The sequence below is a fragment of the Schistocerca serialis genome, chromosome 1, assembly GCF_023864345.2.
Source record: "Schistocerca serialis cubense isolate TAMUIC-IGC-003099 chromosome 1, iqSchSeri2.2, whole genome shotgun sequence".
NCBI lineage: Eukaryota > Metazoa > Arthropoda > Insecta > Orthoptera > Acrididae > Schistocerca > Schistocerca serialis.
This window is the reverse complement of record NC_064638.1, coordinates 134,327,814-134,399,902: the sequence shown is the minus strand read 5'-3', so window position 1 is coordinate 134,399,902 and position 72,089 is coordinate 134,327,814.

The following is a 72,089-nucleotide window of genomic DNA, read 5'->3' as shown; positions in this document are numbered from 1 at the left end:
CCTTCTTGGTGGCGATGATGGATACCAATTCCAGAATCGTTCCAGCTATTTATCGATCCATCCGAGGCATTGGAAAGTGGCAGAAAACGCCTCCCTCGGAACCAGCACAATATGCAACTTTTACATGGGCAATGCACAGTTTGGTAGCTCGTCCCCGACTGACTCTTGGTTCCACCTTTTCTACCTAGGCCAACCACAATTTGCGCGCGCTACTAAGTTCCGTTCCCGAGGGGAGCCACACTACCTCCTTACATACCACATAACTAAGAATCCTAAGTGAAGGTCAGCAGTTTACATAACAGCAAACAAAAATTTAAAATGAAACAGAACATTTGAACATATTGACATTTCTACAAAAAATTATTCACACAAAAATTACAATTATATATAGTAAGTTTTGTTCCCTTCAAATGGGACAAAGAATTTAAATGACAGATATACTACATTACATAGAATCAAACCATGACATCAAAGCTTTAACAAAGAAAGGAGTATACAATTTTATGTTATCGATTCAAACAAACACATTTACAGAAGCTCAGCGATGTAAAATTAAATAAAACAAATCAATAGAGTACTAGAGCTATGGTGTTACAAGTTGAAGGAGTTATTACCAAGCATTGACTCACAAACCTGCAAGGTGCTATATAACGACGCTGCAGTGTGATTGTGTCATCTGTAGATATCAGACAGCTTCAAAATCGAGAGCAGGATGACGGTGATAGCCAATACCAACCGACTGATGTGACGTTACGCCTGCACAACATGAGAAGCGCACAAGTATCTCTCGGAATACGTCCTTGACAGATAATATAAATGGGCTCCTCCTCCCCTCTATGACAAAGTACCTGCATACAGGGTGACTCAAAAAGTGACTGTCCTCACTTCGTGGGTGTAATGTATGCTTCAAAATACGAGTAAAATGTTATATAAGGTTTGTCTCAAATCGTTTTATGTCAGAGTTGTGCAATATTGTGGGGTTCACAAGTGGCGCACAAACTACACAAAATTAATTCTTCTCAGAAAGCAACGAAACGAAGCCACCCGAAACCCAACACAACTACGCACTGTACATTTACACCAGAACATGTTCAGAATGATGTCCACAAAGACGAAGACAGTGAAGTGCTCGACATCTCGGAATGTTGCAAACTCCACTAATCTCTTTCTGCACAGTTGTACAGCCATGTTCAAGAGAGGTCTATAGTTCAATTCTTTTATCTTGGCGGTTCGTGCATGCCCCCCCAGACACGGGAAATTGTTGCGTTGCCAGTTGAACGCGCCAAGAGAAGCAGCGCCATAGTATAGTTCGCAAACTTACGTTTAGGGGAGAGCACGCAGTTAATGAAGTAAAGCCACCTCGGCCGCATTAACCCATTCGTTGCTACATAGACGTGCTCCGCGCCGTGCGCGATTTTGTCATCACTGCACTGCTCGCCTGTGCACACACATGGTGTTTCGACTGCTTTGACAAATTTTATCATTCGGTTTCACAAAAACTATTTGGCCCAAAGATATTTTTACCCATCTTCTTGACTGATACCTTCCCCCCATAAATGACTTAATTTTGTTTCGATGTTCAACGCAGTTACTGTGCAGCATTAAATGTAGTAAACCATTGTACGAAATTTTGAAGAGTTAGCAGAGGTCCATAGCGTATACTTTCCGTATGGTCGATTTTAGTTGCCACTAAAAATTTCAGAAAATTACATTCAAACGAATAAAATTCATGAAGTAAGACACTTCGATATTGTTTTTAAATAAAGAAAATAATACGCACCGAACTTAGGACCTCTCACTTAGCAGCCAAACACGTTAACTATTACACTAACGCAACTTGTCTTTCAATATACCTCCCAGAGGACTTTAAAATATCACGCAAAATACCAACAAACGCTGTTGGTATGACTATGAATTACTCACGTTTCGTCGAAGTACAATAGGAAATAAACAATTACCGCTGTTCTTTATTGCGAAGAAGCGGTTAGTGAGAATGATACAATCACCTTTCCTTGCTGTCGCCTGAATTAGGAGGCTTTTTGCTTGTTTTGTTTAATTAATTAATAGAATATGAAGCAATTGGTATAAAGAATGCTTTTTCCAAACTTTCTATTAAAGAAAGTCTGCTATGAAGACATTGCTTTTGTTCAATTTATTTATGACTGAACATTTCTAAAACTGAAGGCACTCGTCCGTGCTCTGCACTACAGTCGAGCTCTGGCAACGGCGTTCTCTATTCATTGGCTGACTGTGTTTTGTGACGTCATGTGAGCAGAACGAACCTAAACTCGGCCGCTGTCGTAAATGACGCGCACTTCAGTAGTATCAAACTTAGGCCTTAATCTGAGGAAGAAGTTCCTGAGAATGTACGTTTGGAGCGCGGGATTTTATGGTTGTGAAATATGGTCTATGGGAAAACCAGAAAAGAAAAGAATTGAAGCATTTGAGATGGTGTTACAGGAGATTGGTGAGAAGGTAAGGAATGCTAAGGTTCTCCGGAGCATCGGTGGGGAAGGGAATATGTGGAAAACAATAACAAGAAGAAGGGAAAGGTTTGTAGGACATCTGTTAAGACATTAGGGAATAATTTTAATCATATTCGAGGGAGCTTAAAAACTGTAGAGACAAACAGAATTTGGAATAAGCCCAGGTAAGAATTGGGGACGTAGATTGCAACTGCTACACTGAGATTCCCGGCTCCTGCAATTATTCATCCTTTTAAGATACGTAATTCCATCGTTAACCCTTAGTTTAAGAGTCTTGAAAGCACGTTGCCTTTGTGCAAGCGGCCTAGGAACACTGAAAGTTTTCCGATTGATTACGTAATAATAATAAAGATATTCAGAAACAAGATTTTGAACTGTAAGACATTTATACGCCCAGATGTGGACAATAATCAAAATTTGCAACTTCGGCTGTTTTTCCGTTGCACTTACTAACACATGTTTTCGCCCAGTATTTACTCCAGTATCGTGGACATTCGTAAACATATTTCACGTGATAGTTTTAGGCATCTTGTGTTATTTAAATATTTGCTGTTTTCTACGTGCGTCAGTTGACCTGTTTGTCTTTTCTGATTGAAAGCTGCCGACACGCAGCATTTCGGCAGCAACTAAGTTAATTAAAATTTTAATAGGAGTTTTTCCATTTCTGCTAAACCATTAAAATATAGTTTTTACATCATTTGCGTATCTACCAACAGGTATGACTTGTTCGTTGCGAGGGGAGCTAGACCAATAGAATAAGTATTATGACTTTAAAAAAAGTAGAGCGAAAATAAAGTGATTCTGCTTGAAAGTACACATATGTCACGTCAAGAACTACTTTTCGGTAACATTTAGTACGCCCCTCCTCCGTCGCGAGAGCCACCTTGATCTACTGTCCACAACGTGGTCGAGACGTTCCTGCTCCAGTCAACCCGCACTCTCCGACGGCAGCCCATCTACATCCACATGATTGCTCTGAAGTTCACAATTAAGTGCGTAGAAGAGGGTTCTTCGAACCAGCTTGAAGCTATTTCTCTACCACTTCACTGCCGAACAGCGCGTGATAAAAAAGGAAACTCATATCTTGCCTCTATGTACGTAGGCACCAACAGAATATTTTCACATTCGGAGGAGAAAGTTTATGATTGAAATTTCGTGAAAAGATCCTGCCGCAATGATAAATTGTTATAATAACTGTCACCCACCTCGCGTATCATATCGGCAACACTCTCTCTCTCCCATTTCGCAACAATAGAGAAACGCACAGCCGTATTCCAAAAGGAGATGGACAAGCGTAGTGTAGGTGATCTCTTTAGTGGATCTGTTTATTCTTCTAAGTATTCTGCTAATAAATAACAGTCTTTGGTTAGCTTTCCCCGCAATATTATCCGTGTGATCGTTCCAGCTTAAGTTAATCATAACCTTAGTTTCTAAGTATGTAGTTGAGTTCACAGCCTTTATATTTGTGTTATTTATCGTGTAACCGAAATGCAGCGGGCCCCTGTTACTAGTCATGTAGACGGCTTCAACGTTTTCATAATTTACAGTCACTTACTATTTTTCGCACCATACAGATATCTTGTCTATATCATTTTCTGGTGGTTTTGATGATCTCATGACATTATGAGATAGTAAATGGTAGCGTCCATAGCTTTTCATACCGCTCATCGTAGGGTATGTATCCCTTACGTCAAATATAGAGCACAGAAATTTTAAACAGTTTTATTGTCTGGGATCCAGCAACCGTACGTTATTTAATTACAGGATTTACATACAGCCACATCAGTTGCACAAATTTTTTTGTCACTTGAGCATGGTTTCGACTGCACAAGGGCAATTTTCATCAAAATAAAAAATTACACCGCTTACACCATTACATGGATTCCACCATTACATGGTGGTATTACATGTAATCCACGTAAATTTTTTATTCTAGTGAAGATTGCCCTAGTGCAACAGAAATAATGGCCAACTGACAAAAAAATTTGTGGAACCGATATGGCTACATGTACATCCTGTAATTATGTGGATCCGACTCTACTATTGGACTCAGAGAAAATTTTCAAAGCACAGACTGTTTAAGCATTACTCCCCGTGAACATAAAATCGGCATAGTGTCTTTTGTATTCAGTCCCGATGCAATTACTGTGCTCCATCGTAAATGTGAAGGTCCAAAGGCTACATTAAACTTCTTGTCGTGCGTTAGAATGTAACATTGGTCTCGCAGGAATGGTTATAACACAGACTGTTCGAAGCATTACTCCCCATGGACAGAAGACGGCAATGTGCCTTTTGTATTCAATCCGAATGCAATTTCTGTGTTTCATCCTCAAAGTGAAGGTCCAAGGGTTACCGTTATCCTGCCGTGGTGCAACGTAATCTACTTAAGGCGTTCTAGGAAAGTTTTCATCACCGACTGTTTGAGGCGTTACCTCCCCTGGACAGAAGTCGGCAGTATGCATTTTTTATTAAATCCCGATGCAAATTCTGTGTTTCATCGTCAATGTGAAGATACAAAGGACTAAAGTAAATCTGCCGTGCTGCATCGAAATCTACTACAGGACTCCCAGGAAAGTTTCCAGCTCAGACTGTTTGAGGCGTTACTCCCCGTAAACAAAAGTTGTCTATGTGCGTTTTGTATCCAATCGCGATACAATTTCTGTGTTTCATCGACATTGTGAAGTTGCAAGGGTTACAGTAACCGTGCAGTGATACATCGGAATCAAATTCTGGTCTCTAAGGAAAGGTGCAAAGCACAGACTGTTTGCGGTGCTACTCACCCTGGACAGATGTCGGCATTGTGCATTTTGTATTCAATCCCGTAGCAATAACTGTGTTTCACTGTCAATCTGAAGGCCCAAGGATTACAGTAAACCTGCAGTGGTGCATCGGAATCTACTACTGGTATCATATGAAGGTTTCCAAAATATAGTGCGTGCAGCGTTTCTTCCCCTAAACTGCAATCGGCATTGTGCTCTTGTATTCAAGCCGCTTGCAATTTCTGTATTTCATCGTCAATGTGAAGGTCCAAGGGTTACAGTAAACCTGCAGTGGTGCATCGGAATACACTACTGGACTTCCAGGAGTGGTTCAAAGCACAGACTGTTTGAGGCGTTGCTCCCCCTGGACAAATGTCGATAATTTGCCTTTTGTTTTAAAACCAGAAGTAATTCCTGTGTTTCATCGTCAATGTGTAGGTCCAAGGGTGGTGCATCGGAATCTACTAGTGGACTCCCAGGAGAGGTTCGAAGCACAGACTGTTTGAAGCGTAACTCCGCCTGGACAGAAGTCGGCATTGGGCCTTTCGTATTCAATCCGGATGCAAATTCTGTGTTTCATCGTCAATGTAAAGCTCCAAGGGTTACACAAAACCTGCCGTGGTGCATTGGAATCTACCACTCGCCTCAAAGAAAAGTGTTCAGCACAATCTCTTTGAGGCGTTACTCTCCATGGACAGAAGTCTTTATTCTGCCTTTTGTATTCAATCCCGATGTAATGTCTGTGTTTCATCGTCAATGTGAATGTCCAGGGGGATACAGTAAACCTGCACTGGTGCTTCGGATTCTAATTCTAGACTCCCAGGATAGGTTCCAAGCACAGAATGTTTGAATCGTTATTCCCCTGGACACAAGTCGTCATTGTGTCTTTTGTATTCAATCCCGATGCAAATTCTGTGTTCCATCGTCAAAGGGAAGGTCCAAGGTTTACAGTAAATCTGCAGTGGGGCATCGGAATCTACTACTGGACTCCCAGGAGTGAATCAAAGCACGGACGGTTTGAGGCGTTTCTCCCCCTGAAAAGAAGTCGCTATTATGGGTCTTGAATTCAGTTCGGATGCATCACATGTGTTTCATCGCCAGTGTGAAGGTGAACCGGTTACAGTAAACTTGCAGTGCTGTTTCGGATTCTAATACTAGACCCCCAGGATAGGTTTCAAGCACAGAATGGTTGAATCGTTACCCTCTCTATGCAAGTCGTCATTGTGCCTTTTGTATTGAATCCGGATGCAATTCCCGTGTTTTATTGTCAATGGGAATGTCCAAGGGTTGCAATAAACATGCAGTGCTGCATAAGATCTAATTTTGGACTCCCAGGAAAGGGTCCAAGCACATAATGCTTGAATCGTTATTCCCCTGGTCACAAGTCGTCATTATGCCTTTTGTATTTAATCTTGGTGCACATTCTGTGTTCCATTGTCAATGGGAAGGTCCAAGGGTTACAGTAAACTTGCAGTGGGGCATCGGAATCTACTACTAGAGTCCCAGGAGTGGTGCAGTTCACAGTATGTTTGAATCGTTACACCCCTGGACACAAGTTGTCATTGTGCCTTTTGTATTCAATCCCAATGAAGTATCTGTGTATCATCGTCAATGCGAAGGTCCAAGGGTTACTTTAAACCTGTAGTGTTGCATCGGGATCTACTACTGTACTCCCAGGGGTGGTTCAAAGCACAGACAATTTGACGCGTTACACACCCTGGACAGAAGACGGCGTTGTGGCTTTTGTGTTCAATCCGGATGAAATTTCTGTGTTTCATCGTCAATGTGAAGGTCCAAGGGTTACAGTAAATCTGCAGTGGTGCTTCGGATCCTAGTACTAGACTCCCAGGATAGGTTCCAAGTACATAATGTTTGAAACATTGCTCCACTGGACACAAGTCGTCATTGTGTCTTTTGTATTTAATCCCGATGCAATATCTGTGTTTCATCGTCAAGTAAACGTCCAAAGGTTTAAGTAAACCTACAGTGGTACATCGGAATCTACTCGTAGACTCCAAGGAGTGGTTAAATGCACAGAATGTTTGAATCGTTACTCCCCTGGACACAAGTAGTCATTGTGTCTTATGTATTCAATCCTGATGAAGTATCTGTGTTTCACAGTCAATGGGAACGCCCAAGGGTTACAGTAAACCTGCAGTGGTGCATCGGAATCCACTACTAGACTCCCTGGAGTGGTTCAAAGCACAGACTGTTTGAGGCGTTAAACCCACTGGACACAAGACGGCATTGTGGCATTTGTATTCAATCCGGATGCAAATCCTGTGTTTCATCGTCAGTTCGAAGGTCCACGGGTTACAGTAAACCTGCCGTGGTGCATCGCAATCTAATACTGCACTCCCAGGAAAAGTTCCAAGCACAGAGAGTTGAATCGTTACTCTCCTGGTCACAAGTCGTCATTTTGCCTTTCGTATTCAATCCCGATCCAATATAGGTGTTCATCATCAATGGGGTGGTCCAAGGGTTACAGTTAACCTGCAGTGGTGCTTCGGATACTTATACTAGACACCCAGGATAGGTTCCAAGCACAGAGAGTTTGAAAAGTTTTTCCCCTCGACGGAAGTCGTCATTGCGCCTTTTGCATTCAATCCAGATGCAATATCTGTGTTATATCGTCAATGTGAAAGTCCAACGATTACTGTATATCTGCTATGATGCATCGGAATATAATATTGGACTCCCAGGAAAACTTCCCAGCGCAGAATGTTTGAATCGTTATTCCCCTGGACACAAGTCGACATTGTGCCTTTTGTATTCAATCACGACACATTATCTGAGTTTCATCGTCAATGGGAACGTCCAAGGGTTACTGTAAACCTGGTGTGGTGTATCGCAATCTACTGCTACACGCCCAGGAGTGGTTCAAAGGACATACTGTTTGAGGCATTACTCCCCCTGGACAGAAGTCGGCATTGTGGCTTTTGTATTATATCCGCATGCAAGTCCTGTGTTTCATCGTCAGTGGGAAGGCCCACGGCTTAAAGTAAACCAGCCGTGGTGCATGGGGATCTAGTACTGGACACTTTTGAAAGGTTCCAAGCACAGAATGTTTGAATCGTTTCTCCCCTAGACACAAGTTGTAACTGTGGCTATTGTATTCAATCCCGATGCAATATCTATGTTCAATCGTCAATGGGAAGGTCCAGGTGTTACAGTAAACCCGCAGTGGTGCATCGGAATCTTCTACTGGCTCCCAGGAGTGGTTCAGAGCACAGACTGTTTGAATTCTTACTCCCCCTGGACAGAAGTCGGCATTTCTGCTTTTGTATTAATTTCAGATGCAATTTCTGTGTTTCATCGTCAGTGTGAGGGTCCAAGGGATACAGTTAACGTGCAGTGGTGCTTCGGATCCTTATGCTAGACTCTCAGGTTAGGTTCAAGGTACAGAATGTTTGAAACGTTACTCCCCTGGACACAAGTCATCATTGTGCCTTTTGTATTCAATCCCGATGCAATATCTGTGTTTCATCATCAATGTGAAGGTCCAGGGGATAAAATAAGCTTGTCGTTGTGCATCGGAATCTAATGCTGGACAACCAGGACAGGATCCAAGCACAGAGTATTATAATGGTTACTTAACTGGACACAAGTCGCCATTGGGCCTTTAGTATTCAATACCGATGCAATATCTGTGTTTCATCGTCAATTAAAGGTCCAAAGGTTACAATAAATCTGGAGTGGTGCATCGGAATCTACAACTAGACTCCCAGGAGTGGTTGAAATCACAGACTTTTAGGGGCATTACTCCCCGTGGACGGAAGTCGGCGTTGAGGCATTTCTATTTAATACGGATGATATTCCTGTGTTTCATCGTCAGTGGGAAGGTCCAAAAATTACAGTAAATCTACAGTGGTGCTTCGGTTTCTAATAGTGAATCCCAGGCAAGGTTCCAAGTACAGAATGTTTGAATTGTTACTCCCCTGAACTTGAGTCATAATTGTGACTTTTGTATTCAATAACGATGCAATATCTGCGTTTCATCGTCAATGGGAAGGACCAAGGGTTACAGTAAATCTGCAGTGGTGCATCGGAATCCACTACAAGACTCCCAGGTGTTGTTCAAAGCACATTCTCATCGAGGCGTTACTCCCCCTGGACAGAAATCATCATTGTGGCTTTTGTATTCAATCCGGATCAAATTCCTGTGTTTCATCGTCAGTGTGAAAGTCCAAGGGTTACAGCAGACATGCAGTGGTGCTTCAGATTCTATTACTAGACTCCCAGGATAGGTTCTAAGCACACAATGTTTTAATCGTTACTCCCCTGGACACAAGTGGTCATTGCGCGTTTTGCATTCAATCCCTATGCAATATCTGTGTTTCATGGTCAATGTGAAGGTCCAAAGAATTACAGATAACCTGCTGTGTTGCATTGTAATCTAATACTGGACCCACAGGAAAGTTTCCATGCACAGAAAGTTTGAAATGTTACTCCCCAGGACACAAGTCGTCATTGTGCCGTTTGTATTCAATCCCGATGCAATATCTGCGTTTCATCGTCAATGTGAAGGTCCAAGGGTTGCAGTAAACCTGCAGTGGTGCATCGGAATCCACTACTAGACTCCCAGTAGTGGTTCAAATCACAGACTCTTCGAGGCGTTACTCCCCCTGGACAGAAATCGGCATTGTGGCTTTTGTATTCAATCCGGATGCAATTCCTGTGTTTCATCGTCAGTGTGAAAGTCCAAGAGTTACAGTAAACATGCAGTAGTGGTTCGGATTCTAATACTAGAATCCCAGGATAGGTTCAATGCACAGATTGTTTGAATTGATACTCACCTGGACACATGTCGTCATTGTGCATTTTATATTCAATCACGATGCAATATCTGTGTTGCATCGTCAATGAAAGGTCCAAGGGTTACAGTAAACCTGCAGTGGCGTTTCGGATTCTAATATTAGACTCCCAGGATAGGTTCCTAGCACAGAATGTTGAATCGTTACTCCCCTGGACACAAGATGTCATTGCGCATTTCGCATTCAATACCGACGCAATATCTGTGTTTCATCGTCAATGTCAAGGTCGAAGGAATTACAGATAACCTGCTGTGTTGCATGGGAATCTAATACTGGACCCCCAGGAAAGTTTCCATGCACAGAAAGTTTGAATTGTTACTCCCCAGGACACTAGTCGTCATTGTGCTTTTTGTATTCAATCCCGATGCAACATCTGTGTTTCATCATCAATGTGAAGGTCCAGGGGTTACAATAAGCTTGTCGTTGTGCATCGGAATCTAATACTGGACACCAGGATAGTTTGTAACAAAAGATTATTTGAATGGTTACTCAACTGGACACAAGTCGTCATTGGGCCTTTTGTATTTAATCCAGATGCAATATCTGTGTTTCATCGTCAATTAGAGGTCCAAAGGTTACAATAAACCGGTAGTGGTGCATCGGAATCTACTACTAGACTCCCAGGAGTGGTAGAAATCAGAGACTGTGAGAGGTATTACTCCCCCTGGACGGAGGTCAGCGTTGTGGCTTTTGTATTCAAACTGGATGCAATTCCTGTGTTTCATCATCAGTGGTAATGTCCAAAGGTTACAGTAAACCTGCAGTGGTGCTTCGGTTTCTAATACTGAAACCCAGGAAAGATTCCAAGCGCAGAATGTTTGAATCGTTACTCCCCTGGACACAAGTCGTCATTGCGCATTTTAGATTTAATCCCGATCCAATATAGGTGTTTCATCGTCAACTGGGTGGTCAAGGGTTACAGTTAACCTGCAGTGGTGCATCGGAATCCACTACTAGACTCCCACAAGTGCTTCTAATGACAGTCTGTTTGAGGCGTTACACCCCCTGGACGAAAGTCAACATTGTTGCTTTTGTATCCAATCCGGATGCAATTCCTATGTTACGTCGTCAGTGTGAAAGTCCAAGGATTACTGTAAACCTGCTGTGGTGCATCGGAATCTTATTCTGGACACCCACGAATGTTTCTAATCACAGAATGTCATCATTGAGACTTTTTATTCATTCCCGATGCAGTATCTGTGTTTAATCGTGAATGTGAAGTTCAAGGATTACAGTAAACCTGCCGTGGTGCATCGGGATCTAATACTGGACTCCTTCGAAATGTTCCAAGCACAGAATATTTGAATCGTTACTCCCAAAGACACAAGTTGTTACTGTGCCTATTGTATTCAATCCCGATGCAATAGCTGTGTTTTATCGTTAATGGGAAGGTCCAATGGTTACAGTAAACCCGCAGTGGTGCATCGGAATCTTCTACTGGCTCCCAGGAGTGGTTCAAAGCACAGACTGTTTGAATGGTTACTCCCCTTAGACAGATGTCACCATTGCTGCTTTTGTATTCAATTCGGATGCAATTTCTCTGTTTCATCGTCAAAGGGAAGGTCCAAGGGATACAGTAAACATCCAGTGGTGCTTCGGATACTTATACTAGACTCAAAGGATGGGTTCCAAGTACAGAATTTTTGAAACGTTACTCCCCTGGACACAAGCCGGCATTGTGCTTTTTGTAGTCAATCCCGATGCAATATCTGTGTTTCATCATCAATGTGAAGGTCCAGGGGTTACAAAAAGCTTGTCGTTGTGCATCGGAATCTAATACTGGACACCCAGGAAATTTTCCAAGCACAAATAATTTGAACGGTTACTCAACTGGACACAAGTCGTCATTTGGCCTTTAGTATTCAATCCCGATGCAATATCTATGTTTCATCGTCAATTAGAGGTCCAAAGGTTACAAGAAACCTGTAGTGGTGCGTCGGAATCTACTACTAGACTCACAGGAGTGGTTCAAAGCACAGAATCTTCGAGGGGTTACTCGCCCTGGACAGTAATCGGCATTGCGACTTTTGTATTCAATCTGGATGCATTTCCTGTCTTTCATCGTCAGTGTGGAAACCCAGGGTTACAATAAACATGCCGTGTTGCTTAAAACTCTAATACTAGACTCCCAGGATAGGTTCAGAGCACAGATTGTTTGAATCGTTACTCACCTGAACACAAGTCGTCATTGTGCATTTGGTATTCAATCCCGATACAATATCTGCGTTTCATCGTCAACGTAAATTTCTAAGAGTTACAGTAAATCTGCCGTGATGCATCGGAATCTAATACTTCACTCACAGAAAAGGTTACAAGCACAGAAAGTATGAATCGATACTCCCCTGGACACAAGTCGTCATTTTGGCTTTTGTATTCAATCCGGATGCAAATCCTGTGTTTCATCGTCAGTGTGAAAGTCCAAGGGTTACAGTAAATATGCATTGGTGCTTCAGATTCTAAAACTAGACTCCCAGGATAGGTTCGAAGCACAGATTGTTTGAATTGTTACTTACCTGGACACAAGTCGTCATTGTCCCTTTTGTAATCAATCCCGATGGAAATTAATTGTTTCATCACCAATGGGACGGTCAAAGGGAAACAGTAAACCTGCTGTGGGGCATCGGAATCTATTACTAGACTCCCAGGAGTGGTTCAATGCACAGAATATTAGAATCGTTACTCCAAAGGATACAAGTCGTCATTCTGCCTTTTGTATTTAATCCCGATCCAATATCTGTGCTTCATCGTCAGTGTGAAGGTCCAAGGGTTACAGTAAGCCAGCCGTGGTGCATCGGAATCTAATACTGGACTCCCAGGAAAGGTTCGAAGAACAGACTGATTGAGGCGTTACTCCTCCTGGACAGAAGTCGGGAATGTGGCTTTCGTATTCCCTCCGGATGCAATACCTATATTTCATCGTCGATTTGAAGGTCCAAAGTTTACAGAAAATATGTCGTGGTGCATTGGAATCTAATACTGGTGTCCCAGGAAAGGTCCCAAACACAGAATATTTGAATTGTTACTCCCCTGGACACAAGTCGTCACTGAGAATTTTGATTCAATCCCAATCCAAAATCTGTGTTTCATCGTTAGTGTGAAGGTCCAAATTTTACAGTAAGCCTGCCGTGGTGCATCTGAAACTAATACTGGGCTCCCAGGAAAGGTTTCAAGCACAGAGTGTTTGAATCCTTACTCCCCTGGACACAAGTCGTCATTGTGCCTTTTGTAATCAATCCCGATGGAAATTTTGTGTTTTATCATCAATGCGAAAGTAAAAGGTTTACCGTAAACCCGCTGTGGGGAATCCGATTCTATTACCAGACTACCAGAAGTGGTTCAAATCACAGAATGTTTGAATCGTTACTCTCCTGGACACAAGTTGTCATTTTACCTTTTGTATTCAATCCCGATGCAATATCTGTGTTTCATCGTCAATGGGAATGTTCTAGGATTACAGTAAACCTGCAGTGGTGCATCAGAATCTGCTACTGGACGCTCAGGATTGGTTCAAAGACTGTTTTAGGCGTTACTTCCCTGGACAGACGACGGAATTGTTGCATTTGAGTTCAATCCGGATCCAATTCCTGTGATTCTTCGTCAGTGTGAATGTCCAAGCGTTACAGTAAACCTGCAGTGATGCTTCGGATTCTAATACTAGACGCCCGGGATAGGTTCCAGGCACAGAACGTTTGAATCGTTACTGCCCTGGACACAAGTTGTCATTGAGCAATTTGTATTCAATCCCGATGCAATATTTGTGTTTCATCGTCAATGAGAAGGTCCACGGGTTACTGTATACCTAAAGTGGTGCATCGGAATCCACCACTAGTCTCCCAGGAGTTGTTCAAAGCACAGACTATTTGAGGCGTTACCCCCCTCTCCCCCCCCTCCCCCCCCCTCCCAGGGCAGAAGTCGGCATTGTGGCTTTTGTATTCAATCCCGATCCAATATCTGAGTTTCATCGTTAGTATGAATGTCCAAGGTTTACAGCAAGCCTGCCATGGTGCATCGGAAACTAATACTGGACTCCCAGGAAAGGTTCCAAGAACAGAATGTTTGAATTGTATCTCCCCTGGACCCAAGTCTTCATTGTGTCTTTTGTATTCAATCACGATGCAATATCTGTGTTTCATCATCAATGGGAAGGTCAAGGTGGTACAGTAAACCTGCGGTGAGGCATCCGAATCTATTACTAGACTAACAGTGGTTCAAAGACAGAATATTTGAATCGTTACTCTCCAGGACACAAGTTGTCATTCTACCTTTTGTATTCAATCTCGATGGAATATCTGTGTTTCATCTTCAATGTGAAGGCTAAAACGTTACAGTATACCTGTGGTGTTGCATCGTAATCTACTACTGATATGATATGGAGGTTTCCAAAACAGAGTGTTTGCAGCATTTCACCCCCTGGACAGAAGTCGGCATTACGCTATTGTTATCAATCCCTATGTAATTTCTGTGTTTCATCGTTAATGTGAAAATACAAAAATTACAGTAAACCGGCCGTGGTGCATCGGAATCCACTACTAGAATCCCAGGAGCTGTTCAATGCACAGACTGTTTGAGGCGTTACTCCCCTGGACAGAAGTCCACATTGTGGCTTTTGAATTCAATCCGGATGCAATTCCTGTGTATCATTGTCTGTGTGCAGGACCAAGGGTTGCAATAAACATGCAGAGGTGCTTCGGATTCTAATACTAGACTCAAAGGATAGGTTCAAGCACAGAATGTTAGAATCGTTACTCCCGTGGACACAAGTCACCATTGCGCCTTTTGGATTCAATCCCGATGCAATGTATGTGTTTCATCGTCAATGTGAAGGTCCAAGGGTTACAGTAAACATGCAGTGGTGCATCGCAATCTAATACTGGACTCCCAGGAATAGTTCCAAGCACAGAATGTTTGAATCGTACTCCCCTGGACACAAGTCGTCATGCTACCTTTTGTATTCAATCCCAATGCAATAACTGTGTTTCACCGTCAATGGGAAGATCCACGGTTTACAGTAAGCCTGCCGTCGTGCATCGGAAATTAATACTGGACTCCCAGGAAAGGTTCCAAGCACAGAAGGTATATATTGTTACTTCCCTGGACACAAGTCGTTATTGAGCCTTTTGTATTCAATACCGATGCAATATCTGTGTTTCATCGTCGATATGAAGGTCCAAGGGTTACCGTAAACCTGCAGTGGAACATCGGAATCCACTACTAGACTCCCAGGAGTTGTTCAAAGCACAGACTGTCTGAGGCGTTACTCCCCTGGACAGAAGTTGACATTGTGGCTTTTGAATTCAATCCGGATGCAATTCCTTGGTTTCATTGTCTGTGTGCAGGTCCAAGGGTTACAGTAATCATGCAGTGGTGCTTCTGATTCTAATACTACACTCCAAGGATATAAGAAATGAATGTTTGAATCGTTATTCCTTTGGACACAAGTCGTCAATGTGCGTTTTTATTCAATCCCGGTGCAACATCTGCGTTTCATCGTCAATGTGAAGGCCCAAGGGTTACAGTAAACCTGTGGTGTTGAATCTGAATCTACTACTCTTATTATATGGCCGTTTCCAAAACAGAGTGTTTGCAGCATTTATTCCCCTGGACAGAAGTCGGCATTATGCTTTTGTTATCAATCCCTATGTAATTTCTGTGTTCCATCGTCAATTCGAAGGTCCAAGGGTTACTGTAAACCGGCAGTGGTGCATCTGAAATTAATACTGGACTCCCAGGAAAGGTTGCAACCACAGAAAGTTTGAATCATTACTCCCCTGGACGCATGTCGTAATTGTGCTTTTTGTATTCAATAACGATGCAATATCTGTGTCACATCGACTATGGGAAGGTCCAAGGGTTACCGTAAACCGGCAGTGGTGCATCTGAAATTAATACTGTACTCCCAGGAAAGGTTCCAAGCACAGAATGTTTGAATTGTTACTCCCCTGGACACAAGTCGTTATTGAGCCCTTTGTATTCAAACACCCGATGCAATATTTGTGTTTCTTCGTCAATGGGAAGGTCCAAGGTTTGCCGTAAACCTGCAGTGGTGCATCGGAATCCACTACTAGACTCCCAGGAGTTGTTCAAAGCACAGACTGTTTTAGGCATTACTCTCCCTGGACAGAAGTCAGCATTGTGGCTTTTGTATTCAATCCGGATGCAATTCCTGTGTTTCATCGTCAGTGTAAAGGTCCAAGGGTTACAGTAAGCCTGCCGTGGTGCATCGGAATCCAATACTGGCCGTCCAGGAAAGGTTCCAAACACAGACTGTTTGAATTGTTACCCCCCTGGACACAAGTCAGTCATTGAGAATTTTGTATTTAATCCCGATCCAATATATGTGTTTCATCGTTAGTGTGAATGTCCAAGGTTTACAGTAAGCCTGCCGTGGTGCATCGGAGTCTAGTACTGGAATCCCAGGAAAGGTTCCAAACACAGAATGTTTGAATCCTTACTCCCCTGCACACGTCATTGTGACTTTTGTAATAAATCCAGATGGAAATTATGTGTTTCATCATCAATGGGAAAGTAAAAGGGTTACCGTAAACCTGCTGTGGGGCATCGGATTCTATTACTAGACCCCCAGGAGTGGTTCAAAACACAGATTGTTTCATTCGTTACTCTGCTGGACACAAGTTGTCATTCTACATTTTGTATTCAATCCCGATGCAATATCTGTGTTTCATTGTCAATGGGAAGGTCCAAGGATTACAGTAAACCTGCAGTGGTGAATCAGAGTCTACTACTGGATGCTCAGGAGTGTTTCAAAGCACAGACTGTTTGAGGCGTTACTTCCCTTGGACAGACGACGGCATTGTTGCGTTTGTATTCAATCCGGATCCAATTCCTGTGTTTCATCGTCAGTGTGAAAGTCCAAGAGTTACTGTAAACATGCAGTGGCGCTTCGGATTCTAATACTACACTCCAAGGATAGGATCCAAGAACTGAATGTTTGAATCGTTATTCATTTGGACACAAGTCGTCATAGTGCGTTTTCATTCAATCCCGATGCAATCTCTGTGTATCATCGTCAATAAGAATGTCCAAGGGTTACAGGAAACCTGCATTGGAGCTTCGGATTCTAATACTAGACTACCAGGATTGGTTCCAAGCACAGAATGTTTGAATCATTACTCCCCTGGACGGAGATCGTCATTGTGCATTTTGTATTCAATCATAATGCAATATCTGGGATTCGACGTCCAAGAGTTACAGTGAACCTGCCGTGGTGCATCGGAATCTAATACTGGACTCCAAGGAATGTTTCAAACCACAGGATGTTTGAATCGTTACTCCCCCTGGACACAATTCGTCATTCAGCATTTCGTATTCAATCCCGATGCAATATCAGTGTTTCAACGTCAATGTGAAGGTCCAAGGGTTACCGTAAACCTGCAGTGATGCATCGGAATCCACTACTAGACTCCCAGGAGGTCTTCAAAGCACGGACTATTTGAGGCATTCCTCCCCCTGGGCAGAAGTCGGCATTGTGCCTTTTGTATTCAATTTCGATACAATATCTGTGTATGATCGTCAATGTGAAGGTCCAAGGGCTACTGTAAACCTGCAGTGGTGCTTCGGATTCTAATACTAGACTCCCAGGTTAGGTTCCAAGCACATAATGTTTGAATCGTTATTCCCCTGTGCTCAAGTCGTCATTGTGTCTTTTGTATTCAATCCCGATCCAATATCTGTGTTTCAACGTCAATGGGAAGGTCCAAGGGTTACAGTAAACCTGCCATGGTGCATCGAAATCTAATACTGGACTCCCAGGATAGGTTCCAAGATCAGAATGTTTGAATCGTTACTACCCTGGACAGAAGTCGTCATTGCGAATTTCGGATTCAATCCCCATGCCATATCTGTGTTTCATCGTCAATGTGATGGACCTAGGGATACAGTAAAACTACGTGGTACATTGGAAATATAATACTGGACTCCCAGGAACATTTCAAAGCACAGAATTTTTTAATTGTTACTCCCCTGGACACAAGTCGTCATTGAGAAATTTGTATTCAATCCCGAAGCAATACCTCTGTTTCATCGTCAATGTGACGTTTCAAGGGATACAGTAAACCTGCCGTGGTGCATCAGAATCTAATATTGGACTCCCAGGAAAGGTTCCAAGCACAGAATGTTTGAATTGTTACTCCTCTGGACACAAGTCGTCATTGTGCCTTTTGTAATCAATCCCGATGGAAATTTTGTGTTTCATCATCAATGGGAAGATAAAAGGGTTACCGTAAACCTGCTGTGGGGCATCTGATTCTGTTACTAGACCCCCAGGGGTGGTTCAAAACACAGATTGTTTGAATCGTTACTCTCGCGGACGCAAGTTGTCATTCTACATTTTGTATTCAATCCCGATGCAATATCTGTGTTTCATCGTCAATGGGAAGACCCAAGGATTACAGAAAACCTGCAGTGATGCATCAGAATCTACTACTGGACGCTCAGGAGTGGTTCAAAACACAGACTGTTTGAGGTGTTACTTCCCCTGGACAGACGACGGTATTGTTGCGTTTGTATCCTATCCGGATCCAATTGCTGTGTTTGATCGTCAGTGTGAAGGTCCAAGGGTTACAGTAAGCCTGCCGTGGTGAATAGGAATCCACTACTAGACTCCCAGGAGTTGTTCAAAGTACAGACTATTTCAGGCGTTACTCCCCCTTGGCAGGAGTCGGCATTGTGGCTTTTGTATTCAATCCCGATCCAGTATCTGTGTTTCATCGTTAGTGTGAATGTCCAAGGTTTACAGTAAGCCTGCCGTGGTGCATCGGAAACTAATACTGGACTCCCACGAAAGATTCCGAGAGCAGAAAGTTTGAATCGTTACTCCGCTGGACCCAAGTCTTCATTGTGTCTTTTGTATTCAATCACGATGCAATATCTGTGTTTCTTCATCAATGGGAAGGTCAAAGTGATACAGCAGACCTGCGGTGGGGCATCGGATCCTATTACTAGACTAACAGGAGTGACTCAAAGCGCAGAATGTTAGAATTGTTACTCTCCTGGACACACGTTGTCATTCTACCTTTTTTATTCAATCCCGATGCAATATCTGTGTTTCATCGTCAATGTGAAGTCCCAAAGATTACAGTAGACCTGTGGTGTTGAATCTGAATCTACTACTCATATTATATGGAGGTTTCCAAAACAGAGTGTTTGCAGTATTTCTCCCCCTGGACAGAAGTCGGCATTATGCTTTTGTTTTCAATCCCTATGTAATTACTGTATTGCATCGTCAATGGGAAGGTTCAAGGGCTACAGTAAACCTGCAGTGGCGCTTCGGATTCTAATACTAGACTCCCAGGTAAGGTTTCCAAGCACTGAATGTTTGAATCGTTATTCCCCTGGACAGAAGTCGTCATTGTGCCTTTTGTATTCAACCCCAATGCCATATCTGTGATTCATCGCCAATGGGAAGGTCCAATGATTTCAGTAAACCTGCAGTGGTGCATCAGTATCTACTAGTGGACTCCCAGGAGTGGTTCAAACCATAGACTATTTGAGGCGTTACTCCCCCTTTACAGAAGTCGGCATTGTGGCTTTTGTGTTCAATCCGGATGCAATTCCTGAAATGCATCGTCAGTATGAAGGTCCAAGGGTTACAGTAAACCTGCAGCGGTGCTAGAGATTCTAATTGTAGCCTCCCAGGATAGTTACCAAGCACAGAATGTTTGAATAGTTACCCCCCTGGACACAAGTCGTCATTGTGCCTTTTGAACTCATTCAGGATGCAATATCTGTGTTTCATCGTAAGTATGAATGTCCAAGGGTTAAGGTAAACCTGCCGTGGTGCGTCGGAATCTAATACTGGACTCCCAGGAAATGTTCCAAGCACAGAATGTTTCAGTAGTTGCTCTTATTGACACAAGTTGTCATTGTGGCTTTTGTATTTAGTCTGGATGTAATTCCAGTGTTTCATCGTCAGTTTGAAGGTCCAAGGGTTACAGTAAATCTGCAGTGGTGCTTAGGATTCCAGTACTAGATTCCTAGGATAGGTTCCAAGCACAGAATGTTTGAATTGGGACTCCCCTGGACACAAGAAGTCATTGTGTTTTTTGTATTCAGTGGTGATGTAATTCGTGTTTTTCATCGTCGATGGGAAAAATCCAAGGGTTACAGTAAACTTGCCGTGGTGCATCAGAATCTAATTTTCGACTCCCAGGGAAGGTTCCAAGCACAGACCGTTTGAGGCGGTACTCCCCCTGGACAGAAGTCGGCATTGTGGCTTTCGTATTCGATCCGGATGCAATTCCTGTGTTTCATCGTCAGTGTGAAGGTCCAAAGGTTACAGTATACGTGCAGTGGTGCTTCGGATTCAAATTACTAGACTCCCAGCATAGGTTCCAAGCACAGAATGTTTGAATCGTTACTCCCCAGGACACAATTCGTCATTGTGCATTTTGTATTCAGTCCCGCTGAAAATTCTGTGTTTCATTGCCAATTAGAAGGTCCAAAGGATACCGTAAACCTGCAGGGGTGCGTCGGTATATACTACAGGACTCCCAGGAGTGGTTCGAATCACAGACTTTTTGAGGCGTTAATCCCCCTGCACAGAAGTCGGCATTCTGGCTTTTGTATTCAATCCGGATGCCATTCCAGTGTTTCGTCGTCAGAGTGAAGGACCAAGGATTACAGTAAACCGGCCGCGGTGTATCAGAATGTAATAATTTACTCCCAGAATAAATTCCAAGCACTGAATGTTTGAATCGTTACTCCCCTGGACGCAAGACGTCTTTGTTCATTTTGTATTCAATCCCAATGCAATATCTGTGTTTCATCATTAATGTGAATGTAAAAGGGTTACAGTAAACTTGCCGTGGTGCATCGGAATCTAATACTGTACTCCCAGGAAAGGTTCCAAGCACAGAATGTTTGATTAGTTACTCATTTTGACACAAGTCGTCATTGTGGCTTTGTATTCAATCCGGATGTAATTCCAGTGTTTCATCTTCAGTTTGAAGGTCCAAGGGTTACAGAAAATCTGCAGTGGTGCTAAGGATTCTATTACTACACTCCCAGGATAGGTTCCTAGCACAGAATGTTTGAATTGGTACTTCCCTGGACACAAGAAGTCATTATGTTCTTTGTATTCAATGGTGATGCTATTCCTGTTTTTCATCGTCAATGGGAAGCTCCAATGGTTACAGTAAACTTGCAGTGGTGTATCAGAATCTAATTCTGGATTCCCAGTGAAGGTTACAACCACAGAATGTTAGAGTCGAGCATAGAATTTAGTATCGTTACTCCCCTGGACACATGTCTTCACTGAGCCTTTTGTATTCAATCCCGATGCAAACTCTGTGTTTCATCGTCAATGGGAAATTCCAAGGGTTACAGTAAACCTGCATTGGGCATCGTATTCTGCTACTAGGCTCCCATGAATGGTTCAAAGCACAGATTGTTTGAGGCCGTACTCGTGGTGGACAGAAGTCGGCCATGTGGCTTTTGTATACAATCCGGATGCAATTTCAGTGTTTCATCGTCAGTGTAAGGTCCAAGGATTACAGTAAACCTGCCGCAGTGCATCGGAATCTAATACTGGACTACCAGGAATGGTTCCCAGCACTGAATCTTTGATCCGTTACTCTCCTGGACACAGGTGGCCATTGTGCTTTTTGTATTCAATTCGGATGCAATACCTGTCCATCATCGTCAATGTGAAGCTCCAAGGTTTACAGTAATCCTGCAGTGGTGCAGTGGAATCCAATACTGGTCTCCCAGTAAAGGTTCCAACACAGACTGTTAGAAGCGTTACTTCTCATGGACAGAAGCCGGCAATGTGCCTTTTGTATTCAATCCCGGTTCAGCTTCTGTGGTTCATGTGACTTTGCAAGGGTTACAGCAAACCTACCGTGATGCCTCCGAGGAAATGTGCAAAGCACAGACTGTTTGAGGTGTTACTCCCCCAGGACAGGAATCGGCATTGTGCCTTTTGTATTCAATCCCGATGTAATGTCTGTGATTTATCGTCAATGTGATTGTCCGAGGGGTTACAGTAAATCTGCATTGCTGCACAGAATGTACTACTTAGCTCCCAGGGGAACTTCCAAGGACGGATTGTTTGAAGCGTTTCTGCCCCTGGATAGATGTCAGCATTGTGCATTTTGTATTCAATCCCGAAGCAATATCTGTGTTTCATTGTCAATTGGAAGGTCCAAGGTATACGGTAAACCTGCAGTCGTATATTGGAATCTACTACTGAGTCCCAGGAAAGATTCCAAGCACAAAATGTTTGAAGCGTTACTACCCCTGGACAGAAGTCGGCGTTGTCCCGTTTATATTCAGTCATGATGCAATTTCTGTGGTTCATCGTTAGTGTGAAGCTCCAAGGGTTACAATAAACCTCCTGTGGTGCAATGGAATCTTATACTGGTCTCCCAGGAAGGCTTCCAACACAGACTGTTGAAGCGTTAATCCCCATAGACAGAGGTCAGCATTGTGCCTTTTGTATTCAATCCCAATTAAATTTCTGTGTTTCATCGTCAATGTGAGTTTGCAAGGGTTACAGTAAACCTACTGCGGTACATCAGAATCTACTACCGGACTCCAAATAACGTTTCCATCACAGTAGGTTTGAGGCGTTAGTCCCCCTAAACAGAAGTTGACATTGTGGCTTTTGTATTCAATCCCGATGCAATCACTGTGATTCATCGTCAATGTGAAGGTCTAGGGTTTACAGTAAACCTGCTGTGGTGCAATGGAATCTACTTCTGGACTCCAAGAAAGTGTCCAGCACAGACTGTTTGAGGCGTTACTCTCCCTGGATAGAAGTCGGCAGTATGCTTTTTGTATTCAATCCCGACTTAATTTCTGTCTTTCATCGTCAATGTGAAACTCCAATGGTTCAAGTAAAACTGCAGTGGTGTACCGAATCTACTACTGGACTATGAGGAAATGTTCAAAGCACGGGTGTTAAAGCTTTACTCCGCCTGGACAGAAGTCCATATAGTGCCTTTTGTATTCAATTCTGATCAATATCTGTGTTTCATCGACAATGTGATGGTCCAAGGGTTACAGTAAGCGCTGCTTTCGTGCATCAGAATCCAACACTGGTCTCCCAGGATTATTTCCAACACAGACTGTTTGAAGCGTAACTCTCCTGCACTGAAGTCAGCATTGTGCCTTGTGTATTCAATCCTGATGCAATTTCTGTGTTTCATCGTCAATGTGAAGATTCACCGGTTACAGTAAATCTGCAGTGGTGCATCCAAATCTACTACTGGACTTCCAGGAAAGGATACAAGCACAGACTGTTTAAGCATTACTCACCCTGAACATATGTCGGTATTGTGCCTTTATTTATTTAATCTCGATGCAGTTTCTGTGTTTTATCGTCAATGTGAAGTCCCAAAGTTTACTGTGAACCTGCAGTTGTGCATCTGAATCTACTACTGGTCTCATATTAAGGTTACCAACACAGAGTAATTGAAGCGTTACACCCTCTGGACAAATTTCGGCATTGTGCTTTTTGTATTCAATCCCACTGTAATTTCTGTTTTTCATCGTCAACGTGAAAGTCCAAGGGTTACAGTACACCGGCGGTGGTGCATCTGAAACTACTACAGGTCTCCCACGAAAAGTCCAAATCGCAGTCTGTTGAAGGCTTTAATTCCCCTGTACAGATGTCGGCATTGTGACTTTTGTATTCAACCCCGATGCAATTTGTATGTTTCATCGTCATCTGAAGGTCCAAGGGCTACAGTAAACCTGCCATGGTGCATTGGAAACTAATACTGGTTTCCCAGGAAATCTTCTAACACGGACTGTTTGTAGCGTTACTCCTCCTGGACTGTTGTTGGCATTCTGCCTTTTGTATTCAACCCCGTTGCAATTTCCGTGTTTCGTCGATAATGTGAAGGTCCAAGGGTCACAGAAAACCTGCATTGGTGCATCGGAATCTACTACTTGCCTCCCAGGAAAGGTTCAAATCACACTTTGTGTGAAGCATTACTCCCTCTGGACAGAAAATCTGTAATTCATCATCACTGCGAAGGTGCAAGGGTTACAGTAAACGCAATGGTGCATCGGAATTTACGGCGGGACTCCCAGTAACTGTTGAAAACACAGATAGTTTGAAGCGTTAGTCCCACTGGACAGATGTTGGCCCTGTGCCTTTTGTATTCAATTCCGATGCAATTACTGTGATTCATCGTCAATGTGAAGCTCCAAGGGTTACAGTAAACATGCTGTGGTGCATCGGAATTTGCCACTGGATTCCTAGGAACGGTTCCAAGCACAGAATGTTTGAAGCGTTATTCCTTTGGACAGAAGTCGGCATTGTGCCATTTGTATTTAATGGCGATGGAATTTCTGTGGTTCATCGTCAATGTGAAAGTCCAAGGATTGCAATAAACCTGCAGTGGCGCATCAGAATCTACTCGTGGACTCCCAGGATATGTTGCAAACGCAGGCTGTTTGATGCGTTACTCCCTCTGGACAGAAGTAAACATAGTGCCTTTTCTGTTCGATTCAGAGGCAATTTCTGTGTTTTATCGTCAATGTAAAGGTCTAAGGGTTACGGTAATCATGCTTTGGTGCATCGGTATCTACCATGGATTCGCAGGAATGGTCCCAAGCACAGAATGTTTAAAGCGTTACTCCCCTGGACAGAAGTCGGCATTGTGCCTTTTGTATTCAATCCTGATGCAAAATCTGTGTTTCATCGTCAATGTGACGGTAAAAGGGTTACAGAAACCTCTAGTGGTGCAAAGTACCTTACTCACAGGAAAGGACAAAACACTGACCTTACGAAGCGTTACCCCAATGGATAGAAGTCGGCACTGTGAAAGTTTTATTCAATCTCGATGCAATTTTGTGTTTTGTCGTCAATGGGCGGGTCGAATGGTTACAGTAAACCTGTAGTGGTGTATCGAAATCTACTACTGGACTCCCAGGACATGTTCATAGCGCGGACGGTATGCGGCGTTACTCCCCCTGGACAGAATGCGGCGTTGTGACCTTTGTATTCAACTCCGATGCTATTTCTTGTGTTTCATCGTCAATGTGTAGGTCTAATTGTTACAGAATACCTGCCGTGGTGCATCGGAATCTGCTACTGGATTCTCAGGAAAAGTTCATAGCGCAGACTGTTTGCGGCGTTTCTCCCCTTGACAGAAGTGATCATTGTGATTTTGTATTCAATCCCGATGCAATTTCTCTGTTTCATCGTCAGTGTAAAGGTCGAAGTGATACAATAAACCTGCAGTGGTGCATTGTAATTTACTAATGGAGTCCCAGGGATATTTCCAAAGCAGATTGTTTGAAGTGTTACTGCTCCTGGACAGAAGTCCACAGTGTGGCTTTTGTGATCAAATCCGATGCAATTTCTGTGTTTCATCCTCAATGTGAAGGTCCAAGTGTTACAGTACAGCTGCAGTGGTGCATCGGAATTTACTTCTGGACTCCCAAGAAAAATTCAAAGCACACACTCTTTCAAGCGTTACTTCCCCTGGACAGAAGTCAGCGTTGCGACTTTAGTACTCAATCCTAATGCAATTTCGGTGTTTAATCGTCAGTGTGATTGTTTAAGGGTTGCAGTAAACCTGCCGTGGTGCATCGGAATCTAATACTGGAGTCCCAGAAAAGGTTCAAAAGCACAGACTGTTTGAGGCGTTACTCCACCTGGACAGAAGTCGGCATTGCGCCTTTTGTATTCAATCCTGATGCAAACTCTGTGTTTCATCGTCAATGTGAAGGTCCACGTGTTACAGTAAAGGTGCCGTGTTGCATCGGAATCTAGTACTGGTCTCTCAGGAAACGTATCGACACAGACTGTTTGAAGCGTTACTCCTCCCAGTCATAAGTCTGCAGTGTGCCTTTTGTGATCAATCCCGATAGAATTTCTGTGTTCCATTGTCAATGTGAATGTCCAAGTGTTACAGTAAACCGGCCGTGTTGGCTCGTAATCTACTACTGGTCTCCCAGGAAAGGTTCAAAGCAGAGACTCTTTCAGCCGCTACTGCACCTGGACAGAAGTCTGCATTGTGACTTTTGTATTCATCCCCGATGCTATTTCCTGTGTTTCATCGTCGATGGGAAGGTCTAAGGGTTACAGAATACTTGCCGTGGTGCATTGGAATTTAATACTGGACTCCGACGGACGGGTTTGAAGCAAAGAATGTTTGAAGCGTTACTGCCCTGGACAGAAGTCGGCATTGTGCAATTTGTACTCAATCCCGATACAATATCTGTGTTTCATCATCAATTTGAAGGTCCAAGGGTTATAGCAAACGTGCCGTGGTGCATCGGAATCTAATGCTGATCTCCCAGGAAAGGTTCCAACACAGATTGCTTGAAGTGTTACTCCTCCAGGATAGAAGTCGGCAGTGTGCCCTTTGTGTTCAATCCCGATGCAATTTCTGTTTCATCGTCAATGTGAAGATCCAAGGGTTACAGTAAACCAGCAGTGGTGCATCTGAATCTACTACTGGACTCCCAAGAAAGTTTCTAACACAGACTGTTTGAGACGCTACTCCCCCTGGACAGAAGTCGGCATTGTACCATGTTTGTTCACTCTCGATGCAATTTCTGTGCTTCATCGTCAATGTGAAGAGGCAAATTCGGTATTATTTACAGACTAATTTTATAATGAATATCATAAATCCCATTAGAAAGAAACCAACAGAAGAGATGGGAAGTGATATTTCACAAAGACTTATTAAGTGGTCGTCTGAAAATGGTCTCTCTCTGTATTCTGAAAAATACAGTACATTTATTTTTGCACAACAAACAGTCATACCAACAAGTTATGTATCACATGAGCGGGAGCCACTACATCTACACCTATATGGATACTCTGACAATTACATTTAAGTGCCTGGCAGAGGGTACATCGAACCATCTTCACAATTCTCTGTTATTCCAACCTCTTATAGCGCGTCGGTACGAGCTCTGATTTCCCTTATTTTATCGTGGTGACCGTTTGTCCCTGCGTAGGTCGGTGTCAACAAAATATTTTCGCATTCGGAGGATGGTGATTCAATGTTTGTGAGAAGATTCCGCCACAACGAAAAAACACCTGTGTTGTAATGGTTTGCATCCCAAATCTCGTATCATTTCAGTGACACTCTCTCCCACATTTCTCGATAAAACAAAACGTGCTGCCCTTCTTTGAATTTTTTCGATGTACTCAGTCAGTCTTATGTGGTAAGGATCCCACACCGCTCAGCAGTATGTTAAAGCAGGATGGACAAACGTAGTGTAGGCTGCCTCCTTAGTAGATCTGTCGCATTTTCTAAGTGTCCTACCAATGAAACGCAGTCTTTCCTTAGCCTTCCCCACAAATTTTACTACGTATTCCCGCCAATTTAAGTTGTTCGTAATTGTAATTATTAGGTATTTAGTCGAATTTATGGCATTCCGATTTGACTGATTTATCGTGTAACCGAAGTTTAACGAATTCCTTTTAGCACTCATGTGGGTGACCGCACACTTTTCGTTATTTAGGTTCAACTGCTAATGTTCTCACCATTCCGATATTTATCCTAAATCGTTTTGCAGTTTGTTTGGATCTTCTGACGGCTTTATTAGTCGATAAACGACGGCGTCATCTGTAAACAACCGAAGACGTCTGCTCAGATTGTCTCCCAAATCGTATATGTAGATAAGGAATAGCAAAGGGCCTATAACGCTACCTTGGGGAGCGCCAGAAATCACTTCTGTTTTACTCGATGACTTTCCGTCAATTACTACGACCTGGACCACTCTGACAGGAAATCCCAAATCGAGTCACATAACTGAGACGATATTCTATAAGCTCGCAATTTCACTACGAGTCGCTTGAGTGGTACAATGTCAAAAGCCTTCCGGAAAGCCAGAAATACGGAATCGATCTTGTCAATAGCACTCAACACTTCATGTGAATAAAGAGCTACTTGAGATTCACAGGAACGATGTTTCCTAAACCCATGTTGACTGTGTGTCAATAGACCGTTTCCTTAGAGGTAATTCATTATGTTTGAACACAATATATGTTCCATAATCCTGCTGCATGTCGATGTTAACGATATGAGCCTGTAATATAGTGGATTACTCATACTACCTTTCTTGAGTACTGGTGTGACTTGTGCAACTTTCCAGTCTTTGGGTACGGATTTTTCGTTGAGCGAACGGTTGTATATGATTGTTGAGTATAGATCTAATGCAGCAGCATACTCTGAACGGAAATTAATAGGTATACAGTCTGGACCAGAAGACTTGCTTGTAGTAATTGATTTAAGTGGCTTCACTACTCCGAGATTATTTACTTCTACGTTACTCATGTTGGCAGCTGTTCTTTATTCTAATTCTGCAATATTTACTTCGTATACTTTTGTGAAGGCATTTCGGAAGGCTGTGTTTAGTAACTCTGCTTTGGCAGCACTGTCTTCGATTGTATCTCCATTGCTATCGCGCAGAGAAGTCATTGATTGTTTCTTACCGCTAACATACTTCACATACGATCAGAATCTCTTTGGACTTTCTACCAGGTTTCGAGACAAAGTTCCGTTGTAGAAACTGTTATAAGCATCTCGTAATGAAGTCCGCTCTAAATTTCTAGCTTCTGTGAAAGACCGCCAATCTTGAGGTTTTGAGTCTGTTTAAATTTTGCGTGTTTGCTTTGTTGTATCTGCAACAGTGTTTCGACCCGTTTTGTGTACCAAGGACGGTCAGCTCCTTCGTTTGTTAATATATTTTGTATAAATCTCTGAATTGCTGCCGATACTATTTCTCTAGGTTCAAGCCTCATCTTGTCTACACTTATATTATTTATTTGGAAGGAATGGAGATTATCTCTCAGGAAGGCGTCAAGTGCATTTTTATCTCCTTATTTGAATAGGTATATTTTTCGTTAATTTTTGGAAGATTTGGGGGCTACAATGTTCAATCTAGCTACGACAACCCTGTGTTCACTAATCCCTGTATCCGTTTTGATTCTCGTTATTAACTCAGGATTATTTGTTGCTAAGAGGTCAAGTGTGTTTTCACAACGATTTACTATTCGCGTGGGCTCATGAACTAACTGCTGGAAATAATATTCAGAGAATGCGTTTAGCACAATTTCGGATGATGTTTTATGTGTACCTCAGGAATTAAATATGTATTTCCGCCAACATATCGAGGGTAAATTCAAGTCACCACCAACTATAATCGTTTGAGTCGGGTACGTGTTTGAAATCAAACTCAAGTTTTCTTTGAACCTTTCAGCAACTGTATCATGTGAATTGGGAGGTCGGTAAAAGGAACCAATTATTATTTTATTCCGGTTACCAACAATGACATCTGCCCATACTAATTCACAGGAACCATCTACTTCAATTTCGCGACAAAATAAACTACTTCTAAAAGCAACGAACACGCCACAGCCAACCGTGTTTAGCCTATCCTTTCGGAGCACAGTTAGCTTCTTCGCAAAAATTTCGGCTGAGCTTATCTCCGGCTTTAGCCCGCTTTCAGTGCTTTCTATTAGCGCTTGGAGCTCTGATACTTTCCCAATGCTCCGAATATTTGTGTTCATATACTGATGAAAACTTGACCTGGAAGAAGCATATTACTGGGCTTCTCAAACAACTAAGTTCAGCTATTTCATCTCTTCGTATAATGGCTAATCGCGGAAATAAACATATCAACGTCCTGACACTTTTTGCATATTTCCAGTACTATCGTACGGAATGATATTTTCGGATAACTCATCACTTAGAAAGAAAGTACCGATTGCGCAAACGCGAACAATATGAATAATATGTGGTTTTCACCGAAGACGTCATGTAGGTACCCCCTCAAGGAGCTCTGGATTTTAAGTGGGCATCAAAATACATATATTCGCTACTGAAATTCGTCATAAATATTCCATCACAATTTTGGGAGAACAGTGACGTCCACCCCCACAATACTAGAGAGAAAAATAATCTTTATTAGAGGTTGTAATGCTGTCAGCGGCTGAGAAAGATGCCCAATACGTAGCAACGAACATTTTGGATCATTTGCCCAATGACACAAAATCTCTGCCAGGCAATGAACCCAGTTTGAATTTGATTTAAAATCATGTCTCCCGGACTACTCTTTTCATTCCATCAGTGAATTTCTACTTAAAAACTGGTAGCCAGCAAAACAAGTGTAGTTGCATAATGAGATTAAGTAATGTCTTCATTAACGTTAACATTAATCATGAATACATATTCTGTAAACTGACTCGTTCGACATTATTTCAATAAAAGAAAAGTTCAAGAAATCTATGGAACATGTAACTAACTAAATAAGTAAGAAAAGCGGGTCTCAGATGGTGCCAAATATGCTCAATACGATTTCGACAACAGATAAGGCAGATCATTTTATGCGGTTTATTTTCGCGTCCTGGCAGAAGACGTTCGTGCATTATCGTCTTGGATGCGTCATATCATTTAAACTGTGGCGGGACTGGCAACAGGGATATCTTTGGCCTAGGCACTATCGATTCCCTCCGGCAGAAGTTTGTCTCTGGAGCGTGGGCCGGCACAGGATATAGGGGCAGTACCTCGTGGAAGAGGGGGGGAACAACGTTGGGCACGGCACGCGGAAGTGCGCGTTTTAGCGAGACGTTGGAGAGACGACAACGAGCACGGTGTGCCTGAGTACGGGCGGCAGTCAGCGCTGGATCGTACTGGAGTCATTAACAGCGGGCCGGCGCCGTGGCTTCTTGGCAACCTCGCGAAGCTATGCATGTGCTCGCTTCCGGGAAGGAAAACGCTGTTACTATCGGACCAAGCAACGTCTGGCGTCTTCGCCACATCTATCCAGCAGCTGGCATCAAGTTAAGTAATTCAAGTCCTACCAACGATTAGTGAAATATAATGATGATTGCCCTTGAGGCAGCCAAGTGTTGCAACGACTGTGACGTGATATTCATGCCTCTTATTAAGTGCTTCGCTCCTTAATGGTATTGTTCTTACTTCGGCTGGCAAGTGTCTAAAACATTGATACGTGTACACAGTCTTACCGAACGATCTATTTTCCGTGTCTAAAGATTGCCGCGTGGTACCTTAAAGGCCCATATAAGGTGCTCCACGTGATGCTAGGGTTTTAATGAGCCAGTTCCGTTTGCATCATTCGTGTACGTGGTTCTGCTTAAAGGAATGAAATCAGTTTTATTATTGTCAATTTTATCGAAGTAGTTTTCTGTATGAGTATTCAGGTGAAGGAAGGGTTGTTTGGATCCCTGTTGTCGCTTCTGATTTATGTTTCAGAGATGGGAAGCAGTGGGCCACCGAAGTGCAGAGCCTCCCCTTTTAAATTACTAGCGGGCTTACGGGCGGTGGACTTCATCTGAGCTCGCGTGTGCTGTTTGATTCTGATTTCGGTGTTCTGAACGGGGTGGAAGCCACGTTCGTGGCCAAGTCGCGGCCTCACAATTTAGGGTCTCATTTATCGTACGTGCTGCAGTTTTCTAAGACTTGTGGTGGCTCTGCAAGGTTGCCCGGGGTAAATGTTTTAAATATTTGTCTTAAGAAGTTTGAGAGATTTCTAGAAGAATGAGTCGAAATTGAAACCGTTTTCTGAAATTGCGGTGCAATTCAGCCTTAGTGGAGTATGTCACTTTCGATGGGGAAATAACTGTTATTATTGATCAAACTGTTTATAACCAAGTTGTTTGGTAATATCTCGCCCGGGAGGGGCGGTTTTCAGTCTGTGTGGAAATAATAATTGATTTCCTGGTTATTTGATGTAAAGTATATTTTAAATGATTTACTTGGCCCGAGTGGTGGTTTTTTTTAATTTTTGCAAAGAGATTAATTCGCTTGTGGTTTTATGTAACAAGCAGTTTGTAAAATTGGCCTGAGTGGCGGGTTTAAATGTTTTCAAAGAGACTAACTCGTTTGTGGATTTATATAACAACTAAAGACCGCACAGACGCTGCACCAAACCAACTTTAAAATAAATGACCGGTGGAAAGAGGAATGGGAGATCAGAATAGCTGTAAACTGCCACAGTATGCCTTGCATCTTTAGTAAATCAAAAGGATTTGATTGCCCTCGCAAAGTTTGGTCAACTCTTAATCGCATCAGAACCAACTGTGACAGATGCACAGACTCCTTACACAGATGGGGTAAACTTCCTTCGGCCGCTTGCGACTGTGGCGCTGAGAGACAGACGGTCAAACACATCGTGCAGGAATGCCGACTAAGGGCATATGAGGGTGACCCACAGGATTTCCTAATGGCGACCCAAGAGGCAGTCGGCTATATATTATCTAAGCTTGAAGTTTGTTTGTGATTGCTCTTCTGTGAGTGTAAATTTACAATTGGTGGTGTCCTTATATACATACTGTTATTTATTGTTCTGTTTACACAAAAGTGATTTTTTTTTAATCGTGTTGTCTCTGTAATTTTTACTGTGATGTTATGAGCCATACGCTAAATAAATAAATAAATATAACAAGGATTTTGTAAAGTTTGCCTGAATGGCCTTTCTTAAAGAAATTATCTGATTTATAATTGTAATTCTCTTAATGATTTATCTATGATGAACGTGTTGGCAGTTATAGGAGTCGAGGGGCATGAAAGGGTAGCAGTGGTTGGGGAGGGAGTGAGACAGGGCTGTAGCCTGTCCCCGATGTTATTCAATCTGTATATTGAGCAAGCAGTAAAGGAAACAAAAGAGAAGTTCGGAGTAGATATTAAAATCCATGGAGAAGAAATAAAAACTTTGAGGTTCACCGATGACATTGTGATGCCATCAGAGACAGCAAAGGACTTGGAAGAGCAGTTGCATGGAATGGACAGTGACTTGAAAGGAGGATATGAGATGAACATCAACAAAAGCAAAACGAGGATAATGGAATGTGGTCGAATTAAGTCGGGTGATGCTGAGGGCATTAGATTAGGAAATGAGACACTTAAAGTAGTAAAGGAGTTTTGCTATTTGGGGAGCAAAATAACTGATGATGGTCGAAGTAGAGAAGATATAAAATGTAGACTGGCAATGGCAAGGAAAGCGTTTCTGAAGAAGAGAAATTTGTTAACATCGAGTATAGATTTAAGTGTCAGGAAGTCGTTTATGAAAGTATTTGTATGGAGTGTAGCCATGTATGGAAGTGAAACATGGACGATAAATAGTTTGGACAAGAAGAGAATAGGAGCTTTCGAAATGTGGTGCTACAGAAGAATGCTGAAGATTATATGGGTAGATCACATAACCAATGATGAAGTACTGAACAGAATTGGGGAGAAGAGGAGTATGCGGCACAACTCGACAAAAAGAGGGGACCGTTTAGTAGGACATGTTCTGAGGCATCAAGGGATCACAAATTTAGCATTGGAGGGCAGCGTGGAGGATAAAAGTCGTAGAGGGCGACCAAGAGATGAATACACTAAGCAGATTCAGAAGGATGTGGGTTGCAGTAAGTACTGGTAGATGAAGAAGCTTGCACAGGATAGGGTAGCATGGAGAGCTGCATCAAACTAGTCTCAGGACTGAAGACCACAACAACAACATGATGAAAACAAATATGTTGAGATGAAATGGTCACTGTAGGGGTCAAGTTCTTCCACTCCCTTTATATTAAAGGTTAAGGAATTTGCAGTTCAAAAAAGAATTAACGTTCCATCAGCTACATGTTAACTGTAAAACTGAAAATTTCGTTAGACGATTTCCAACACCCCGAGTCCTCGAAGCACACAGAAATATGTAACATCCGAATTCGGCAACTGATCTCAAAATGAATCTTCACTCAGCAATGGAGTGTCTTAATGTCCACTAACTGTTATAACTGTATGCCGGACCGGGACTATTGTGTGAAAATTTTGTTTCTCGCGGGCTCCACCAACTGAGCTGTCCAACCACGACTGACATATCCAGACTACAGCTAAGCCGTCTCACCAATTTCTTTTGTCCAGGAATACGTGTCCCGCAGTATGTGCAGGAGAGCTTGTGCAAAATTTAGTATGGGCCGCAGTGAAGCTGTGAGGGTGGGTCGTCTGCAGTGCTTGAATATCTTAGCGTTTTGAGCTCTTGATCATATTAGGCACAGTTCCCACATTCGTGTCTCCTACTGGTTCTGAAGTTTTAATCTGCCGTATAGGTTCGTTTGATAATCATCTTGTCCAGTCTTCTGCAAATATCTTTTCTTCTGCACACACTCAACGTTTTCTGTAATCGGTTTTGTATAAGATAGATGTCGATCTTCTGTTTATCCCATATTCTTCTCTATCCAGCATGAGATAACTATTCCTGTTTTCCACAAGTTAGGCCTCCTTATGGTGCTGTCCTCACCTGCGCGGTTTAGTATTTCTTCGTATCGTTCTTTTCTGTTTACTTAAATTTTAACACTCTTCGATAGCACCATATTTAAATTGATTTTAGTTTCTTCTTCTTTTGATTTTCAAAGTCCTACGAATACTTCAATGCAATGTTATGTTTGCCATACACTTTAAGAAACTTCTTCCTAATTTCCACATCAGTCTCTTGCATCAGCATAGCTCCCATATCGTAGAGTGCTTTTCTTCACCCCTGCTAATTTACAGTGAGATGACAGGTTTCGAGGGATAGCAATATGCACATATATAGTATTGCGTAGACGTCGATATGCAGCGCTACGCCGGGCGAAAGGAGGTCCGAATGACTTGTTGACGTCAGTGTGATTCTGGTATTTTCTCTAGTGCCGTTCTTTGCACAGGCCCCAAACAAGACCGGTTCAAATGGCTGTGAGCACTATGGGACTTACCTTCTGAGGTCATCAGTCCCTTAGAACTACTTAAACCTAACCAACCTAAGGACATCATACACATCCACGCCCGAGGCAGGATTCGAACCTGCGACCGTAGCGGTCGCGCAGCTCCAGACTGTAGCGCCTAGAACCGCTCGGCCACTCCCAAACAAGACTGTCCCAACTCAGGATGCCCTGTGAGAATGCGTAATTACATTTTACTTCACACTTTTCTACGATCGCCATCAGGTCTCAAGCACATCCGGTACTTGCCATTTGTCGATGTCTAATATGAAGATTTTTTAAGTAACAGAGCCGAGTACGTTTTTGTTGATGGTGAGTGTACATCAGTAACAAAGAAGCCTCAGGGAAGTTTGATAGGACCACAGTTGTTCTCTATATACGTAAACAGTCCGACGGGCACGGTAACCAGCAGTCCGTGACTGTTTGCTGATAATGCTGTGACTGTAAAAGGGAGTAGGGTGGCTTGAAAAAATTTCTATTTCTTGTAATGAATGACTGTTTCCTCCAAATGGGGGAAAAACGTAAGTTAACGAAGGTGAGTAGGAAAACTGTGTTAGTGATGTGGGTTTATTGACCGCACCATAGCAGCTAAGTGATCAGACGAAGTTGTACGTCAATTAAACAAGCACACAATAGCCGCCATTTGCCCATTCATGCTTTAAACCCGCAAATGAGACCTCATTCCAGCTAGATCAAGGTCGTTCGCGAACTAACGGGTCCGAAGGAACGGTTCACCAAGATGAACGGGACGAGCGAGGAACGAATCCTAAGGAATGGTCTCTCATAGTTCACTTTGGTCTCGGATTTCTATTCATAGTTCCCGGGAACGGGAAACGGTCGGTCTCGTTCCCGCAACGGCACGTCGGCCGGTCTCGTTCCAGCCGCGATCCCGTTCCCACCTATCTCGGTCTCGGTCTCGCTCGGCCAGACTCGTACTTCTTCGCGTAGCCACTCGCCGCAGTTCCACTGCCGACTACTCATAGTTAGTTCAGTATCGAGTTGTTGTTCGCTTCATTCGCTGAGCACACCCATTCTAGATCAGTTTCAAACCTTTTGTGAACTCTGAATTTCGGGTTCTTTTCGTATTCTATCCAGCGTCCATGACCGGTAATTAAAATTTACTTTACAACTACGTAAATTACATAAAAATTACGTGGTATGTAATACATACATTTATTTCACGTAACAAATCGGCATATCAGCTTATTTCTCTATTTCGATGAATAGCAGAAGAAATACTTGTAAAAAAGGCAAGATTTTTTTGTTATTACACATGCAAAGGAAGCCGACACGACACACACGAGTGGCCGTTTACCGTCTTTTTTTGATCCTAGGTAAAAGGGCATGATTGTTGTTATGGGAGGCAGACCGACTTACAACCGGATGACGCCCGCGCTCCATAATCGCGTGTCCGGTGTCACATTTTGTAAAGAGAACACGATAACTTCTGTAATATTATTTCAAAGGTACAGGGTGGCACACGAAAAATCGGCCCCGAGTACTAGACTGCTCATTGTCAGTCTGGAACCGCGCGACCGCTACGGTCGCAGGTTCGAATCCTGCCTCGGGCATGGATGTGTGTGATGTCCTTAGGTTAGTTATGTTTAAGTAGTTCTAAGTTCTAGGGGACTGATAACCACAGCAGTTAAGTCCCATAGTGCTCAGAGCCATTTTTTTGCTCACTGTCGCCCACCAGTCATCATCTATTGTTTCGAAGTTGTTGTTTGCATTAGCTTGTTTGTTATTCCTTCACTACCTACTTATTATATGTTTATCTATTCTGCTCGTAGCGGTCAACAAATCGTGCGTAACTGGCGAGCAATATGTACTCGGGGCCGATTTTTCATGCGCCACCTTATTATTACTTCACTGCGTCAGTCACATAGCGGCTAAACGAGAGGTTTTGCAGAATCACGAAAATTAGAAGTGTGTGAGAATTCTGTTATGGGAGGCAAGTGCCCCCTGTCGGCGCCTTCCATCTTCAATTACCTATGCTACTAATTTTTCATAAGAATCATATAACAAGCAGAAATGAACGGTGAACCAGTAAAAATGAACGGTTCCCATAATTCCAGCAAACGTCAAGTGTTACCAAGCACTGACATGCATTAAGGCACTCCAATTACAGCTTGTGTTCCAGTATGCCACACCTTTTAGAGCTGTACCTTAAGCCCCATAAACCTGAGATTACTACAATGTAGCTATTGTTTTCTTACATTAATTGTAGTGATTGAACGATATTAAAAGTTCTTTATTGAGTTTTGTAATCGGTAAGTGAATTCAACTAGCTGTGTTCTAAAACTAAATATTTAGTGAAAATAAAGCTTGCAATGTTCATTAATCCTTAAATTTACTCATACAATCATTTTACTTATTATTAATTCCAAACAGCAGTTGGTTCATAATTAATAAAGGCAGTTTAAATTAGTTAACTCCAAATATGACACTTTAACGTCCTCATCACTAATGCAACTTGCTCATCCAGCCATTTTACTTATTAATAAATTCAAAAAGTTGTTGTTTCATAATTTATAACGATAGTTTACATTCGATAACTTCAAATGTGATTCCTTAACATATCCATCACCACATTAATTGTTACATGACCAGAGCCTAAAGGAAATAACTCTTTCATAATTGGGGTTCAAAGTGGCACTAACTAAATGCATCTCTGTAAATATGGCGTCTAGGTCTACATCTACATCCATACTCCGCAAGCCATCTGACGGTGTGTGGCGGAGGGTACCTTGAGTACCTCTATCGGTTCTCCCTTCTATTCCAGTCTCGTATTGTCCGTGGAAAGAAAGATTGTCGGTATGCCTCCGTGTGGACTCCAATCTCTCTGGTTTCATCCTCATGGTCTCTTCGCGAGATATGCGTAGGAGGGAGCAATTACTGCTTGACTCCTCGGTGAAGGTATGTTCTCGGAACTTCAACAAAAGCCCGTACCGAGCCACTGCAAAGTCTTCCACTGGAGTTCGTCTGTCATCTCCGTAACGCTTTCGCGGTTACTAAATGATCCTGTGACGATGCGCGCCGCTCTCCGTTCGATCCTCTCTATCTCTTCTATCAACCCTATCTGGTACGGATCCCACACTGGTCAGCAATATTCAAGCAGTGGGCGAACAAGTGTACTGTAACCTACTTCCTTTGTTTTCGGATTGCATTTCCTTAGGATTCTTCCAATGAATCTCAGTCTGGCATCTGCTTTACCGACGATTAATTTGATATGGTCAATCCATTTTAAATCACTCCTAATGCCTACTCCCAGATAACTTATGGAATTAGCTGCTTCCACTTGCTGTCCTGCTATATTGTAGCTAAATGATAAAGGATCTTTCTTTCTATGTATTCGCAGCACATTACGCTTGTCTACATTGAGATTAAGTTGCAATTCCCTGTACCATGCGTCAATTCGTTGCAGAGCCTCCTGCATTTCAGTACAGTTTGCCATTGTTACAACCTCTCGTACTACAGCATCATCTGCAAGAAGCCTCAGTGAACTTCCGATGTTATTCACAAAGTCATGTATATTTATTGTGAATAGCAACGGTCCTGCAACACTCCCCTGCGGCACACCTGAAATCACTCTTACTTCGGAAGACTTCTCTCCATTGAGAATGAGATGCTACGTTCTGTTATCTAGGAACTCGTCAATCCAATCACACAACTGGTTTGATAGTCCATATGCTCTTACTTTGTTCATTAAAAGACTAAGGGGAACTGTATCAAACGCCTTGCGGAAGTCAAGAAACACGGCATCTAACTGGGAAACCGTGTCTATGACCCTCTGAGTCTCGTGTACGAATAACGCGAGCTGGGTTTCACACGATCGTCTTTTTCGAAACCCATGCTGATTCCTACAGATTTCTAGGTTCTAGAAAAGCCATTGTACTCGAATATAATACGACCAAAATTCTACAACTGATTGACGTTAGAGATAAAGGTCTAAAGTTCCGATGTGTTCGACGCCCCTTCTTGAAAACGGGGCTTAACAAATAACGTAATATAAAGTGCTTAAAGTTTTCCTTCTTCCTTCTGTAAGAAAAAGGAGATTTCCAGTTACTTGCTCATCAATATTGGCATTCTAATTGCACCCACACAACCTCCATAGACAAAAGACCAAAACGATGGCAATAATTTCGTTCACTTTTAAACATCTGCTTTCTGAACAACGCCCAAACCTAAGGTTGGAAAGCTCTATGTATTTTTTATAAGTATGAAAGACCTGTTAATTTTTGTAAGAAGGACAATAATTACTGTATATAAATTTCGTTATATAATCATTGTAGTACTATTATATAGCTGAAGATGAGCTCTAGAAAGGTCCAGTACAAAAATTTCTGAAGAATTCAAATTCTCAGAGAAGTGGCTAACATATCACTGCAGTGTCAACCCTCTGGAGAACTTTCTTGAGTCTTTGTAGAACACATGCTTCCAACACCTCACTCTTTTCTACTCAGGCAACTACTCTTCTCTGCTGGAGTCACCTTAAAGAGGAGGTATAACTGTTCATAACCGTCTCGAAGTTGTAACCAACAAAATGTTTGAGCAAGAGGGGAAGTACCTGCGTAACAACAAATGTTGACTGTTATTAATGATGCTATAAGTGAGAGAAAATCGCAGAGACTAGCGTAATTACGGAAAACGAGGCAGTTTTCCGGAAAAGCAGCGCTGAACTCCCTGTCCGACAGCTTCGAATCATGTTTCTCGGGTTTTCCAAAATGTTGAAGTGGTTCCTATCCAATTACAACGGCCTATTTTGCGCCCCATCGTCGTCCAGTACCAATTTCCGTTTGTTCCCTGATAATTATTTATGTCTATATGCCTAAAACTTAAACTGGCTGACTCAAGTTCTTCCATTTTTCTCACATTCATGTGTCTATATCGGCGATTTCAACGGCCATAATACTAACTGGATATATTAAGGTAATGATGAAAATATTGCGAACCTTGAAATTTGGTCTGAACATGACATCCTTATTCTAGAATTTTTTTCTTAAAGTACGAGAAGAAATTTAAATATGCAGCTTGGAAGAAGGAATTCAACCCTTTAACACAGGCTTTCCAGTATCAACCTCTAACTACAGTAAAGGCAACTTTGAGGTTTTCCAAATAGCCAGCGTCAGCAAGTAATTGTTGCTATAGAATCCAGCAGCAAGGAATTAGAGCAATACCTATATGAAACTTCAGGAATGCTGAAGTAAAATCTTTAAAGAACTTGATAAAGTTGTAACTAACCTGTTACTACGGGTTATTACGTTATTATTGGGAATGGAAATACTTACTGCTTATGAAATTAACGTGAGAATATTAGGGTCGTCACCGACTCTAACCATACAGCTAATCAAAGGTTTGCTCGAGTCGGAAAATAAATTAATTTGATCACAGACCAAAAACTCACAAAAATGCATACGTTGTGATGTCGCTCATAGGGGATACGATGTAATTAATAGTATTCCCCGCGCACTGTTCACGACAATCAAACATTTAAAATAAAATAGCACATGCAAGAACACTGTGCAGAAGATCAGCTCCCAGCAACACACCTGAAAATAAGACTTAATCTAAGGCATTTGTCTTAAAATAAAGGGAAGCCTGAGTGGCTTAGGTGCAAAAACGTAACCTCGGAACACAAGAGAAAATTGTGGATAAAATCATTTATTCCTAAGACATTAAAGAAAAGCATCGATACATTCACCGTTATAATCTACTCCTAAAATCATTGGTGTGAATCATTCATACCACTGCTGTTGCCTGATCGCAATAACTCGTAAAGCGGTACACGTTTCGCAGTACCCCCGCGTGCCCACGTGGTTTGTGGAGACACACTTCGTAGGTATCGTGTCCAAGTTGCAACAATATCACATCACACAATCACGAGAGGTTAAAGTTCTCTAAAACAAGCATGAGACCGGACAGTTAGTGATGACGGTGGCCCAACGAAACTTTAATGCTCAACCACGTGGTCGGCTCCCCACGGACGAAAGATACACTAAGCAAGGAAAATTTACGAGAAGGCAAAGCTATTATTATTTAGAAAAATGAAAGCTTATACAGGCACAGCTGAAGGCAAACAGACATTCATACAGAAGCGAGTGCTCACTTCTTATCGACACCTTTGTGTGGCGCTCTTCCGGTGGATCCAAGTCTGGTATAGATTTTTACTGAGTGAAACATCTGCCAAAGTTTTGCATTCCTTGCTGCGACAAGGCAAAGCAATCTTTTAGAGTTGAAAAGCGAGACCAAAACTAACAGCTCTCCCCTCGCCAAGTAACAACGCGACACGCGGTCAGTCTAACTCACCCTTCTTCGACTGGAGCACAGCTGTGGACGCTTCCCGTACCGGCGACCAACTGCCTCCCGCTTCTTCTCCAGCCTCTTCCACACTCCGCGTGGCCCGGAAAACCCATAGATGTCATTTCCGCCACCAACCTAACGCAGGTGGATTTCTCACCAGTAGCGCAAGCCTCTTTGCCTACTTGACCACTACGAGAGTTGGCTATTCTGTATAACTGCTGCTGAATCTGTACGACTATCGCAGACTTTCTGCAGCAGACTACGCCACCGTCTAGCAACGTGACACACAACCACATTCATTCAATCACACCACTATGACAGTAAAGAGAAAAGAGAAAAAAGGAAAAAAAGAGAAATGGTAATGAAAATGGGCTACAGGACTAATGAAAGGTGGCTACAGGACCCTTTCAAAGTGATCGGATGGATTGCCCCATTTAGTGAAAACTATGACAGATCCGTTGGATCAGTTGTATCAACGATGAAAAATGTTGTTGCCTAGAGGACACCAGAAATAATATACTTCAGGTAGGAATGAAGACGTAGAACTTTAAGTTCTATTTAACCACCAAGGGCTGTGAAACTGCTAAAATATTATTATAGTGCTCGCAAAGGATCCTGGGAATTTCAAGAGGTAAAACAGTAAGACATGGGGTCCTAAGAGAACTGATGAGAAGTCAACCCCTGACCACAAAGATTTTGAAGTAAGACAAAAAAAATTGCAAACAGAATAATTATCCTCTTCAGAGCACCCTCATGCGTGATACATACAAGAATTGTTAACTAAGAGCTTCGCAGCCTTCTACAGAAGGGACACAACAGAGTATTGCAGAGGCTGAGATCAATGCAACACTCAAAGAATTGAAAGAAGGCACAGCTCAAAGATTGGATAGAATACAACCAAATTTCCTCATTAGTTGTGGAAACTTGACACACAAATGGCTGGCGGTGTTTCTCATCGGTATCATGCTACTGAGTAACCTACCAAAGCCCTTGCAAGAACGAAAACCATAGCTATACCAAAGGCTGGTAAACCAGCGAATTCAGCTTTTAGCAATCGTACAGTCGCCTTTCTGAGGTGCTTTTACAAGCTTTTAGAACGACTCATACTTAACAGAATCGGTCCAAAGATCCATGAAGTTCTCCCAACGAGCAAGCAGGATACAGACCTAACAGCAGCTGCACAGCCCAACACAGAACCTAGTTTGGAGCAAGGATTTAGAAGGACAGTCGCTTTTGACATCTTACATCTGCCTATGGTTCTTCTGCAGTCGATGAAGCCCACAGAAGAAAATTACTAATGGTCTTTTCCAGGGTTTAGTTTTGTTCTTTTCGACTTACTCGTATGTCTCATCTCCCTGCAACAGCGTCGACAAGATTCATCCATACGAACGATGTGGTCTTGGCAAACCAGCAGTGAACTGGTGAAGCGATTCTCTCTGCAAATCTAAATACTATTTACGAGTACTTCAAAATGTGGAGGTTTACACTAATTACAACGAAGACTGAAGTCCAGAATGGGTTTTCACTCTGCAGCGGAGTGTGCGCTGGTATGAAACTTCCTGGCAGATTAAAACTGTGTGCCGGACCGAGACTCGAACTCGGGAAATTTACCTCTCGCGGGCAAGTGATCTACCAGCTGAGCTACCCAAGCAGGACTCACGCCCCGTCCTCACAGCTTCACTTCTGCCAGTACCTCGTCTCCTACCTTCCAAACTTTACAGAAGCTCTCCTGCGAAACCTGTAGAACGAGCACTCCTGAAAGAAAGGATGTTGCGGAGACATGGCTTAGCCACAGCCTGGGGGATGATTCCAGAATGAGATGTTCACTCTGCAGCGGTGTGTGCCCTGATATGAAACTTCCTGGCTGATTAAAACTGTGCGCCGGACCGAGACTCGAACTCTGGATCTTTGCCTTTCGCGGGCAAGTGCTCTACCAACTGAGCTACCCAAGCAGGACTCACGCCCCGTCCTCACAGTTTCACTTCTGCCAGTACCTCGTCTCCTACCTTCCAAACTTTACAGAAGCTCTTCTGCGAACCCTGCAGAACTAGCACTCCTGAAAGAAAGGATATTGTGGAGACATGGCTTAGCCACAGCCTTGGGGATGTTTCCAGAATGAGATTTTCACTCTGCAGCGGAGTGTGCGCTGATATGAGTCGTGCTTGGGTAGCTCCGTTGGTAGAGCACTTACCCGCGAAAGGCAAAGGTCCCGAGTTCGAGTCTCGGTCCGGTACACAGTTTTAATCTGCCAGGAAGTTTCGAAGACTGAAGTCAGTTACTTTCATCTCAAAAACAGAATGTCCAGTGAAAAGCTAAATGTCACCCTTAATGGCCAAGTACTCGACCACCAAGACTTCCTAAAGTATTTATGTGTAATTCTTGGTACAACCTCTTGCTACAAGAAACACATAGAAAACACAGCAGCAGAGCACAGGTCACGCAATATCGCCCAGAAGCCGAGCGCTAGCTCATGGGGCTCAAGTGCTACTGCACTACATTGCCCTACCTTGGGACTCACCTGTTCTTCCCCCGAATATTGCACTCCACTATGTCTTAATGGCTCACCTATGAGGAAAGTCTATACTCAGTTACGTGTAGTGATGTGGACAAAAGCAGGATGCATCTCTTTACTGGTTATCATATCTAAGCAGCATTCCGCCACCACCTCTGCAAGGCCAGAATACTCTTATCGAGGAATGTAAAAGATTAATTAAATTTTCCAGCTCCAAGTCCACTCTAATGTGACTGAGTCGATTAAAATCCAAGCAGTCATCCATCACATTGGCAGAACAGCCGCAAGTAATGGCTTTCAACATAAACTCTGAGGAAACATGGAATAGCATTATCCATAAGATGTTACAAGGGAATCGGCAAGGAATTACCGCCACGTGCTTTAGAAGACAATTAAGAGCATTCTCATACGTCAAACTAAAGGGGGAGAGGCTTTGTCTCCTCAGTGTGGCTGTGGCTATGAATATCATATCATCAGACACATTGTAACAACGTGTAGCAGATGAGCTTGCCCTGCAGACCTAGATTTCTTGGAAGCCTTTGAGTGCATTGAAAATTTAGATATTTGTTTGCAGATTTAGTCTTTAGTTATAGTTATTTAGTAAAATGAGATAATTCATGTATGTTAGTTGCTCTTCAGTTTGTAATGCCAGAGACTAAATGAAATGAATAAACTTCATCTAAATGGTTTTCAATGTGACAAACGAAGCTCACTCACTTATGGTGACAAAATTTGAATTACAAAAACAAATCAAAGAGTAAATCGCTTTTAATTCTCACACGTCCCTCTTGGCGGGACATCCATAACGGTTATTCATCGTCAATGATAAAATCGTCTGCAGCTGTAAAAATTATTTATTGCTAAAAAGGAAAGCACACCTTGGCTTCAGGATGTGTCCCATCTTCAGGTGCATATTAAAATGTGAGTTCAAAAGGATGCATAACTCAGGTTATCTTAACTTACAGCCAGTTCCAGAAGAAAGAGTGTCACTATCTGAAGTGTACATGAAAATAGATGTTATTACTAGTTGCACAATTACCTAATAGTTAATCCTATCGCCGCTATTATTAATTGTAGCTTGGAACCTTTTTGCAATGCTTTTCAAGAGATTTTTTGCATATTTTCTCGGTGACGATCTCCATATCGTCCTGATTTTAAATGACAGCTGATCCAAAGTAGCGGGTGATCAAAAAGTCAGTATAAATTTGAAAACTGAATAAATCACGATATAATGTAGATAGAGAGGTACCAATTGACACACATGCTTGGAATGACATGGGGTATTATTAGAACCCAAAAAATACAAAAGTTCAAAAAATGTCCTACAGATGGCGCTTCATTTGATCAGAATAGCAATAATTAGCATAACAAAGTAAGACAAAGCGAAGATGATGTTCTTTACAGGAAATGCTCAATATGTCCACCATCATTCCTCAACGATAGTTGTAGTCGAGGAATAATGCTGTAAACAGCTCCGGAATTATGGTGAGGCATTGGCGTCGGATGTTGTCTTTCAGAATCCCTAGAGATATCGGTCGATCACGATACACTTGCGACTTCAGGTAACCCCAAAGCCAATAATCGCACGGAATGAGGTCTGGGGACCTGGGAGGCCAAGCATGACGAAAGTGGCGGCTGAGCACACGATCATCACCAAAGGACGCGCGCGTGAGATCTTTCACGTGTCTAGCAATACTTTTTTTTTTGTTCTAATAAAACCTCATCTCATTCCAAGCGTGTGTGTTAATTTTTACCTCTCTATCTACATTATTCCGTGGTTTATTAAGTTTTCAAATTTGTACTGACTTTTTGGTCACCCGGTATATATAAACTTTCCTTTAAGCTCTATCATAATATACGGCCAAAAATTTCGATCAGATTTGCATCCGGAGGCATTGTACGTCAGTCCATCATGGACACTCAGTAGTCTTGTTTCTACGCTATGGAGACAGCTGCGATGTTTCGGATCATTATCCTCTTGAAGCACCCAGTTTGCCTAGCTTCTTAACGGACCCCAGGAGGAAGTTTTGATAAATATTGCACATGTTTTCATCATTCGAATTGGATATAAATAAGCACAAATAACCAAAACCAAAACAATCCCATACACGCACTTTTACCGGGAGATTGACAGTCCGTTGAAGCAACTACTCACGCTTCGTACAAAGGATTGAAAGAGGAGAGCAGGCCCAGGAACGGGATTTACAAGGAAAACTGCCTTGTAGGGCTTCAGATATTTTGTACTCATTTTAAAATACAACCAACAAACCAAAACATTAAACTCTCACACTGTTGACCTATACACTACGCAAAAGCGCACTGATTACAGATTCGTGACCACTACCAGAGATGTCGCTGCGAACATTACCTTTAAAATTATGCGTACACTTTCTTCTGCAACTGACCGAAAGTTAAAATAGCCTGAGTTATGCATCATTTTAATATACACCTGAAGATGGGACACATATTCTGAAACCCACCTATGCTTTCCCTCTTTTTAAAAGTAAATAATTTTTACAACTATAATAGATTTTATCTCCGATGCTTTTTTTTTTACAGTTACATTTGGCGTTAAGCCACAAGTCGCTGGCAAAACTTCTGCAGGTGTTTTTGCAAGAAGGATTTCGTATGCAGACGCCGCGAAGAAGCTTTAAATATCAGGGGTTTGTCGTCGCTGCCCTGTGAATGGCGGAAAAGTAAAGATACAGGCTGCTTCTCCGTGAGAGTAATACGCACAGCACAAAGGTAAACGGTTTTTCTCAAAGCAGACGTTTTTGTATCACCAGTGAAAGAGAGACGGCAAGTGTTGCAAGCGGAATGCAAACATGCTCCAGCTTGCCGTGTGTCGGGTGGGGCGCGATCGAGATTAAAGGAAAACACGAGAGGAGCCGGCATTAAAAGCGGCGCACATCGCCGCGGTGCGTCGTTGGATCTGCGGTGCGGTCCGGGGCAGGGGGGCTACAACCGTGTGGCTGAAGAGAACCCCGGGTGTCGGCGTGGGCGCCGGTGACGTCAGAGAACACTTGCGGTCGCACGAAACTGTTCACTCCTGGGTTCAGAGAAACTGTGGGAACCTGCACACATCGTTATGTATTTCCCTGCGAAACATGCACTTCCACTCTGCTGCAATCATTATCGGCATGATACTAATATGTTGTAATCTACATCTACACCTACCCCAGACGCCATTGTACGGTACGTGGCGGAGAGTACCCTCTATCATTGCTAGTCATTTCCATTCCTATCAAGGGTAAAACGACTCGTATGCCTTCGTATGAGCAGTAATTTCTAGTGTCTTATCTTTGTGGTCCTTACGCGCGATGCACACTGTACTCCATAATTTTGGAAACAGCATGCTGCATATTGCGATGGAGCAAGATGGAAGTGAGCTATGAGAGTTATTGGTTAGAATACGGAATAGCAAGCTCTAATAACTGTTAATAATGACACCTACAGTATTGTACACTTGATTATTGTACACATACGGACATATTGGAACATACTAGTATTGCTCCGTTTTATGTAAACCGACGTTACTGAGCTGTGGTAAAAATTGCTGTTTTGAAGACCGCGCCGCAGCGTTGTAGTGTGAAGCAGTCGCCCTCCGTTTCTGGTGGTGGTGCCGCTGTGGCAGTCACAGCTTTGGTGTCTCCCTCTGGTGGGAAAAAGTGGAGAGGTTGCCTGTTCACGTGCATTTAAGGGGCGCGATGAGCTCGCCAGTCGGTCAGTCGGGATCAGGCTGGGTCAGTCCCTCGTCCCCAACTTGCTAGTCTGTCTCTCGTCCGAATTTGTGATGCACTCGTCCGGAGTGCTAGTATGTCTTTTGTTCGGGTCAATCTTTAAAGCCGCCAAAGGAGACTCATCCTACTCCACCAGTAAGAGAACTCAGCGTGTGGTCGCCTGTCGGGGCTTAGTTCCTGCATCTGAGTCTGCGCGTTAGGCCGCCAGTCTGCTCGAGTTTGCTCAGGCAGTGATCATTGGCGGTTGGATCGATCGGTTGGTCGGTCGCGCAGTGAGACATAAGATGACTTGTCCGTATTGAGCGTCGGCGCATGTTTCCGTTAGAGCGTGCAAGAATTTATCAGGACATAGCGGGTGCTCCACTGAACTATTTGCAATAGGGAACCTGGGGTTGGAGAAGCCACTTTAAGGAGATGATACGATTAAAATCACATTACTGTGTACTTTCCTATTTACATTAGTTACAGTTAACTCCAAATACCTCGATTACCATAATGAAAGTACCATTTGTATTGTGTCTTACAAACTGTGCTGGAACTGACAGCCATCAATCTGAATGCAAGCATGACATCGGCGAACAAGGTTCTGACACACCGTGACAAATAGCCCTGATGTGTTTCGAATCACATCACAAGCAGTCACAATTTAGGCCACTAATTCCATCTCCGTATCCTCTGTGGTTCCATATACAAGTGACGTTTGATATCTCCATAGGAAACAATCTAGAGGATTCTGTTCAAGTGACCTTGCAGGCTATGGAATAGGATCTCCCCTTCCAATCCAGCGATCAGGAAATATAGCAATGAGATGGTTATGGACATCCGCAATGAAGTGAGGCGGTACGCCATCATGTTGAATCCATGCCCTCTCACGAACAGCCCATGGAACGTTCTCATACAATTCAGACAGAATTTTCACGAATCTCAAGTACAGGTGGCCATTCAGACAGCCAGATAGACGATATGGCTCAATGAGACAGGCGCCTACAATGGGACCCAGGTATTCACATCAGAAACGTGCTTTGTGTTGTGACTGTACTACAGCATGAGGTTTTTTCTCATCCCAACCATGGCTATACCTGCTGTTCAAAATACCATCACGATCAAATGTGGCCTTGTCAGTAAGGAGCACGGTTTGGAGGAAATCTGGTGGATCAGTCCATTGTTGGAGCAACCACTGACGCAATGCCACCCTTGGTGCAAAGTCAGTCACAAACATTGCATGGACTCGTTGTGGTTGACATGGGTGTAATTGTTGTTCGTGGAGTAATAGCCACACGCTAGTATGTGCAGCACCCATTTCTCGTACAATACGACGTTTCTGCACCTCCTCTACAAAATCGGGTGTGCGAGTTGTCCTCATGTTGTCAAGTGTCTCGTTATCTTCTTTCAAATGAACCAGTCTTTCACAATTGTCTATTGAGAGAAATAAACACTCGTCGTGATGGATTGTTCGGAAAAAGTTGCTTGCGCAGCCTTTCAGCAGCGAGAGCACTGCAACACACCTCCCTATGCACAATGTGCGTGTTGGTGAGTTCTGCGAAACTGTACCAGTACTGCTCCATCGTATTCTACTGCACGTCTCTGAATACCGCTGCGTAATGAGTGGGTCTGTCGTTGATCCATACCACGTTTTGCCATGGCACAAAGTAAATACATCAGTTCTGTTGTATAGCTAGAGAAGGCTGAAATGCACGCGTTAAACTAAAGCAGGCGGGCGTGAGGTCTGAAACAGGATACGTAATGAATGCTATAAAGAAAAGTACGTAGCTGCTGGAATACTTAACTTTAATCCATAATTGGTATATCGCTCTCGACGATACAAATTAGACTCTTTAGATACATGCAATATAATGCTAATGGCGCCTTGCTAGGTCGTAGCCATTGACTTAGCTGAAGGCTATTCTAACCATCTTCTCTGCAAATAAGCGAGGCTTCGTCAGTGTTGCATCGCTAGCTAAGTCGTCCGTACAACTGGGGCGAGTGCTAGTACGTATCTCGAGACCTGCCGTGTGGTGGCGCTCGGTCTGCGATCACTGACAGTGGCGACACGCGGGTCCGACATGTACTAATGGACCGCGGCCGATTTAAAGCTACCACTTAGCAAGTGTGGTGTCTGGCGGTGACACCACAAGTTCCACCTTATGGACAAATTAAGTAAACAACGTCTGCACATTGACTTCCTAGTAATCAGGCTCGTTCTCCTTTTTCCCTACAGGAATTAAAGAATGTACATGTAAATAAACAGCACAGTACGTGTAAAGTTGTACCCATGTTAGTTGTAAATAAGCTGGAAAACATTAATGCTAGGCCAAGCTTTAGACATCTTTTCTTCCATATCTCCTTAAGCTGGCTTCTCCGACATCAGGGTCCCTAACTCAAATTGTTCAGTGGAGCATTCTCTATGTGCTATTACATTTTCTCACGCTCTTACGGAAACACTGTGTAGACTAAGAACGAGCATGCAGACAAACGCCTTCTACTAACCCCTCTTTCTGGGTGATATACACTTGACCCACCTATGATCGCCAAGGGCGCTCACGCATTGGATTCGTCCGTCACCAATGAAAGTGCTGCTTGAGTCTTCCGTTGGGAAGTAAAGGCCATTGATGAATTACTCGGTCAAACCGTATAAACCAGCGGAAGCTCAAACAGTGACGTGCCTATATAAAGCTAGGGTGATTGCTGGAAACAAAAAGCAACACTACAGTCAGCTGAAATTCAGTTCTTGCCAGAAGTTAAAAGTTGTTCATTGCATAATCTCTTTAAGAATGAGAATATCTGAAATGCGTTGCATAGACTGCCACAAAATGTCAGTGTCAGACATTAAAATCACCACTGTACGAAAACAGGTACCAGCCTAAACCGAGTGTCATTAGAGTCAACTTAATACCCGTGTAGGGGGGGGGGGGGGAGGGGGGAATTGAAAAACACTTGAGATCAAGAACCAAAGTCGAAAATAAATATTTCATGTGACACGATTTGTTGAATCAGGTATCCCTATAAAGCAATTGTTTGCACCAGTCAACTGCTTGCGTGTAGTAACAAACACCTGGTTGCCGCTTCAACGTTTATGGCGGTAACTTGAAAAGTAGCGCACAATCGTATGTGTCTGCCTTGGAGCTTTACCTTTGTTTGCAGTTCGTGACTGTTATTCGAAGATTATTTGTTACACAAAGCTGCAAGGCAGTATTTATTGTATGGTTTTTGTAATAGACTTCATCCAAAACTGAAGAAATTTATCACTTCGTATATAAACTTGTAACTGCCTGGGTCGTTCAAACCATTGTTGGCCACGATATTTTGCAGATTAGAATGTGAGGCGATGTTTTTACAGCATATTGGAGAACACTCTTCATTAAGCAAGAATCAGTTTGCAGTGAAAAGCACAGGAATACAGGTTTAGTAGCTAGTACACCAATACCACAATATAAAAAATGAGCTAAAAGGGGGGGGGGGGGGCGAATGAATTTGAACCTAGAGTTCAGTAACGTAATCGCACGAGTCTGTCACTCGCCAAATTGAACACCTACTTTGAGCTTAAGGTTCTATTGTGAGTGTAAGTTGCTATGATAATACATAAATCAAAATATACTGATTTACGTTCAGTAGCTACTTACTTAAAATATCCAGTTTTGGTTCCTCTGTCGTCTGCATAACTTTGCCCTGTAGATGTCGCATTTATGGTGTGGTGTCATGAAATGCGTCGCAGTTTTTATCGCCGCTCTGTGATCAGTCTGGCTGTCACCGTTGCCTTTTCTAATTCTCAGAGTTCAGAAATGCGCAGTTATTACTCCTGTATAGCTGACGAACGTCGATTACAGAGGTGTTGATCAACATCCGAAAGTTGGGTGCAACAATAGAGGCGCATGATAGTAATCGATTTCCATAAAACTGTTACCCACACTACTGTTATGACGTTACCTGTTATTCTCTTGTGTTATAGCGACGTTTCACCAGTTAGCCTAAAGTGTTTCTGTTTATCATTTTTTTTCTCACCAGTCTCCTGGTTGGTTGAAAATGATCTTTAACTCCTCTCCTGTGCCACCTAGTATGGAGCAAGAATTTAGGTGGCGTGATAAGCGTGTAAGCCACGAAAACTTTTAACAAAACGAAACGGTCTTTTTATTGATCCTTGAGAAAATTTAACATAACCAACACAAGTGAATCAATGAACTAAGAGGGCAACATCTCATTACGAAATTTAGCAGCCCATAACAGGAAGAATACTTGATATTTAATTTTACAGTGGTTCAGATACGACCAACAATGAACGGATTCTCAGACTGGCCCCTTGGACACTTAAAGCACAACTAAAACAGAGAGAAGATACATCGTAAAATATGCAAACATAAAATCATAAGGATAGCCAGAACCGATAGTAAAATTCTAACGATTCCTTTTAACAACTGAGCAATAAAGCTTTAAATAATGAAAGTCTAGGTCTAGATATTAAAAAATTATTTAAAACAAGGAACCTCAAAGAAAGTTAAGCAACAAGTAAAATTTGAGACTTGTGATCTTAACTGAAGGTAATGAATTCTTGAAGAATATTTAAGTAACACTGACTTATTGGAAAAGTTCAGCTTCATGAATTTAATTAACGTAATCTTTACAGCAAACTCAATAACTCTGTAGCTGCTCCACAGCAGACAAGTGATTTATTGTAAGCAGCTAACGTACATGTAATAGAAGACAACAGTTCGCAATGAGGTAAAGAAGAAATTTGAGTCTGTAACTTACAGTTAGTGGTAAAATTATTGTTCAACAAGTCAGAAGCTAAGCAGAGAGAAAATGTCCATGAGAAATTGATAATTAAAATCAAAAGAAAATATACAAAGGGCATTCAAGGTGAATCCTCAGGACAATAATGTGACATACGCAAACAGCTCGTTTTGAACGGAACAGTTTTGCATCGAACACATGCGCTGCTCATCTTTTGCAAACAGCAGCCTGACGAACGATGCGACGAGCAATTTGTGTCAACAGTTTCCGCAACCGAACCCCTCCGCAACCATACAGCATAGTGTAGCAAGTCACATTTTATTTGAGAATCACCAAGTATGTTCGACGTTCAAAAAAAAAAAAAAAAAACTCAGCTTTACCAAGACAACTTCTCGTCACGTAATTCACAAGGGATGCCAGGCATGAAGATACACAGGCCATCTATAGCTGGGTGAGAGTGGTGTTTGCCTACTCGGACATCAGTGATACCATGGCTGCGCTACACACCTTACGGACTCTGCGCGCAACCTCAAATACACTACTGGCCACTAAAATTGCTACACCACGAAGATGACGTGCTACAGACGCGAAATTTAATCGACAGAAAGAAGATGCTGTGATACGCAAATGATTAGCTTTTCAGAGCATTCACACAAGGCTGGCGCCGGTGGCGACACCTACAACGTGCTGACATGAGGAAAGTTTCCAACCGATTTCTCATACACAAACAACAGTTGACCGGTGTAGCCTGGGGACACGTTGTTGTGATGCCTCGTGTAAGGAGGAGAGATGCGTACCATCATGTTTCCGACTTTGATAAAGGTCGGATTGTAGCCTATCGCGATCGCGGTTTATCGTATCGCGACATTGCTGCTCGCGTTGGTTGAAAACCAATGACTGTGAGCAGAATATGGAATCGGTGGGTTCAGGAGGGTAATATGCAACGCCGTGCTGGATCCCAACGGCCTCTTATAGCTAGTAGTCGAGATGACAGGCATCTTATCCGCATGGCTGAAACAGATCGTGCAGCTATGTCTCTATCCTTGAGTCAACAGATGGGGACGTTTGCAAAGACAACAACCATCTCCATGAACAGTTCGACGACGTCTGCAGCAGCATGGACTATCAGCTCGGAGACCATGGATGTGGTTACCCCTGACGCTGCATCGCAGACAGGAACGCTTGCGATGGTGTACTCAACGACGAACCTGGATGCACGAATGGCAAAACGTCACATTTTCGGATGAATCCAGGTTCTGTTTACAGCATCATGATGGTCGCATCCGTGTTTGGTGACATCGCGGTGAACGCACATTGGAAGCGTGTATTCGTTATCGCCATATTGGCGTATCACCCGGCGTGATGGTATGGGGTGCCATTGGTTACATGTCTCGGTCACCTCTTGTTCGCATTGACGGCACTTTGAATAGTGGACGTTACATTTGAGATGTATTACGACCCGTGGCTCTACCCTTCATTCGATCCCTGCGAAACCCTACATATCAGCAGGGTAATGCACGACCGCATGTTGCAGGTCCTGTACGGGCCTTTCTGGATACAGAAAAAGTTCAACTGCTGCCATGGCCAGCACATTCTCCAGATCTCTCACCAATTGAAAATGTCTGGTCAATGGTGGCCGAGTAACTGGCTCGTCACAATACGCCAGTCACTACTCTTGATGAACTGTCATATCGTGTTGAAGCTGCATGGGCAGCTGTACCTGTCCACGCCATCCAAGCTCTGTTTAACTCAATGGCCAGGCGTATCAAGGCCGTTATTACGGCCAGATGTGGTTGTTCTGGGTACTGATTTCTCAGGATCTATGCACCCAAAGTGCCTGAAAATGTAATCACATGTCAGTTCTAGTATAATACATTTGTCCAATGAATACCCTTTTATTATCTTCATTTCTTCTTGGTATAGCAAATTTAATGGCCACTAGTGTATAAACATTGACTGATGCCGACATCGAGGAGGGTGAGCTCTCTTTGCTTCCCGGGACGATTCGTGAGCACCTCAGCTTATCGCTAGAAGAAACCTCCCCAAAACGCGCGGTGTCGCCACGAGATGGGCCGCTGACAACTTGAGGCGCATTAAAGCACACGTAGAATCTAATCGAGCTATCGCACTCGAAATGGCTGGTTCAGATGGCTCTGAGCGCTATGGGACTTAACTTCTGAGGTCATCAGTCCCCTAGAACTTAGAACTACTTAAACCTAACTAACCTAAGGACATCACACACACCCATGCCCGAGGCAGGATTCGAACCGGCGACCGTAGCGGCCGCGCGGTTCCAGACTGTAGCGCCTAGAACCGCTCGGCCTCCCTGGCGACCACTCGAAATGAGCCAGTATCAAATTTTCTCACCAATCACTTCATCTCAGATTAGTACTTGTTCGATGTACTCTAACCTCTAACTCCCCCTTTAGTTTTTACCAACTGCAGCTCCCTCTAGTACCTTATCGTTCTATCACATGTCCTAACATCCTGTTCCTTCTTCCTGTCGATGTTTTGCACATGTTCCTCTCCTCACCGATAAAGCGGAGAAGCTCCTGATTTCATATAGTGTAAGACAAGGACTGGAACGCATTTAGATAATCACTGTTTATGTAGGTTTCAAATGCCTCTGTGTGATGAGATATTGGCAGAAGAGAGGAACTAGAGATGCGTTGCTGCAAAGCAATCAGAAGACTAATGACATTATCAGCTGCATCAACATTAAATGCCTAGAATGGCCAGGAGATGTACTGAAAACTAATGGCAGGTTAACTAAGAAGAAGTTCAACGCAGTGCCTGATGGAACCAGGAGGGTTAAGAGGTGAAATCTAAGGTGGAAGAGAGTCTCAAATGTGAAAATTTGGAATTTCGAAATGATAATGGAAACAGGAAGTTCTGTGACCACGACGCCCTTGTACAAAAATTGGGTGTCCAGATTCTAATGGATAGTTCCTTTCCACGGACTGCCATCATCTGACCAAAAACTGAAGGAATTATTACTACATATTATGTCACGTAGTACATGATCGTATCGAATATAAGCACCGCATTGAATTTCTAATACAGAGTTCGAGTTGGATACAGAAAATGAAAGCCTCCACTGATCCTTTACAGTAGGGTGGGGCTCACAAAGGAGTGTTGTGCCACTGATTGGAAGGTGGCGATGATGATGAATTACATTCACATTAACAACTGTGATTTCTGCAATTAAACCCCCAGGACTGCCATGATATAACTGTATTGTAATGTCTCTCGCTATATGATAATCGACGTTCAGCAGTAAATTCGTTCCCCTGAGATTTTAACTATAGAAGACACCGTCGGGGGACAGATGTAGATCTGAGTTCTTCATAATAAAACCTCAGTTTGAAGGCACCTGTGTCTTACTTGGGCCCCTGTTCACAAGAGCACCTCCACATGGTCACCTATGGTTAGTGGAGAATTTAGTTCTGGCTAGCATTCACTACATATCCTGAAAACAGCATGCCTGCTTACAAGGAGGGTGAACACCACGAAAAAAACCCACCTAAACTGAAATGCGTAGGGAAAAGGCTGACTGGCTTTTGCAATAATAAAAGTTGTTTTGTCTCAGCTCACGAAGTTTGTAATACCTTGCCCCTCCCCGACGTAGAATGTCATTTTATTTATTTTTGTGATTCATCAGTCTTCGACTGGTTTGATGCGGCCCGCCACTAAATCGTCTCTTGTGCTAACATATTCTTCTGAGAATAGCACCTGAAGCAACATACTCAATTATTTGTTGTATATATTCCACTCTCTTTCTTCCTCCACAGTTTTTATCCTGTAGAACGCCCTTTACAATCAAATGGTTCAAATGGCTCTGAGCACTATGGGACTTAACATCTGAGGTCATCAGTTCCCTAGAACTTAGAACTACTTAAACCTAACTAACCTAAGGACATCACACACATCCATGCCGAGGCAGGATTCGAACCTGCGACCGTAGCAGTCGCGCGGTTCCGGATTACAGTGCCTAGAACCGCATGGCCACCACGGCCGGCCCTTTACAATCATGGAAGTTGTTCTCAGATGTCTTAACGAATTTCCCGTCATCCTGTCACTTCATTTTGTCAGTGCTTTCTCTACATCGTTTTCTTCGCCGATTCTGAGCAAATCCTCATAATGCCTTAGCTTCTCAGTCTACCTAATTTTCAACATTATTCTGTAGCGCCACATGCCAAATGCTTCTATTCTCAACAGTCCATGATTCACTACTGTGCAATGATATGCTGCAAACGTACATTCCCAGAATTTTGTTCATCAAATGCCTACATTTGATACGCATAGATTTCTTTTGTCTAGGAATGCTATCATTTCCCCGACAAGGTTTATTTTGCTTCCAAGGTGGTAGAATCCTTAGCTTCGTCTACTTTGTGATCATTTTCATTTCTCCTACTGTTCATTACTTTCGTCTTTCTTCGGCTTACTCTCAATAAATAATCTGTAGTCACTGGATAGTTTACTTAATTCAACAGATGCTGTAGCGTTTCTTCAGCTTCGCTGAGGATAGCAATGTTATAAGCGAATTTTGTCACTGATATTCTTTGATCCTGATTTTTAATCCCGCTCTTGATCCTTTCTTTCATTTCCGTCAATGCTTCTTTGGTGTATGGAGTGAACAATATGGGCAAAAGACTCCATCCCATTTTTATTTCAAGCACTTAGTTCCTGGTCTTCCTATCGTATTATTCCTTCTTCTTTCTTAGACATATCGTACAATATATTGTTCGTCTCTTCCCCTACATTACCCTATTTTTTTCAGAATTTCAATCGTCTTACACCATTTTACATTGTCGAACGCTTTGTCGAGGTTGACAGTTACTACTGACGTGTCTTGGTTTTTCTTCAGTCTTCCTCCCATTATCAAGCGCTATAACAGGACTGCCACCAAATTGGATGTATGATATTTTTCCGAAATTCTGATGGTATGTCGGCAGTCTCAGACACTGAACAGCCACAGAAATGTACACCTGCCTAATATCGGATAGAGCCCCCGTGAGCACGCGGAAGTGCCGCAACAGTAGCGTCAAGGACTCGACGAATGTCTGAAGTAGTGCTGAAGGGAACTGACACCATGAATCCTGCAGTGTTGTCCATAAATCCGTAAGAGTACGAGCGGGTGGAGATCACTTCTGAACAACACGTCGCAATGCATCCAAGATATGCTCAATAATGTTCACGTCTGAGGGGTCTGATGGCCAGCTGATGTGTTTAAACTCAGGGGAGTGTTCCTGGAGCCACTGTGTAGCAATTCTGGACCTGTGGGGTGTCTCATTGCCCTGCTGGAATTGCCCAAGTCCGTCGGAATGAACAATGAACATGAATGTATGCAGGTTGTCGGACATGATGCTTATGTACGTGCCCCTGTCAGAGTCGTATCTTGACGTATCAGGGATCCCGTATCACTCCAACTGCACACGCACCTCACCGTTACAGAGCCTCCTGCTGACATGCAGAGTTCATGGATTAGTGAGGTTGTCCCCATATCCATACACGTCCATCCACTCCATACAATTTGAAACGAGACTCTTCCGAGCAGGCTACATGTTACCAGTAATCAACAGCCCTTTGTCGGTGTTGACGTGCCCAGGCGATAAGTAAGGCTTTGAGTCGTGCAGTCGTCAGGAGTAAACGAGTGGGTCTTCGGCTCCGAAAGCCCAGATCGATGATGTTTCGCTGAACGGTTCGCACACTGACTCTTTTTGAGGGCCCATCACTGAAATTTGCAGCAATTTGGGAAGGGTTGCACTTCTATCGCGTTGAACTATTCTCCTCTGTCATCGGTGGCCCCATTCGTGCAGAATCTTTTTCTGGCCCCAGCGATGTCGGAGATTTGATGTTTTACCGGATTTCTGATATTCGCCGTACATCGGGAAATGGATGTACGGGAAAATTCCCACTTCATTGCGGAGATGCCGTGTCGCATCACTCGTGTGGTGACTATAACACTACGTTCAAACTCATTTAAATCTTGATAAACTGCTATTGTAGCAGCAGTAACCAATCTAACAGATCCAGGCACTAGTTGTTATATAGGCATTGGCGACTGGAGAGCCGTAGTCTGCCTGTTTTCATATTTCTGTATCTGAATAAACATGACTGTGGGTACCGGGCGTGAGTCTTGCTTCGGTAGCTCAGTTGGTAGAGCACTTGCCCGCGAAAGGCAAATGTCCCGATTTCGAGTCTCGGTCGGGCACACAGTTTTAATCTGCCAGGAAGTTTCATATCAGCGCACACTCCGCTGCAGAGTGAAAATCTCATTCTGATGACTAAACCAATTTCTTTGGCGCTTCAGTGTAGATTATACACACAAACTTGGATAATCGTTTTGTTGCCGATTCCCACAAATAACTTTGTAAATTCCGATGGAATGTTATGTTTCCTTTATGTCGTATTTACTATCAAGTAGTCCAAAGCTATGGCAAAACATGAAGAGGGGTCAAGAGGAAACCATAAAAATCTAGTAACAGCTAGGGGTAGGATACGCTTAGAAACTAGCACAAGAATGGTCAACATAATTCATTTCGATTTCCAAACAGGATATCTAAAAGTTTGTATGTAACTTACGACTGTTATTGTACATCGTGGTCGGGAACACTTAACGTTTGCTATCTGAGTGGTATAGGTGGCCAGTGTTTGTCAAGTTTGCTACGGGGGAACTTACTGCAGCCAAAGAAGCAAGCTCTTCTGCGAAAGAGGTCGGGGAAGATGGTTTAATGGAGTGGTAATATTTCCCGCTCTGGAGTTGGGATTGGGGATCGCCTGTGCAGCGGGCCGACACAAAACAACCGGCACGGACGTGGGAGGCGCATTACAGAGGAAGCGGCACCAGACAGCAGCGGAGCTGTGACGTGGGCGGAAGGCGGCTAATGGGCTCCCAGTGGGCACGCCGGAGCGACAGCGGGTCCGGGCCGGGCCGCGCCGGAAGGATAATTGTGTTTACATCCGTAACGAGGTTTTGATCCTGACCATCAATCACTGCGACAGAGCTCTTCGGACGCGCCGGCGGCTCCTGTAGCGCGGCTGATGGACAGCGAAGTAGCTCTCCATACTCTACCAGGGCGACGTGTACCACCGCCCCGAAAAAGTTCGAAGCACAGGTGGCAGCGAGGCTATGTCCGACTCACAACAGATTTTCTATTTCTGAGAGATTAAACAAAGGTTACGATCGAGTCAGGTAATCCAAATGTCTTGCTCTTAGTGGTAGTTTGTGTTAGGGATATAAGTATAGCTATTTCTATTGATGACTGTGGACATCCATATCTACTTCATTTGCTGATCTATCATTATAGCTATTACGATCAGCATGTTTTTAGTTTGATTAATCGCCCGGGTTCCCGGGTTCGATTCCCTGCGGGGTCAGGGATTTTCTCTGCCTCGTGATGGCTGGGTGTTGTGTGATGTCCTTAGGTTAGTTAGGTTTAAGTAGTTCTAAGTTCTAGGGGACTGATGACCATAGATGTGAAGTCCCATAGTGCTCAGAGCCATTTGAACCATTTGAGCCATTTGATTAATACTGCTAAGTACACGTGGCACAAACAAGCCGTCAGTGTTTGTTTTCTCCTTGAGTGTCAGGTTCAGGTACTGAAGTGTGGACACATGGATGTCAAATGGACAGTCTATACTGACAAGTGAAGTCCACTTACGACTGTGCAGAAGACATCAGATACTAAACATGTGGTGTGTTTACACGAACAGTGTTAAATGGAGAGAAAAAAAGACAAGTAACACAATGAAGTTGGTACATATTAAGGTACCAGTTATCACAATATTTGTACCTATACCTGTAACATCCTGTCTATGGACAGTCGTGATTTTGCTTCCGATGTCGATCAGGGGAGTTGAACCATACTGCATTAGATGCCCAGAGTGACGCTGCAAATATCAGGGTACCATATGAGATTATTAGCAGCATTTTATGAATACGACATAAACGTGTAGCCTGCCGAGATGGCCGAGCGGTTCTAGGTGCTACAGTCTAGAACCGCGCGACCGCTACAGTCGCAGGTTCGAATCCTGCCTGGGGCATGGATATGTGTCATGTCGTTAGGTTAGTTGGATTTAAGTTCTAGGGGACTGACGACCTCAGAAGTTAAGTCCCATATGCTCAGAGCCATAAACATGTAAACACTACTCACCATCGCTGAAACCACTCTTTTCTCTTTTTCTTTTTTTACTGCCCTCTTCTTTTCAAAAAATGTTGAAATGTGTGTGAAATCTTATGGGACTTAACTGCTATGGTCATCAGTCCCTAAACTTACACACTACTTGACCTAAATTATCCTAAGGACAAACACACACACCCATGCCCGAAAGAGGACTCGAACCTCCGCCGGGACCAGCCGCACAGTCCATGAATGCAGCGCCTTACACCGCTCGGCTAATCCCACGCGACACTCTTCTTTTCAGTTTTGGCATTTCGTAACTATTTCTCTTCTTCGCCTTACTTAATGTTTGTTTCTTCAATTTCTTTGTCCCAATATACGCTGACAGAAATGGAAAATGGCCTCCCACGAGGCGCTACATCGATACTTATCAACTTACTTGAAGATGATCATCACGTTATGGATATTATATGATTAAACTTTTATTACATTCAGAACAGATGTCCAGCACCAACATCAATACGAGGTGTGACCCCCATGGCTACGAATGCTGTCTTCATTGTCGGATTCAGGCAAACAGCGTCCAAAATTCATCTTGAGGAATTTCTTCTTCCCAGGCCTGTGAGATCTCAATGGACGCCCAAGAAAACGACTTAACGGCCGGGAGGAAGGTAGAGCCTGAGTTTACGGAAAACCATTTGTTGCTTCACAATAGTTGGTAATCCTTTATTTAACAAGATATAAATAAAACATCAATGGCGTAAGAATCAATAGTAACTATTTGAGACTGATTTCAAGACCATAAAGACTAAACTTACAGCAAAGTAGCCGTGACGGAACAGGAAGTTTAAGGCAAGTTAATCCAAGTTACATAAGGCAGTTTAAGTACCCCTTTGAACAGTTGCATTTTTTATTTAGAGGACAAGTTTAGCATTCGTAATAATGAAATTGGAGAGCCCTTTGAGCACTCGCAAAATTTCAACCACGCAAATGTCAATTCTCTAAAATTATAGAAATAGCATCACCATAACAATTTGAGAACCAATCGGTAGATAGCAAACTTCAACAAGGAAGGTGGATTAGGGGTTAATGTGGGGCAGAAGACCAAACTGCGAGGTCATCGGTGTCAAGGATTGGGAAGGTAGTCGGCCGTCCCCTTTCAAAGGAACCATCCCGGTATTTGCCCGAAGCGATGGGTGGACGTGAGATTGAACCGTCGTCTTCCCGAACGCGAGTCCAGTGTGATAACCACTGCGCCACCTCGCTCGGTCGAAGCTGGATTAAAGTTCCATTCCATTCAGAACTTATCAGTACGAGATGCGACCCCTATGAGTACGAATACTCTCTTCAATGTCGCATTCAGGCAAACAGTGTCCAAATCTCAGTTTCAGGAATTTCTTGCCAGGCATGTGAAATATCAAAATTAACGAGTTCAGAGTTCAGGATTACAATTAAAATAATTTTAGAGACATTCTGGCGCTAGCAATTTAGTACTTCACCAATCTGGAGAGTGTCTTTGCGATAAACAGTTTTTCAAACAGGAAAGTCAACAATATTTTAAAATTTATACGCCCAGGACTACGATAAAAGATTTGGAGTGCCCCTCAGGCACTAACAACTTTGAAACTGTAAGGTAACAACGATTATAAAATTTACAGCTTCAGCAATCCAAAACCAAAAGACTGAAATATATTCAAAGCAAAGCAAATTTTAATGCAGCAATAACAAAACAAATTTGAGTAGCGGGCTCTTTGATTTAAACTGAAAATTAAGAACTTATAGAGACATGCCGTAGCAAGCGAGATGGTCGCGCCACTGAGGCAGTGGCTGCCGCAAGACAGGTGGCGGAAAACCACTCAGCACACACGTACACAGCCGACGTGGACCGCCCGCGCCCGGTGAATAGGCTGGTAGTGAAAAAGCACGCCGGGGCCAACGGCTCCACCGCTACGAACAACTCGCGAAGCCGAGGGCAAACAGACTGGTATATAATTCATGCAGCACGAGCATAAAAAATATGTTATTTCTCAAGGTCCAACACAAAAATTCAAAATGCAAACACCACCCCAGACACCGATCACAGTCTGAGTGTTGCAATGATTGCATAACTAAAACAAAGGCGATTGAACTGTTAATCGTTTAACAGTAATCACAAAATATAACAATTAATCTCATTAAGCAGTTTACTGTTAACAAGACCCCCAAGAAACAAATTCACTTAAGCAAACGTAGCAAGTAGCAAGAAATGCTTGAGAGCTTATACCTAAGCACAAGATCACATAGTAATATAATATACAACAGTGAACAATAAAGTCATTCCTTTAAAAGAAGTGCTGAATCTCACCAAAACCTTCCAACATGAGAATAGAAAACGAGCCAACATTCAATGGACGGCTGGCGTTTGCTTATCGCGTCTGTGCCCCATGTTACAATTCATGCACATGCGAAAACTTGCCACTTGAAGCGTCAAGTTCGATATTCGACCTTAATAGTCTCTAATACATGTGATGCCCTGGAACATATTACAACCATATTAATTTCACACCCAAGCAATTATGACAAAGTTCACCTAAATCTTGAACAAACTGCAATAAAAAGGAATACACATTTTAAATACAGTCATGTATATCATCCATAGAGAGAGTTCACACAGAGGGGAGGGGGAGGGGATGGGGGGGGGAGGGGAGTTTAGTAGCTTGTGTACGTAGAACAGAGAGGAAAAAGAGTCAAACGGATGAAGTCCAGCATCGGGGCACACGTTCCGAAATGCATAGACAGAAGTACCTTACCCAAAAATAGGGTAGGTTAGGCAGTTACCAGAGAAAATCAACGTGAATACAAAACCCTCAACAGCAGACGGTCACTCTCTAAGCCGGAATCGGGCTCACCAGCGTAGAGCACGGCACTCCACACCAACACGGCTCTGTACAAGTAGCTGCCCACTTGGACGAGCAACCGCCGATCAGATCCCATAATGGCACTCTGACTGCTCGTCACACTTTCGTCTGTCACACTGCCCACCGTCCGTCAACAAGCTGGCTCCAACTTCCTCTAACCAAAGAGCCAACTGCAAGAAGACCTAAGCGCCAACCAGTAACGTGACATTAAAACGAATTGCGACAGTAAACAAATATGTAACAAGTTGGAAAAAGAGCCGACATGGCTCAGCCTAAAACACATTCAGTAGCAGTCCTGCTGGTACCCTGGTCATGAAGGGCATCACAACAGGGTTTGCCAGTCACGTCACATGGCAGTGAGCAATTAGCATTCCTCCAACATCAATCAAATCAGTCCCGTTGTTATATTCAATAGCTTCCCTCGTCATGATTCCAGGAATTATTGTGGAACTCCAGACTCGCTACTTCTTGTCACTAGACGGTCTGTGGACATCTTGGCATCGAGCTGAGACCCACAACCGGAAGCGAGGCTTATCGCTGAACATCACAGAATGCAGCTCTCTGTTCCGGATGACTGGCTCTACATCATGCTAGACTCTGCTGCTTGTAGAGTGGCAGCTCTAGACCTCAGTCCACAGTCCACTGATCTGTTCCGAATGGTTCGTGATGATACTCTCCGTGTACGCTCTGCACGGATTCCAGCTTTTGTCTTGCGTCCATTCGCCAGAGCCAGAATCCTATAATCTTCTCTTGGTGGAGTATCGGTACGTCTGGCAAGCCATTTGCCTACACTTCTTGCCATTCTGATGTCCAGAGTCCACCTCGTCAGCACACTTTCTGCATTCCCTGCAGTACATCCGAATGTCTGCGTGATCTGTCCGTCATGCTGATGACTCAGTCTCTCCCAGAGTTCAAAAGACCGCCGAGAATCTGCAGATGCGCAGTTGCAAGCCCTTTAGGTAAGCTGTGTTACGACCTAAACCTAAAATGATCCAGGATTAGATAGACCCTATAGATAAGATAAACCCTATAGCTGTCTTGTACGTACACAATTTTTCCTCTGTGGTGACACCGCAAGGCACCGCACTTGCTAGGTTGTAGGCTTCAAATCGGCCGCTGTCCGTCAGTACACATGGGATCCGTGAGACACCACTGTCGACGCTAGCAGACCGAGGGCCGCCACTCGGTTGATCTGACGAGACAAGCTAGAGCACTGGCCAGTTCTACAGCCGACTGTAATAGGAAAGGTTCACTTGTTATACACTCCTGGAAATTGAAATAAGAACACCGTGAATTCATTGTCCCAGGAAGGGGAAACTTTGTTGACACATTCCTGGGGTCAGATACATCACATGATCACACTGACAGAACCACAGGCACATAGACACAGGCAACAGAGCATGCACAATGTCGGCACTAGTACAGTGTATATCCACCTTTCGCAGCAATGCAGGCTGCTATTCTCCCATGGAGACGATCGTAGAGATGCTGGATGTAGTCCTGTGGAACGGCTTGCCTTGCCATTTCCACCTGGCGCCTCAGTTGGACCAGCGTTCGTGCTGGACGTGCAGACCGCGTGAGACGACGCTTCATCCAGTCCCAAACATGCTCAATGGGGGACATATCCGGAGATCTTGCTGGCCAGGGTAGTTGACTTACACCTTCTAGAGCACGTTGGGTGGCACGGGATACATGCGGACGTGCATTGTCCTGTTGGAACAGCAAGTTCCCTTGCCGGTCTAGGAATGGTAGAACGATGGGTTCGATGACGGTTTGGATGTACCGTGCACTATTCAGTGTCCCCTCGACGATCACCAGTGGTGTACGGCCAGTGTAGGAGATCGCTCCCCACACCATGATGCCGGGTGTTGGCCCTGTGTGCCTCGGTCGTATGCAGTCCTGATTGTGGCGCTCACCTGCACGGCGCCAAACACGCATACGACCATCATTGGCACCAAGGCAGAAGCGACTCTCATCGCTGAAGACGACACGTCTCCATTCGTCCCTCCATTCACGCCTGTCGCGACACCACTGGAGGTGGGCTGCACGATGTTGTGGCGTGAGCGGAAGACGGCCTAACGGTGTGCGGGACCGGAGCCCAGCTTCATGGAGACGGTTGCGAATGGTCCTCGCCGATACCCCAGGAGCAACAGTGTCCCTAATTTGCTGGGAAGTGGCGGTGCGGTCCCCTACGGCACTGCGTAGGATCCTACGGTCTTGGCATGCATCCGTGCGTCGCTGCGGTCCGGTCCCAGGTCGACGGGCACTTGCACCTTCCGCCGACCACTGGCGACAACATCGATGTACTGTGGAGACCTCACGCCCCACGTATTGAGCAATTCGGCGGTACGTCCACCCGGCCTCCCGCATGCCCACTATACGCCCTCGCTCAAAGTCCGTCAACTGCACATACGGTTCACGTCCACGCTGTCGCGGCATGCTACCAGTGTTAAAGACTGCGATGGAGCTCCGTATTCCACGGCAAACTGGCTGACACTGACGGCGGCGGTGCACAAATGCTGCGCAGCTAGCGCCATTCGACGGCCAACATCGCGGTTCCTGGTGTGTCCGCTGTGCCGTGCGTGTGATCATTGCTTGTACAGCCCTCTCGCAGTGTCCGGAGCAAGTATGGTGGGTCTGACACACCGGTGTCAATGTGTTCTTTTTTCCATTTCCAGGAGTGTAGCTCCACAGATCTCATTTGCAGAGACGCTAGTTAGCATAACCTTCAGCTAAGTCAGTAGCTACGACCTAGGCAGGCATCACATACAGTTTATGCATTAACAAGTGATCTATAAGAGTGAAGCAATCAGAATTGTAATGAAGTATCCTGAGTTCAGTCTACGCTGCACGTGTAAATATTACTGTACAAAAGTCAAAATCGACGATAACCGCTGATGCTGAATTAGAGGTAAGTATTTAATTGTATTCCTGTCTACTAATTTTCTAATTATCTAAGATGTTCCAGAAACATCCCGTCTAGTATAGTTCATTGATCCTCACGTCAGCTTTTGGGATCAAAGCGTGCAATGGCCACACCTCGTGATCAGACTAACAGTCAAATTGCGTGACTCAGCCGGATTACCCTTTTTTTTTCATGAGGCACATAGTTCCGCCTCGTACATAACACTCTGTATGAAGGGATTTCTCTGTACTGAAAATACTGAAAGTAATCTCGCTTAGGGATGACATTTCAGTAGTGTCGATTTCGTAGCGTTCTGTCAAGATGTTTATGATGTAAGACTTTTTGTTTCCGTCACCGTGCTTGTTACTTCTTCACTGATTTTTTTCGAAACATTGTCATCGGGTTTTCTTTCTATTCAGAAGCTCATGCTTACTTCACTGGAAAGCCACGTTTGCATTGTTTCCTAGGATTGTCTTCTACGGTATACAATTTCCGTAACATTGCAAGAGTAGGCCTACACTATACAGGGCGGTCCATTGATCGTGACCGGGCCAAATACCTCACGAAATAAGTTTCAAATGAAAAAACTACAAAGAACGAAACTAGTCTAGCTTGAAGGGGGAAACCAGATGGCGCTATGGTTGGCCCGCTAGATGGCACTGCCATAGGTCAAACGGATATCAACTGCGTTTTTATTGCATATTCGTGTAGTACGTAAAGATATATGAATGTTTTAGTTGGACCACTTTTTTCGCTTTGTGACAGATGGTGCTGTAATAGTCACAAACATATGGCTCACAATTTTAGACGAACAGTTGGTAACAGGTAAATTTTTTAAATTAAAATACAGAACGTAGCTACGTTTGAACATTTGATTTCGGTTGTTCTAATGAGATAGAGGTACCTTTGTGAACTTATCATTTCTGAGAACCCATGCTGTTACAGCGTGATTACCTGTAAATACAACAATAATGCAATAAATGCTCAAAATAATGTCCGTCAACCGCAATGCATTTGGCAATACGTGTAACGACATTCCTCTCAACAGCGAGTAATTCGCCTTCCGTAATGTTCGCACATGCAGTGACAATGCGCTGACGCATGTTGTCAGGCGTTGTCGGTGGATCACGATAGCAAATATCCCTCAACTTTCCCCACAGAAAGAGATGCGGGGACGTCAGTTCAGTGAACGTGCGGGCCATGGTATGGTGCTTCGACGACCAATCCACCTGTCATGAAATATGCTATTCAATACCGCTTGAACCGCACGCGAACTATGTGCCGGACATCCACCATGTTGAAAGTACATCGCCATTCTGTCATGCAGTGAAACATCTTGTAGTAACATCGGCAGAACATTACGTAGGAAATCAGCATACATTGCACAATTTAGATTGCCATCAATAAAATGGGGGCCTGTTATCCTTCCTCCCATAATGCCGCACCATACATTAACCCACCAAGGTCGCTAATGTTGCACTTGTCGCAGCCATCGTGGATTTTCTGTTGCCAAATAGGATATATTATGCCGCTTTAAGTTACCGCTGTTGGCGAATGACGCTTCGTCGCTAAATAGAACGCGTGCAAAATATCTGTCATCGTCCCGTAATTTCTCTTGTGCCCAGTGACAGAACTGTACACGGCATTCGGAGTCGTCGCCATGCAATTCCTGGTGCACAGAAACATGGTACTGGTGCAATCGATGTTGATGTAGCATTCTCAACACCGACTTTTTTGAGATACCCGATTCTCGCGCAGTTTGTCTGCTACTGATGTACGGATTAACCGCGACAGCAGCTAAAACACCTACTTGGGCATCATCATTTGTTGCAGGTCGTGGTTGACATTTCACATGTGGCTGAACACTTCCTGTTTTGTAAATAACGTAACGATCCGGCGAACGGTCTAGACACTTGGATAATGTCGTCCAGGATACCGAGCAGCATACATAGCACACGCCCGCTGGGCATTTTGATCACAATAGCCATACATCAACACGATATCGACCTTTCAGCAATTGGTAGATGGTCCGTTTTAACACGGGAAATGTATCACGAAGCAAATACCGTCTGCACTGGCGTAATGTTACGTGATACGACGTACTTATACGTTTGTGACTATTACAGCGCCATCTCTCACAAAGCGAAAAATGTGATCCAACTAAAACATTCATATTTATTTACGTACTACACGAATATGTAATAAAAAATTGGGGTTCCTATTTTAAAAAACGTAGTTGATATCCGTTTGACCTATGGCAGTGCCATCTAGCGGGCCAACCGTATGGCCATCTGGTTTCCCCCTTCCAGCTAGACGAGTTTCGTTCTTTGTAGTTTTTTCGTTAGATGCTTATTTCGTGAGATATTTGGCCCGGTCATTATAAATGGACCACCCTGTACATGAATATCTGCACACACTGTTATGTTTCCATTTTAAAAATTTCTATTTCCTCATACAGCATACTTGTTCCTTACTTGTAAGCTTTCATTGCATTCACTTTTTCCTGTTGCATATTTTTGTGCTGCTTGCTGCATCTGTATTCTCCTGTAAGTAGGGTGCGTCAATAACAAAACTAGGTAACATTTTCATATTTCTTTCGGAGTTAATGCCAGGCAATCTTACCATCCTTGATTTCTTCACAATCATTTGCTTTTTACTGAGTTCTATCTTTTGAGAACTGCTAGAAATTTAGGAAGACCAAAACACACCAGAAGTCGCACCAAACACGATACCACACCACACCATGAGCAATACTCATACAACACATCACTCAACTAACATCGAAGTTTCCTAGTTGTTCTTGGTGTTTTGGATTATTAGCTGAAATGGGAATGGTGATGGTTTTGAATCTCTGGCAGCAATGGGAGTGGTGTACGTGTCTGAAACTGATCTTCAAATTGTGATGACAGTATGTGTTGGGACTACTGATTAAGATAAACACCACATGAACAAAATATGGAATTCGTTATTCGTTGTTTTGACTATAAAACTGATGGGAAAAGCCAATGATCTTCTGTATATACGTTGGCTGTCGGCATTTAGAAATCCTATTGGGACGGCCGATGTTTAGTAGGTACTGTAATATACATTTAGATGTGAAAGTTCCGTGACGTGACGGAACATTCAACTTGCCGTGGTTGGCTAGGTAACCGGACAGTATACAGACTGACGCTGCCGACCGCCTCCGGCCGCTTTCCACTGCCAGCGTACGCTACACGTCGAAGCATGTGAGTCATGTAACGGAAACGTGACGCTTCCTGTCGTGCTGAGGCAGCTTGCTGGGGACTGGGGGACTCTTGGCTACATATTACGGACACTAGATGGCAACGGACTACGCTGGTCAAGACAGTTCAGTTTTCGTTGTGATATGTCTTGTAAAAGTATGGTACTGACCCCCCACCCCTGTCGACAGAAAAAGAAAACTACTACACTTGAAAAGACGACGTGGATTTTGATCCGATAACGTCATATGGCACCTGGGGGTAATAGATGTACTCATAATGGTTTCAACTTGATCCACCAACAGACAGCATAGTGACATAGCTACCAGTGCATCGTCTATGTTTTCCTTGTAATAGGAAATGCTAACAGCCAGGACGCTCAGTGTGATGCAAAAGTGTGAAGCAAATATCTATGTGAATCTCTAGGATATGCATACCAGATTGTTCAATTTCCGTGCAGAATGTGTGTGTGGGTTTTAGGTTATTTTCAACTTATGTGAATACTGACTCTTTCATCTAGGCTTCAGTACGAGCGTGGTTGCTGCATTTTCATTTTCCCGTCCTTTCAACTCGAGTGATGCGGGCTGTTGCTGTAGTTATGTCACAGCAGCACGTTAACGTTGAGAATGGCAAATTTTTGCTTCAGATTTTCGAATCAGTAGTATTAGTGTGGGTTCCCCTTGAACAGAGCTGTCACTGGTACATTGTGGCGCAACTCCCGGGCGACATGGTTTTTAGCTAGGGTACCGCAGACCTGTCTGGTGGTTGATTTCTTGATCTGTTGTTGTTGTTGTGGTCTTCAGTCCTGAGACTGGTTTGATGCAGCTCTCCATGCTACTCTATCCTGTGCAAGCTTTTTCATCTCCCAGTACCTACTGCAACCTACATCCTTCTGAATCTGCGTAGTGTATTCATCTCTTGGTTTCCCTCTACGATTTTTACCCTCCACACTGCCCTCCAATACTAAATTAGTGATCCCTTGATGCCTCAGAACATGTCCTACCAGCCGATCCCTTCTTCTGGTCAAGTTGTGCCACAAACTTCTCTTCTCCCCAATCCTATTCAATACTTCCTCATTAGTTATGTGATCTACCCATCTAATCTTCAGCATTCTTCTGTAGCACCACATTTCGAAAGCTTCTATTCTCTTCTTGTCCAAACTATTTATCGTCCATGTTTCACTTCCATACATGGCTACACTCCATACGAATACTTTCAGAAACGACTTCCTGACACTTAAATCAATACTGGATGTTAACAAACTTCTCTTCTTCATAAATGCTTTCCTTGCCATTGCCAGCCTACATTTTATATCCTCTCTACTTGATCTATCTGGTGATAATGACCTTTGCGACCTCTGAAGAGGGAGTTTTCCTCGGCAATGTATTTGTTCAAATAAAGACGGAAGTGTTCCTACTACACAGCGTACAGTTTGGACTCAGGGGAATAAGTCGGGGTGGTAGCTGCTGGGGTATGTCCAGAAAGCCATGTCGCTGCCAATGTTAGTCTAAATAAAGATGTAAGCGGTCAGATGCAAACTGAAGAGTTAGGAGAAGCAGTGATCATACGCCCTTGAGTGAATACTACCTTCCGAATGCATGTCAAGTAGGTCATCAGACAGGCGTCGACCTGCAACCTTTTGAGGTTGTAGTGCCAGTATTCCAGAACTTGGATTATGATGTCTTAGTGCCTGTCCCAATATCTCAAGTCTGGACCCAGAACGCCAAAACTCTGCACTGTTGTAAGTAGCCTGACAGGATTGAGCTGGATTGGAACGTCATAGTGCCACTCCCAGTAGTCCAAGTCTTGCATTCTGATTACCTGGAGCTGCGCCAGCGTGGCCTGTCCCCATCGTCGATAGTCATTTTATATTCCAGGTCTACCATCTTAGATACTAAGGCTGGACCAATATTCCAAGTCTCGGATCGTGGGCGTAGAGACAGGGCCAGTATTGCCAGTCAGCCAGATTGACAAGGCCATCCTGCGCTCCCCGCCTATTTATTCAATAAACCTGCTTGCATAGATAAAAGCCTAGCGCAACTCGACTATTTTTTTAAATTTCCCGCCAAATGTTAATATCCCGCTATTTTGTACATAGCGCAATTTACATTCGTCAGGTGGGGAGGGGGAGGTGGGGGATTTAAGTGACTCATAAACGAACACTTTCGGCCGGAACACCTACGATGAATCTCCTATCGACAGTCCAATTACTCGTTGTTGCTATACTTGAGTCCGGAGATGATTCTGTGATTCTGAGAATGACTTGGATGCATTCATTGTATATTTCAGTATTTTCGTTGACCAAGTATTGCCCTTTCTCCTACGTCACCATGAAGAATACACTGTGTACACTCAGGTCTTTCACAGTGACTGTTATGTCCAGAGGACTACACTCATGCGTTCCTTCGTTGAAGAACACTCAGGCACAATACCGCACTCCAGTGGGACTGTGGCAGAATATTTTTCAAGAAAAGTTTTTTTTTGGTAAAAGAAGATCCTGTCGGCTCTGATAGGTAAGAGCTTTACACAAGCGGAAGACTTTTTCGAATAAGCGAAAGTGATGTACTTATTACAGTCACCAGCACCCGAAATGGATACGCACTACAAAAGTATGAAGAAGAAGAACAAGAAATTAACTGGGGCTATTAGGAACAATAGGTGAACGGTAGCAGTCACCATACCTGGAATTAGGTTGCTTTAGCGGATCTAGTCATCAGTGAGTGGCAACTGTATACGAAGCTAGCTCTTTATTCGCACGAAGTAATAGCCGCTATCGACAGGGGATCTCAAGTTGATTCCGTATTTCTAGATTTCAGGAAAGCTTTTGACACCGTTCCTCACAAGCGACTTCTAATCAAGCTGCGGGTCTATGGGGTATCGTCCCAGTTGTGCGATTGGATTCGTGATTTCCTGTCAGGA